The sequence below is a fragment of the Peromyscus eremicus genome, chromosome 10 (assembly GCF_949786415.1).
Source record: "Peromyscus eremicus chromosome 10, PerEre_H2_v1, whole genome shotgun sequence".
Classification (NCBI taxonomy): Eukaryota; Metazoa; Chordata; class Mammalia; order Rodentia; family Cricetidae; genus Peromyscus; species Peromyscus eremicus.
The window spans coordinates 92,319,277-92,391,365 of NC_081426.1; the positions used below are offsets into that span (position 1 = coordinate 92,319,277).

At 43.1% G+C, this 72,089-nt stretch overlaps 2 protein-coding genes and 1 non-coding gene across 4 annotated transcripts; all 3 read left to right on the forward strand.

Moving 5' to 3' along the window:
- Nucleotides 1-6,222: 6,222 nt before the first annotated feature.
- LOC131921318 (small nucleolar RNA SNORA76) lies at nucleotides 6,223-6,349 on the forward strand. Its single transcript, XR_009381946.1, has one exon. It is a non-coding gene; the product is annotated as a small nucleolar RNA SNORA76 (small nucleolar RNA).
- A 17,441-nt stretch (nucleotides 6,350-23,790) lies between these two features.
- Nucleotides 23,791-28,678, forward strand: Dspp (dentin sialophosphoprotein). Its single transcript, XM_059275905.1, has 5 exons — nucleotides 23,791-23,847; nucleotides 24,779-24,865; nucleotides 25,016-25,963; nucleotides 26,549-28,346; nucleotides 28,620-28,678. Exons 1-5 carry the CDS (start codon nucleotides 23,791-23,793, stop codon nucleotides 28,676-28,678), a joined length of 2,949 nt encoding a protein of 982 aa, XP_059131888.1.
- A 24,194-nt stretch (nucleotides 28,679-52,872) lies between these two features.
- Dmp1 (dentin matrix acidic phosphoprotein 1) lies at nucleotides 52,873-58,463 on the forward strand. Of its 2 annotated transcripts, XM_059275678.1 has the most exons (5): nucleotides 52,873-52,926; nucleotides 53,397-53,444; nucleotides 55,683-55,715; nucleotides 55,886-55,930; nucleotides 57,189-58,463. In XM_059275678.1, exons 1-5 carry the CDS (start codon nucleotides 52,873-52,875, stop codon nucleotides 58,461-58,463), a joined length of 1,455 nt encoding a protein of 484 aa, XP_059131661.1. The 2 variants fall into 2 exon arrangements, with proteins under 2 accessions (XP_059131661.1, XP_059131662.1); XM_059275679.1 differs by lacking the exon at nucleotides 55,886-55,930.
- The last annotated feature ends 13,626 nt before the right edge of the window (nucleotides 58,464-72,089 follow it).

The following is a 72,089-nucleotide window of genomic DNA, read 5'->3' on the forward strand; positions in this document are numbered from 1 at the left end:
GTCCTCTTTATATTGGCTTCTTGCTATAGTTTTTCTGATGCCAAATCAGTACAGAGAAAAATGATTCTTCCTCATTGTTTAGAATTTCAGACAACCTGTGTGCATGTTAGCTGCTGCCATGGAAAGACTTGTCCCTGCCTCTCAAAGCATTGCTCCCCTTCATATGATCTGAAAAGGACTTCAGAATTACCCTCTCAACAACAACAATTCCAATTTATCTCAGTCTCATACGTATGGCTTTCATTTATATTCAATTAGTTTTTATTTTAACTTCTTCTCAGATATCTAATAAAGATATTTGAATGACAAAGAAACCATGTTTGTTTAAGGCTAAGCCAGATATTTGTAATATTTTTAATGTTTTAAAAGTATTGCTGAACTTCTTGTGAAACCTTGCTGTTGAATTTTATTGCGCAATTTTCATAAAGAAAACCAAAAAGATGCCCGACATTCAAATAAAGTGTTGAGTATATGATTGACAGGAGAGAGCCTGAGTTTTGACAAGGCATGGAGGAGAACCCAATGCAGCTTGGCATTTTGGATATCTGATGTTGGAAGTATTTTTGCAGGCTGGGTCTGCCTCCACACCTTTGCACCTTGTTTTTATTAGTTACTGCGGAGTTGGCAGCTCAAGCACCACACAGAGTGCTCATGGCTTGAAATGACTGTCCTTGTGGCTTCACCGTGGCCAGTGTCTTGATGGAGATGGTAAAGACATTTTTAGAAGCTGATTCTCCACTGGGGCAGCAAACATAAAATGAGTGTAAACCATGTAAACTCATTCTGCTCAAACTGAATGTTTTTCCATTTCACTGTTCACACTCACTGTACCCCAAAAGTGCCCATGGCCACACCAGCATCGGAGGAGATGAAGTCTGACTGCAAACAGATAACAGTCTTAGCTGATTTGGGTTAATACATTTTGCAAATACATATGACCACTTCAGTATGTTGCTCGGGATCACCGGGGGTTTTGAAAGGGGTTGGGGAAAAGAGAGACTGCATGTGTTTCATATGCTTCATTATGTTTATGGAAACCTAACCCTGGTCAAATATTCACAGACTCCATCCTCACAGGACAAGGGACCATTTACAAAGTTTACCTAAATCATGTCCCTTTATGCATGTCTCCAAATCGGTTTCAGTTTATGATGAGAATTTCAATAATGTAAGATCAAGTGAAATGAAAAATATAAGGGCAGAATAATAATGTACACAGTTATCAACTGCTCTTTTCTAAGAGGGAACACCACTTTTAAATGGCATCTCTATTGACTAGGCGTTAACCTATCTTTCTTATTTGAAGTGCTGGTAACAACAGCAGATAAAAAGAGCGTTTGCTTGTTCTGGTCCCACCACCTGCAGATGCCGGAAGGCGTCTTCTTCTGTCGTGGCCCGACTTCAGCGTGTTTGTCTGTGTGGGCTGCTCCACAGAGGCACAGAGGTTGGGTGGCTCATAAATAGAAGTGTATTCCCTCAGTTGAGGAGGCTGGAAGCCCAAAACTGGGAATGCAGATTGATTATTTTGGACCCAAAAGAGGATGGGAGAGCCCTCTGGAGTCCTCGTTAAGAAGACACCAATCTTGCCGGGCGGTGGTGGCGCACGCCTTTAATCCCAGCACTCGAGAGGCAGAGCCAGGTGGATCTCTGTGAGTTCGAGGCCAGCCTGGACTACCAAGTGAGTTCCAGGAAAGGCGCAAAGCTACACAGAGAAACCCTGTCTCAAAAAACAAAAAAAAAAACAAAAAAAAAAAAAAAAAAAAAAAGAAGAAGAAGACACCAATCTCATTCTTGATCCACTGTCATGACTTAACAGTTTCCAAACCCCAACTTGTGAATTTTGAAATTTAAATGGACATAAACCTTTAGTCCATGGAGAGATAGAGAGATAGTGATTATATATATATATGTATATATATGTATATGTATATATATGTATATGTATATATGTATATGTATATATGTGTGTGTGAGAGAAACAGATGGGGGAATGGAAAGGAGGAGGAAGAAGAGAGTGAGAGAGAGAGAGAGAGAACATGGAAGATTATTTGAGAAAATTCCTGCCAAGAACTAGGAATGCATTCGTCTTCTTATCCATATACCTTTGACCAGAAGTCAGATCCATAGTTCTACCCCAAATGTGCAAACAGCTGGAAAGTGTGTGTCCTAGATGAGAAGGAACTGGTGAAGCAGAGCATTCCTTAATGAGGAAACGAAGATCCAGTGAGTCAGAGTTGGACACTTACACACTGCCTTAAACAAAGTGCAGTGAGCTGTGAGGCTTCAATGAAGCGAGGGCTTTGGGGTACAGGGACAGTTAGATGAGCAGGGGGTCCCTCCCCTTTGGTAATCAACATGGCAGAAAGGCATATTTCTGGGTAGTATAACTTTATTTCCTTCAAAACATATTAGCAATGACTAACAACTTGAATGAAAGGATGAATGAGTAAATTAATAAGTTAATATAATTTTGAAAAATTGTTATCCAGTTACTACTGTATTATTGCCAACAAATGAAATATAAAAAGACTGATCATCTAAAGAGCCCAGGGTGTGTAAACAAATGTTCTTGTTGGAGAGAACGGCCCCAGAGTGTGTATTTTAACGGTGGTTTCACTTGTTATGTCTGCATTTCAGAACGGTTTTGTGTGGAGATGTCTTATGTGTGTTCCACGCCACTGGTTTATATGTTTTCAGATGGTGTCTGTAAATGGCTTCCTATGAAAACAGTGGTCACATGGAAACAGTGTTCCCAAAGACAGTAATTAACATTTTTGCATTGTCTTTCAGAACCAGACACACTATTTTGACTCAAAGTTAGAGGTTTATGTTCATAGGTAAACACAGACAACAAACTCTAACCCTGGTTACTTCCTGCGGCTGGATGTCTGTGTCTATGCACTGTTGAGCACATCAGCAGCAAAGGACTTGTTCAGCTACTGCCGATGGCACTCCAGTCCCTGAGGAGTTTTTGTTTGTGTGTTCTCATCAAACTGTCTTCAGTCTCTCAATTAAGATTTTTCCACTTTGAGTTGACTTGTGTTGAGACGATTTCAGCAAACAGAATGTGTGTATGAAAACAGCTGAGCCCTCTGCATCCCCCTCATCCTCCATCCCATCCCATGCTTTCTCTCCTTGTCTCCTGCATTACTTATCTATTTCCAGGCCTCTCAAGAATCAGTTAAAGAAATGGCGTTCCAGCATACCTACAAATGCCCAGTGTGTAGCTAAATATAACGATACCCTCGGTTAAAAACAACCTACAACTGTCCAAATAAATGTGTCTGATGGTACAGCACAGCCACCCATTTTCCTACAGTGTCTTTCTCTCTTTTGAGTCAGTATTCTAACAGGAAAACATGCTGCACAGAGCTGTCTTATATCCTAAGACTCCTTCTATATGAAAAATCCCTACCCTTTATCTGCCTTTTGTGAGCTTGATCATTTTTTGAGAGTAGAAACCAAAACTCAAGAGACTGATCTCAAGCTCTGGACCTTCCAGGTATTCTCACAATCAGACACCAGGCCCATACAGTCAATGCAGATACCACCAGAATGACGTTCAGCTGTTTCCCACGCATCTTATGAGAAGGCAGGAGGGACTTATCAACTGTTAGGGGCTGAACATGGGGTATTGCCCCCAAAGACTCCCATGCCAAAAGCTTGGTGGTGTTGTGAAGAAGTGATTCAGTCATGAGCTCACCCACTCCATAAATGGATGAATTCATTGATGAGTTTTGTGCTGAATGGGCTTTGAGGAAGCAAGGCCTAGTTGGATGGGGAAGGCCACTGTTGGGTGTGACTTTGAAGGGTGTATCATGGGCCCCTTTCTCTCTGAGGCTTCTTGCTCCTGGATACCATGAGTGACTGGCTTTGCTCCCCAATGTGCTCCTTGCTGTGGTATTTAGCTTTGGGTCAGGCCCAGTGATGCTAGTCGACCTTGGATTGCAAATGCTGAAACCAGGGCCAAAGTGGAACAAATCCTCCTGTCTATAAGTCTGTCTCAGGCGTTTTGTCAAAGGGGTGGATGGAAAGCTAACCCACCCACCTCCTGCTTAACTTGTCAGACCCAATCCCTTGCTCTCTGCCAGGTTTCACCACAGCAAAGTCACCGTTTTCTCTTTGTACCTGTCAGTATTTGGGGTGCATGTAGCAAAGAAGTGTTGTGTGGATACTTTGTACCTCACCCAGTCTGTGCTCACTGGCTTGGGCATCTGTGGCTTCCTTCTGTCTTCATTGGTCTCCTTTGTAACGCCTTCCACAAAGGTGGTTTTCTTTTTCCTAGTGTTTTACATTAACTAGTTAATTATCAGTATGAAAACTTGTCCCTCTTCTCCATTTGTTTATTTCTTTCCTCATCTTTTTAGATTATTCTTTCATTATGTTTTGTGATTGGTTACTACCTTATTGTCAGTTTAGCCAATGGGTGACCTCCATGCTGATTCCTGTGGCTCCTTCACCTGTTCCCATAATTCTGCTTGCATTCTTTCTGACATAGAAAGTCATTGTAGGCTCACTTAGAGCTTCATTTTTTTATATACATGGGATCAGCTTACTCTAGAGACATCTGCTTCTTACCAGAACACTGGGATCCAGGTGTTTGGTGTACACATCCCTCAGGGGATGCCATCACATTTAGGCTTTCTTAGTTGCCAGAGCATACATTAATATGCACATATATGCACACTCAAATATTTCTATTTATGTATATAATATATATGCACATATTCTCATATTTGCCTCTAATTTCAGTCCAATATCTCAATAGTCTTCTCAGCTTTTTCTTATCCACATCTTGAATTTCTTTCTGGCAGCAAGATCCTATTTCACCCAATATATGATTCCTCATTTGTTCGATGTGAACAGGTTCCTTGATAGATACACTAATCACTTCCTTGTCCTAAAGGGTATCTACTCCATATTGAGCTGTGTCCTTGGCAAATGTATGGTTTGGATCTTCAAAAAAATTTTCATTTATTATTTTATTGTTATTGTTGTTGTGTGTGTTTGTGTGTGTGTATGGTGGGGGGTCGGAAGACAAGTCTGGCGGGTCTATTCTCTCCTCCCACTTTTTTGTGGGTTCTGGGGATTGAACTCAGATTGTAAGGTTTGCAGGACAAGCACCTTTACCCACTGAACCATCCAGTTGTTTTGATCTTAAATCCCCTCAAGAGAGACACCGAGGTTCGCAAAGGTCAAATGACTCACTGTCACGTGCTCAGCTGAGAAGGGTCCTTATCATACTAATCATCAGCACAGCTAATTTTTATCTGGAACTTAACTGTGTACTGAGATCCCTACCAAGTACTTTATATGAACAATCCCTTTAAGTCGTCAGGTTGCAAGGACGAAAGACAAAAACAGCTAAAGTTTTGTGTCATTTCCATGACAACAAACTTCCTTTCCTTCCCCATCCGTGACTCTCAGGCACTCGAGAGTCTATTTGATGTCAGCGGTTCTAATTGAAAAAATGACTCTCCCAAGAATGTGACTCTGCATTACTTATCTCACTGCTGCGGCAACCTGACAGAAGCAGCTGACAGGGAGGAAAGGTTTATCTGGGCTCACAGCATCATCGGAAGGTCTGGGTCCAGCTGGGAGTCAGCGATAGGAGAGGTCCTTCCAAGTGGGAGCAGGCAGCAGAGCGCCTCTCTCTTGTGACAGTGACTCCGAGGCAGAGAGAACCAGATGAACTGAAGGTGGGAACAGCTTTCTGGGCCCCTTCTGCTGATCTACGTCTGTCAGCTAGTTCCACAGCTCAATGATCTCACAGCCTCCTGAGACAGTGACACCAGCTAGGGACCAGGGACCAAACATCTCAGCTTATGGGGAAAGAGGACTTCTCCTATTCAAACCAAAACAAAATCCCGTAACCACTGCCTTAGAAGCCTTATTAGGCAGTCTTTGGCAGGGCGGAAGACATAGCTCAGCTGGGAAAGTGCTTGGCATACAAGCATGGATACCCAACTTTGGATGCTCAGCACTCCGATAAAGATCCCAGCTTGGCAGGGCAAGTTCCTCTCTCCAGTGCCAGGAAGTGTTTGAAGGAGAATCCTCGGGGCTTGTGAGCCAGTCAAGTTTAGTCAGAGCGCTTGTCTCAAAAACAAGGTGGAGAGTGATAGATGAATACTCCTGATATGGACTTCTAGACACCACAACACCTACACGCATGTGCACTTACAAAGACGCGTGCATACACAAAGGGTAAAATCTTCGGGGAATGCTCTGCCTTTGAGCTCCCATTGTGCCTGCTCTCTGGTGCCGAGGGTTAGCTCGACAGTGGCACATGTGCTCAAGCTTAACTAGGGCAGCCTGGCTAGTGGGTGGTCCTTTTAAAAGAGCCTGACTTTGTGGGGTGAGTGGCAGGCAGTTTTCAGCCCAGACAACAAAGCCTTGAAGTGGCCGAGGCCTGGGGAACCATGGACTCAGTTGTGCGGCGAGTGCCCCACGTGCATGGTTTGTTATTCTTGCTCAAGATGCCCACCATCCTTTGTTGTGTGGTCCCTGAGGTGCACAGGCTTAAAGGCGAAGTGGAATGGCAGGGAGGGAGGACTTGGGGTTAGGTCTGTAGCGGCTGGAGGTGCAAGAACATAACTTCAGGACTACAGGTGCAGTGGCGTCCTGTTTACTAAAACCTTGAGGGCAGCCAGCTTGCCATGTCTGGTGTGCTGGCTGGTTTTATTTCAACTTGACATAAGCTAGACTCACCGGAGAGGAAGGAACCTCAATTAAGAAAATGCCTCCAAAAGGTAGGTCTGTAGGCAACCTGTGGGGCATTTTTCCAGTTAGTGATAGATACGGGAGGGCTCTAGCCCATTGTGAGAGGGACCATCCCAGGCCGGTGAACTTGGGTTCTTCAAGAAAGCAGGCTGAGCAAGCCATGATGAGCAAGCCAGTAAGCAGCACCCCTCCATGGCCTCTGCATCACCTCCTGCCTCCAGGTTCCTCTCCTGGACGAACAGTGATATGGAAGCAAAATAAACCCTTTCCTCCCCAAGCTGCTTTGGTCATGATGTTTTACTTCCACAATAGTAACCCTAACCAAGAAATCTGGGGTTGGATCCCAGTACTGAAAAAAATAGGAAAAAAAAAAAAAAAAGAAAAGAAAAAAACTCAACCTATAAGGCTTTAATTACACCAGAAAAATTCATCAAGCAACATACTTAAGTTAATGCTAATAAAATGATGCCAAATTATATGTTTCAAAATACTACAGACAATTTTGAATGCCCCGGACCCTAGCAAAATTAAAGAAAAAAATCTTTTGGAGTGAAAAAAAAAACACTTCATTTATGTTTTTAGATTAATATTTTATTGTTTTTAGTTATTTGCATGTGAGCGTGTGTGAGTGTGGGTAAGTGTACATGAGCACAGGTGTCAACAGAGGTTGGACGCCCCCCCCCCCCCCCCCAGAACTGGAGTTCCAGGCTGATGAACTGCCAGACCTGGGTGCTGGGAACTGAACTCTGGTCCTCTGCAAGAGCAGTATACACCTAACTGCTCAGCAGTTCTTCAGCCCTTCATTTCCGTTTGTGATTCTGCTCAAATTCTTTCATTTGGCTTTCAGTTAAACTGAAGAGTTGGTAGAAAACAACAAAGGATTTTAAGGATTTGCTCATTAGTTTAAAATGATAATTTTGGGCACGTAGCATGAAAATAGTTGAATTTTTCTAAGACTCCCAAAATATGAACATCTGTCCTCCCTGGTGGGCATGGGGTGTCTGCCTCCTATGCTCATCCAGTTGCTCAGCACAGAGGTAACTTCGTGGCCTTTGGATATTGGTAGGTGAAAGCATTTATAATACTTATCTCTTGGTATGCACAGGGGATCAGGCCCGGAATTCCACAGGAACGTGGATTGCTGTGATGCTTGAGTTCCCTATATAAAAATGGCACAGTGTTCACATACAACCTACATATTTGAGATTACTTAAAGTAGGTAAATATTTGTACTGAATTGCTTAGAAAAATAATGACAAGCAGAAAAGTCTGTACATGTTCAGTACAAATAACAAATTTAAAAACCATTTGAAACCTGTGATTGGTGGAATCTCTTTGTGGGACATACAGATATGGAATGTGAGGGACTGGCTGTTGTATTAAGATAATTAGTGAACATGCAGCTAGGCAATGGCCTCTTAATTTAAACCTGAGATTATTAGTTTCCTTCCCTCGGAATGAGCTCACTACACCACCATGTCACCACCTCCTAATCACGGCCAGTGGCACACTGCTAATTAAAACAGTCACTTCCTCTAAAGCAGAACTCACCCGACGGCAAACTTACAGCCTAGTCAGCTACTGCTTGTGCTGGTGCCTACAAAGAAAGCCGAGTATAGCTGGGTAAGACCATGGCTGGCGACAGGGGCAGCGTAAACGTTATCATTGGGGGAAGCTGAGTAAAGGGTGCACAGGTCTTTCTGAATCGGTTCTTACAAGTGCTTACGACTCTGTAATTGTCTCAAAGCACAAAGGATCATTACAAAAGAAACCTGTCACTGGGAACTTGTGGGCAGTTGAGTTAGGATCTCCTTTATGTGCTCTTAGAGGGTCATTAATTAAACCACAGAATATTAGAGTAGGTAAAATATTGGGTTATATGGTCCAAATCTCTTATTTTAAGATGGGGATACAAGATCAAGGGGGAATCATATAAATGTATACATATAATATATTATATATAATATATATGTATGTATACATATATATGGCTATCACACACACACACACAGCTACATACAACATATATAATTCATCTTAAATAGAACAGAGAAGGAAACTTTCACATGTAGGTTGACTACTTTGTGACAGTCACTGCTGAAGGGGTTTGCGGCCATGTCTATTTCACTTCTTCAGAATTCTTTGAGTATTATTGTTAATTTACAATTGGAGAAATTCAAGCTCATGTAAATCACAAAATTAACTAGTGATGGGATCTGAATCAGAGTTCTCTGTGCTAGGCCAACTTTCAAGCTGTGTCCACTTCTATCCTTCATTCAGAATTAGTATTCTACTGCAGCCCCCAAACAAATCCAAATTTAAACAAACCTTTTAAAATATCCTTATTACATGTGATGGTCTGCTATGTCCTTTAGTCTTATTCGATTCTATTCTTTTATTTTTCTTCTTTTATTGCAAATAGATTTTTCATGCAATATTCTGATTGTAATTTCCCTTTCCGCGGCTCTTCCCAGTTCTTTCCCACCTCTCCTCCCTTCCTGATCTACACCCTTTCTGTCTCTCATTAGAAAACATAGAGGCCTATAAGGAAAAATAATAAAAGAAAATAATATAGAATAAGATACAACAAAAAACAAACTCAATAAGACTAAACAAACAGAAGAAAAAGAAAAGCACAAGAAACACTCAGATGCAGAGACACACGTGTTTGCACCTATAAGAATCCTGTAAAAACACAAAACCAGAGCCGTAACACATACTCAAAGGACCTGTAAGGTAAAAGAATAAGAAGTTCCCTGAGACAACGTTATGAGATAAGGAACCTCCCAAAGTGCCATTGTGTTTGTTTTGTGTTGGCCTTTTACTGCTGGGCATGGAACTTACCCTTGAGAGTAGCTTGTTTCCCCAGTGAGACTCCCTTGGAGAAAACTAACTTTTCACTGGCAGTGGTTACCAGTTGGAGATAGCTTCTGGGTTAGGGATGGAAGCATGTGTCCACTTCTCCTTTCAACTCCAGGGCCCCGTCTGGTGCAGACCTGTACAGGCTCTGTGCATGCTGCCTCAGTCTCTGAGAGTTCGTATGTGTGCCAGTTTTGTTGTGTTTAGAATGCCTTGATTCCTTGGTGTCCTCCATTCCCTCTGGTTCTTACACTCTTTCCATTTCCTCTTCCAAGTGTTCTCTGACTCCTGAGGGCAGACATTTGATGGAGACATCCCATTTAGGGTTGAGTGTTCTAAGGTCTCTCACTCTCTGTGATTGTTTGGTGTTGGGTCTCTGTATTTATTCCCATCTAGTTCAGGAGGAAGGTTCTCTGATGATAGCTGAGCAGTGCACAGATCTATGAGTAGAGCAGAATGTCATTAGGAGTCATTTTATTGGTATGTTCCTTTAGCAGAATAGAAGTATTTGGTTTTCCTCTAGGTCCATGGGCTATCTAGTCTCAGGTTCTTGGTCATTCAAACAGTGTTGCGTATGGGTTCCATTTTGTGGAGCGGGCCTTAAGTCAGATCAGATATTGGTTGGTTACTCCCACAGGCTTTGTGCCACTATGGCATTAGCATATCCTGCAGGCACGACGCTGTTGTAGATAGAAGCATTTGTGGCTGGTTCCTTTGTATTATGCAGAGTACCTTCAGTACCACAAACACTAGTTTGTAGGGGTGAAGGTTCTACTTAGGCATCACCCCAACTAACTTCTCCGTGTTTGATGAGTTGTGAAGGTGTTGTGCTCAGAAATAGGATCTTGCCATCAGTTTGAGAAGAGCAGCCAATAGCCTTGGCAATAGCTAGGGTTGTTTGGGGTTTCCCATGGGACCCCTTTGGCCAACAACTCGATTTGTTTTAATCCATTTCCAGTACTGGAAGCTTCATTGGGTGATGAGACATGTCCAGTTGGGGCTCTGCTTCCCCATTATTTGGCAATTTCATTTAGATCTACTTCATATATGTCTATATTTAGGAAGTTTCTACTTTATTAGATTTCCAAATGACCCCTCAAAATGGCCATTGGTTTTGGCTATCTCTCCCTGTATTCTCTCTCTTATCCCCTCCTCCTTCTCCCTCCCTGTTTGGTCGTCCTGTTCCAGTCCCTCCCCCTAATGGATCTATAACTATTTATTCTATTTCCCCTTCTTAGGGAGATCCATCCCTCCCTTCCATTCAATTCTTAAAAATCCACTAGAGTTGATTTTATAGTTTATCCCTGGCTTGTGACTCAGTTTGAAAAACTCAGGATGTTATTTCCCCATTCGCTTTGTTCCTTCTGGTAACATTTTGGAGGAGACATTCTTTTCAGTGCTGTCCAAAAGTCCTCCTTGTTGTTCTGCCAAGACCTTGCATGCGGAATTAAAGGAAATGTTGTCCTGGTTAGCTTTGCTTATTTAAATTTATAATGGCACAAACAGAAGACTGTAACCTGATTTCTCCCATGGCCTTAAGTCATTCAAGGTCCCCTACCTCCTCTTTTTTCCCTCTTTCTTCCTGACCACATTCCCAGGAGGGGGCAGATAGACCCTTCAAATTGAACCCTGTCATTTTCTGAGCTGATAGGTGGTTTGCTGTTTGAGGAGACTCCAAGGCCATGTCTATAAGAGGCAAATGTAGACAAGTGACCCACTGATTTGCATTTGGCTTAAAATCCCCTGAGTGGGTGTGCTGCGTGGGAGAAATGGTTGAGTTGGGCTCTGTATCATTTATCCTGGCACTGCTACACCAGACAAAGTGAGCTTGGGTGGCCTGCCATTCCTAACTCATTTCCTGGTGGATGCCATGACGCTCCCATAGGGACCATCTGGGTCACCCATCCGCAGTCTTCCTTGGGTAGTAGTATATAAGTACTTCAAGGACCACGGTGGCATTACTTCTGAAGCTCAGACATTCCCTGGGTCTGTTAGTGATAGCGTCTGGTCCTTGGCAGCACTGACTCAGCTTTTTAGGTTAACAGTGTCACATGGATTATCTTATTGAATCCTCACAGCAGCCCTGATGATGCCATTGATATTATATCATTTTACATTACACTAAAGCCTTGGCTGGTTGGCAGGTGGTCTTTGTTTGGTAGGTTCTTAGAAGGGTTGGAAATTAGAGAATATGAGAAGAAGGGAGGTGGTCGAGGTGAAATCCTCTCTCTCTCTCTCTCTCTCTCTCTCTCTCTCTCTCTCTCTCTCTCTCTCTCTCACACACACACACACACACACACACACACACACACACACAGAGTTTCAGTGTCAGAGCCAAGGCTGTCCTGCTTCCTTCTGTTTTAGAATTGGTCATCTTGATTCTCTCATCCTCTGTTGTAGCCCAAATTATGACAACTTTAAATTGTAGAATTTTGTCTTTGCTTTTCTCCTTCCAAAAGATGACTGAGTTTGTGTCTCAGATCTGAGCTTATTCTGTAATCACAGGATCACTCAGCTTCCCAGTGGAAAGTATTTCCTTTCTTGTTGAGTAGTTGTTCTTAAAGTTAGTGCACACACAAATCACTTAGGAATTGTTTCAAAATGAAATTTCCTGGGTGTCAAGATAAATTTATTTAATATGTCGAGAGGCTGATCTTGAACTTGTGACCTTCCTACTTCAGCCTTCTGAGTGCTGCTATTATAGGTGTTTGATACCATACCTTGCCCTGAAGTTATATATAAACACATTTAGATCTAGTGGTTTGAAGTAAGTCATATTATAAACTGAAGGTATTATAAGGTATATGGAAAAGTAGCCTGTATTTTGTCCCACAGATGTAATGTCAGTACCCAGGAAGCTGAAGCAAGAGAAGCATGAGATAACTGGGCCAGCCTGGGTTATGCACTGATTTCTAGACCAGCCTGGGGTACATAGTGGAAACTCTGTCTTGAGAAAGAAAGATAACATAATAACCTTAGGTGAAGAACCAATGAGAGAATGATGTTCTCTTGTACTGAGGGCTCCTTCATGTTTCTTAACACCCTGTGGAGTTGGGTTGACCCGTAACCAGGTTCAGATAAATGGAATGTGGCAAAAGTGCTTCTGGACTGATTGCTAAAATCCCTGTTACAGTCTTTAATGAGCTGTGTCTTCCTCTCTCCATCTTCTAGATAGATGAGGCCAGGTGGCCGAGAAGCTGGAAGATGGTGGAACAGGATGGAAACAGCTGTGTGTTTGAGTCACTGCCTAGAGGAGAGCTACTTGGCTCGCACCAAATTGTGACATGAGTAACAATAAGCCTGTTTGTGCTAAGCCACTGAAAATTGGGGGATTATTTATTTTGACTACGTAGTCTATCCTATGTCCATAATATAATGTTATGTTATTATTGTGATGGGAAGTATTCATTTACTATAGTAGGAGAGATGAATTGTTACTTAATTCCAGCTGTAGCCAACAACCTAACAGGATGAAATATGGGCAATCAGGCCATTGACTCTTTAAACCAATAGCCAATGGGAACACCTTAAATCTAATGTTTGCTGAAAAGCTTTAAAAAAATCTGTCTAATTTAACATGCAAGGAACAACTACCTTTCTTTTTTTAAATCTAAAAAAGTTTTCTGGCTTTATTGACTCAAACTTAACCACAGCTCAACATTTTTAATTTCTAGGTTATGAACTCTCTCAAATGTCAGGAGAGAAATGACATCCATGAATTAAATGATTCATGTATGCACAACCACTGTGCACTCAGTGGGAAAGCAGACTGCAACTGAAAGGGTGAAAGATAATGAAAGCCCAGGAATCTCTGGCTGCCATTCTTAAAATTTCTTAAGATGGAAACCATTGAACTGTCCTCTATTCTTCCTTCACAGGAGCATCTAGTTCTGACTCTGTCTGCCAGTGTGAGAAAGCCTGATTTTTGTTCTGTGTATTATGGAGTAGTGTTTCCCAACTGCCTGCCATGACCTATTCATGGGCCACAAGACCAGTATCAGGAGGTGAAACATCATGACCAGAACTGAACAGATGGAGTAGACATTGTCAACGTGAACACAGCAAGGCAATCTCATTCACAAATATAATTTCCGATGCACAAATACCCATAGTTTGTCCCTGTTACTGAAATAACCGTGTTCTGTGGAGGTCATTGGACACTGAATCATTGCACTCAGAGAAAATAGTTAGGTTCATGCTAGTCTCTGCTTGTGACATTTTTCATCAACCAATCAAAATATTCTCTCGTTTACGTGTATTTCTGTTTAATATGTATGACTGATCCATTAACACTCAACTCACACCAGCAACTCTGTAACTCTTTCATGTCTGAATGGATTTTTACCTAACACACACACACACACAAATCTTTGTAAGGCTTATCACAACCTTCTCATGTTTTAAGTCAGTGGACAATACTCCAGCTCTGTGTGTGGGCCCTTTTAGACAGTCAGCTCACCAAATAAGTCACACATCCACACCTACTTACCCACACACTTAAAAAGTGGTACTGAAAGGACACAGCAAAGGGACAGTGGTCCCCAACCACAAAGCTGAAGTGCTATTTAGTATTGTAATGAGTCCTATGGAGAAGTAGCTGTATTAGGTAAGCTAAGTATTTGTGCAGGAGATCTGAGATAAGGCTGAGGTTTTCCTCTTCAGCTTGTGTTGGCATCATCAATTTTGGGTAAGTAAATGTCTGGCTGCTCTGTTCATAAGCTTGTTCTTGATCAATGGTAAAATCATGACCTATACTCAGAGGTTTCACTAAAAATATAAGTGTCCAAGACATAGTACTAGTATTAGATTGTGGTATAAAACTCATTTTGTATTGTGGCTATGATTTCAGTGCATGCTGGGAAAGTACCATACTAATTGAGCTAATCCCCAGCCTGCCCCAGGCTTATGATTCTTTAAAAATTTGTTCGCTCGTATATTACACCCTGGCAGCAGTTTCCTCCCCTCCCATCCTCCAAGCCCCTCTCCTATCTCCTCTCCCCCAAATCCATTCCTCTTCTGTTTCCCTTCAGAAAAGAGCAGGTCCCCCAGGGATATCAAAGAAACATGGCATTATCAAGTTTCAATAATACTAGGTAGCTCCTCTCATAATTAAGGCTAGATGAGGGAACCCTGCAGAAGGAATAGGGTCCCAAAAGCAGACAAAAGAGTCAGACAGTCCCTTCTCCCACTGTTAGTAGTTCCATACGAAGGCCGAGTTCCACAACTGTCACATATATGCAGATGCACTAGGTCAGTCCTATGCAGGCTCCCTGGTTGTCGGCTCAGTCTGTGAGCCCCTATAAATCCAGGTTAGTTGATTCTGTGGGTTGTCTTGTTGTGTCCTTGACCCCACTGACTCCTACAGTCCTTCCTCCTCCTCTTCTTTAGTATTCCCCAAGCTCCACCTAATGTTTGCCTGTGGGTCTCTGCATCTGTTTCTATCAGTTGCTGGATGAAGCCTCTCTGATGACAGTTGGGCTAGGTACCAATCTATGAGTACAGCAGAATATCATTAGGAATCATTTCGTTGACTTTTTTTCTAGTTCTGTTTGGTTCTATCCTAGGTCTCTGGACTGTCTAGCCTCTGAGTCCCGGCCCTCCAGGCAGTGTCAGGGGTGGGCTCCCTCTTGTGGCATGGGTCTCAAGTTGTACCAGTCATTGGTTGGCCTCGCCCACAAGGTCTGCTCCACCTTTACCCCAGCACATCTTGCAGGAAGGACAAATTGTAGGTTGAAGGTTTTATGGCTGGGTTGATGTCCCAATCGCTCCACTGAAAGTCTTTCCTGGTTACAGGAGATGCTGGTTCAAGTTCTATATTCCCCTATTGCTAAGAGTCTTAGCTAGGGCCACCCTCATAGATTCCTGGAGTTTTCATTGCACTAGGTTTCTACCTTGCCCCTGAAATGCCTCCTAATTCCAGTCATCTCTGTCAGCACTCCCTCCCTCTCCCCCCCATCTCTCCTACCCCCATCTCCACCTGCCCCCAGTCCACCCTGGATATCTGTTTTATTTCCCCTTCCCAGAAGATTCATGCATCTCCTCTTGATTCCAACCCTGAATACCAGGTGAACTACATCTCAGCCTACCCTGGGCTTATGCTTTTTTAAAAAGGAAGTTGGAAAGACACTGCTGTAGTGTTTCTATATTTATCTTAGTTTTATAAGCCATTTTCTTTGTTTAAAATCCCTTATGTATTACTGTTTTTCTTTGTGTGTGTGAGGCTGATAATAAATATCTCTTTTCCTGGTTTTGGAAAAGGGATTAAAGTAAGTTTTCTAATTGTTGCATGGGACCTGATATCATGTTTGTGTTTAGATCACATGCCAGTTGAAAGTCAGTAAGACTATGAGGTTATTTTCTTTTAGAGTCTTTCCTATCAAACATGTTGGAAACCGAAATGTTGTCATTGTTAAAAGCAGAAAGATTTGTGGCTTTTAGCAAATATGTGCAGTGACACTTAATGAAAAAAATAATGTAAACTATGTAAAATCTGGCAAATAATAGGTAATTAGTATAAATGACAGGGAGGGGTTGGGGTGTGGCTCCATGGTAGAGTGCGCATATAGGTGTTCGGGTTCAGTTTCTAAAACTATAAAGATTCTATGTGTGTGATGAAGAAATGGCAGCTATGAGTCTCAAATGGACTTCCTTTAAGGGTAAAGACAGGTGGATTTAACCTTAACCTTTGTCCTTCATGGAGCCTAGCATAAATTTTGGCCATGTATTTGCTGACTAAATGATGGTTTGCCAAGTGTGGTATAACCAGTCTCAAGAGAGTTCCACTACAGTCTAGAATAGCTGCTCAGCTGAGACCAAGTGATGCTCATACCTGAGTGCAGGACCCCTGACCTTCTTTAGAGGTATCACTGTCGTTTCTGCAAAGAAAATCATTCAGTGACCACCTAAAAGCAGCCTTGTGTCTGGTGACAAAACCCAGTCCTCTGCCACCAAGTCTAGCAAATAAAAATACAGAATGCCCAGGTAAATGCAGGCAGCTTCTAATTGTCTATGCTTATGAACACTGAAGTAGAAGAAAAATATTTCCTGAGACCTGAGATGCATTTAAATGTAAACATTTGTTGCATGAAATAAACTACAAATACTGAGTTATGTAACTATCCCTTGATCATCCCCATTTCAGGTTGGAAACTCTTCTTTTCAGAAGCAGTGGTGTCCACCAGCAGCATTTGACTCATCCTGAGCATGATACAGAAGCAGGATGCGCTGAACTTTGCTAGCTGTGTAAAGAACACCACCTGTCCAGCACTACCCCTGAGGAACACACTTATTCCTTATTCCTAAGAGTAAAAAGGGTCCTGCCTTATAAATTTATCAGAGTATATTGGGATCATATGAGCACATTGTTACATTAAAATCACACCAAATAAAACCAGGCCCTAAAACTTACTTAACATACAGACTACAGAAGAAAGGGTGCAACACCCTAAAACTATGAACATACAGAAAGGGTGCAACACCCTTACCTGGACACTGTAAAGAGGGGGATGCTTAACCCTGCTCTGCTGAGGGCCCCACTGCTTCCTGATCTGCACGCCTGTTGTATACTTCAAGACACTGAAGGTAGGAACCTTGCAACTGCCCCAGGGGCTTTAGCTTGGCTCGGTTTCCACTGATAAAGTGGGCTATTTGAGTAGATGTGCGTCAGTTTGCCTGTCCACACATTCACCCCCACCTCTGCTTTTTTCCATCACAGTCTCCAGCATCTTGCCTCACTTCAGTGACTGTACTTGACCCTGAGGCTCTGTTCAATGATGGGCTTGTAGTTGGACTCAGTAGCAGAGCCTCCTGCAGACCTCCAGCTGAGTTCATTCAAGTCTATGGAACTTCTTGCCGAATTTCCTTGTGTCTGCATCTGCTTCCTGCTTCTGTCTTATAGTAAGTCCTGTTTGGGGGCCCCTGAGCTCTGCCGTGGGTCCTCAAGCCATTTAATAGCATTCTGTGACAGATAGCAAATAGATCGATTAGATCAATAGACAGGTAGACATATAGAGACAGAGACAGATGTTTGCTAGATGATAGATAGATGATTTACTGCATGGTCTGTAATGTATGCTCTGAGAATAAATATCAGTAGTTAATATTCAAATAAAAAAACTTGTGTTTGTCCTTGCCAGATATTATGGGAAAATTGAGACTGCTTGGCAAATTTCAAACCATGAAACCAGCATAGCTTGTTAATTCACCATTATTCAATAAATTCAGACACTAGGGAGACACAAATGTCTCTATGTTTCTGATATAGTGTGTTCATGACAAATGATCTCTCTGATGTGTATAGTGTGAGAAGGAAAGAGAACAGAGACCAGTGAGTCTGTTAAGAGGCTCTGCACTCACTAGGGGAATAGTAATGAGAGCCATTAACTTACGCTTTTACCAAAGGTTAGTAATTTACTCATACAATCAAATCAAATAAATCATCAGATTTAGTGGTTTTTTTAAATCAGTGATACTAATAAAATTTGTGACAAGCACAAGACTGGTGTGTGGACTATCTTAATCCATGTTCTTCAGAGAAACAAAACCACTAATAATAACGTGTGTGTGTGTGTGTGTGTGTGTGTGTGTGTGTGTGTGTGTATGTATGTATGGGCTTATTTAAGGAACTGCCGACCTTCATTGAGTTTGGAAGTTGTCCACAGAACTCTGTTGTGATGCCATCTCTCTCCTCCTGTTGTTGCTGATTGGAATCTTCTCTTCTTTCCCTGAGTCTGCATGAAGTCATCTCCATTTTCATCAGCTTTTCAAAAGGGCATCCTTTGGCATCAGGACTTGCTGCTTCTTGTTAAATTAATTCCAGTTCTGAGCACTATTATCTCTTTTCTTCTGCTTTTCCTTTTGTCCTTTCTTTAGGTGAACACAGGTGTCTTAGTCAGGGTTTGTATTGCTGTGAAAAGACACCATGACCACGGCACCTCTTATAAAGGAAAACATTTAATTGGGGCTGGCTTATAGTTCAGAGGTTCAGTCCATTATCATCATGGCAGGAAGCACGGCGGCATGCGGGCAGACATGGTGCTGGAGAGCTAGTTCCAGTTGAGAGGTCTACATCTGGATCATCAGGCAGCAGAAAGAAAGAGGCACTGGGTCTGGCTTGAGCATTTGGAACATCAAAGCCCATCCCCAGTGACACACTTCCTCCAACAAGTCCACACCTCGAATAATATTACTCCCTATGAACCTATGGGGGCCATTTTCATTCAAATCACCACAATAGGTAATTGTTTTGCATCTGTTTTTCCTTTTAAGCCCAGTCATTACTCTAAATGTCTTGCTAAGTTTTTACCACTTTAGTGACACCACACAAAATTTGCTATGTTATACTTTTATTTTCATTTAATTCAATATATTTTGAGAGTTTCTCTTAGTGTCATCTTTCCTATTGGTTGCTTACAAGTATGCTGTTTAGTTTCCAAATGTTTTCTTTTTTCTATTGATTTCTAATTGAGTTGGATTCTGTTCAACAGACTTTATACAACTTAAATTCTTTTAAATTTATGAAAATGTATTAAAGCCAGTACTGGGAAGGCAGAGACAGGTAGATTTCTGTGAGTTCGAAGTCAGCCTGATCTACATAACGAATTCCAGGTTGGACAGAGCTATGTGTAGAGACCCTGTCTCAACAAACAAACAAACAAACAAACAAACAAACAAACACCTTAAGGAGATTTAATTTTGAGCCTAAAATGTTTGCCTTAGTCCCTCATGCTCTTAAAGAATATCTCTTTGTGTCATTGGAGGGGTGCTCTGTGATAATGTAGCCATCAATTACCTCTGTTTAGACCCTGAAGCTCTACCTGACTCTCCATCAGTTGCTGAAAGACAGCTGCTGAACTCTGCAATTAAAACACACATTAATTCAAGTCAGGAAAAGGAAGTTCGGTTTACTACCTTCCACCGGAGTCTACGTGAGCAAAAGTGCTGGTCCAGTCGGTGAGTTGGCATTCTTAAATGTGGCTGGGCCCTTTAAGATGCTCAAGAAACAGTAGCACTTGCTATGGAAATATAGCTTCAAGGTAACTCCTTTGTTCTCTCTCATCCTGTTCAATAGACTGCTTTCTACACACACACACACACACACACACACACACATACACACACACACTCACACACTTCTCTTTGTATATAATTCTGGAGATACTGTTGTTAAATAGTGATACTGTCTTTCTGATCTTACGTGTTTTATAGCCCTCAATAGTAGAACTTAAAAACATGGGCACATCCCTAAGCTAGTACACAGGAAGATGCCAATTGCCAGATGTGGAACTCATAAACTAGAGAAACAGTTCAAGGATTATCATGTACATCTAGGGCTCAAGGAATGATGAGTTCAGGCACATACATTTCTTTTCTAGAAGCACAGCCTGTTTTTCTATTTTGTACTCCATAGTTTGCACAAATAATGGAGCGGAGACTGAGCCTGTGGTGTGTGTATGCATGTTTACACTTATGCAGAGACACCTTACAGCGTGTTTCACCTTTTGAACAGCTGTTTTTAAAATTTAGCTTGAATACTAAGTTAATAGATTATTTTTAAAACTTTATGTCACTGTTTAGATTAGATCAGAAAGGTTTCCTGGAGTGACTGTTTATAAGTTCTTTTAAAGATCTCTTAGGCAATGTCAAGACTGCTGCATGCGGACAGCCGCTTGAATTATAGCGCATCAACTTTAATACGTACCTCAGGAATGATAGGGGTCTTAAATAGCCAGTCGTATTTACCAGAGAAACCTAGAGTTTTCTTAGATTGCCAACCTTAGCAAGACGAGAAATGCAGGGTGACAGAGTCTAAGTGGCTCTTTTCAGATATATCACACTGATTATCTATATTTAAGATGCAAAACAGTCTTCCAGGAGCTATTTAATTAAGTGAAAGTAAGTCCTTTTGGAACCAAATGGTTCAGCGAACAAACACACACCAGCAAGCCAGGGAGTGGGGCGTTATTATGAGCTCCATGGGCACCGTGACACTTTAAACCCCCACATCAGGGATCCTAAACTGTGATTGGCTGAGAAAATTATCAAACTGAATTTAAATTTCGGCAAGCACAAAATTGTCATGCAAAGGCCCAGGACAGTGTACCACTGTCAGCCTGGAAAGAGAGATAAGGGGATCTGGATTTTCAAAGTCCCCTTGAAGGCTTTCAAGGTAAGATGGACTCCCCCTTCACAGGCGCCAATTGCCTTCTGTTGAAAGAGCTTTCAGCTTCAGAGATGAGATCTACTTGGGTTAAAGCTTTCTGCCTCTTAACTCTTCAAGTCTAGGGTATATGTTAAAAGAGTGGATTGTGTGGGGAGGGATGCTAAGCCCATCTGATAAGATACCGAATCACGGTAGAGTAGAACTGATTTTTGCCCCCAGACAGTGTTTGTTGAAAGACTACTGCTTATCAGAAAATCCCAAGATTAAACAGATATTGTAATTGCAATAATTTTAAAAATCAGCAGCCGGAACATTTTATGTATAATTCACTATAGCTGTATTTTTATTCAGAGCTTTAAATCGAGTCAAAGGCATTTTTCAGTCTCATCATTGGGATGTGAGGAGTGATGGGATTTAACAGAAAAGGACCACACACTGTCCTCCTCTTGAGAGAGGGATGATGGTGGCATCCAAACACCAACTCTTCCTGAGAGAAAAGCCGGGTTTGGGATTTGATTTAATCACGTTTCTTTGTCTCAAGCTCTGCCCATGTGCACAATTAAAGCTTTATGGTGAGAAGGGTTATTTTATTTTATTTTTTTCCAGGGCTCAGTATCTGGCCGACATTAGTCTTCAGATGTTTGCTGACTGGACTGAATAAATGAATCTCAGTTTAAATTTAATACCTTGACTCAAAGTCAACCCAGGGCCTGAGAAAGTAGTTTTCTGGCATTTGACATGGAGTTCTAAAAGCAGACTCGTGAACAATTCTACATAGAGTGCCCACAGATCTGATTTCTGTGAGACTGAGTTTCCTGAAGCTTCAAACTTCATGATATAGGTTCAGAAAAACAAGGATGTGTTGCCACAAGTTGGCAAAAATTGATGTGTGAATTTGATAATTCAGTGGTCACTTTGAATGGTTTTGATAAAAAATTAGATAATTTATGTTTTAAATATCTTTAAAAATATTTTATTAGTTCCTTGAGAATTTTGTGGTCTATGTTTTGATGATATTTACCCCTCCCCAACTCTTCCCAGATCCACCTTCCTTTTTTACTCACACAACTTTGTGCCCTTTTTGTAAACAAACAAACAAACAAACAAACAAACAAACAAAACCCATCAAGACCAGTGTTTGCTGCCCAAATATTCTCAGATGTGCACCTGCCGTTGGAACATGGGCCCTTGCCAGGGCTTACACTTTTAGAGAAAATTGCTTTTTTCTCTTCCAGCACCTATCAACTACCAATAGTTCTTCAGCTGGGGGTGGAACTTCATGCCCAACTTCCCTTTCCATGCGAGGATTTGGTGAGGCTTCGCCTTGCTCAGGTCCGGTGCATGCTGTCACACTGGTATGAAGATAGCTCAGGTGTTAAATCCTACCTCCAGCATTCCAAGAAGGCCCTGATAATTAGGCCTTGCTCCCCCCATCTTCTTTTTGACACATTCACATTAACTTGCCAATCACTACATCTCATTTACTGTGACTACAAATTCAATAACTTAACTCTAATGAGTTGGCCATTTCCACTGGGTCTTTGACATTGCTGACCTGCCTTGCCATCAGATGTGAGCATCACACACTGTAGTGCTGGAGTGGAAAGGCGAGAGACAGGGCAGGAAGCCTCAGATGGTCAGACCGGTTTAGAAATGAGATGGATATATTGATGAACTTTATGACAGGTACCTTTCCTGGACCAGGGATCCCCGTGTCATGGTGGAGACAGGGCTTCTGCTGAGGCATAACTGGGTTTGGACTTGTCAAGGGCAAATACAAGCTTCACTTGATAGACAGATGGCATTGACCACCCCTCCCCACCCTGCCCCCTGCCAGTTCTGTCTCAAGGCACCTTAGCCTCATTTCAGTCTATAGACTAATCGAGTGAACCCCAGCTCTTCTTAGTGCCTTTGTGCAGAGCCCTGGAGTTATGTTCTTCCTGTGAGGCAGTACCCCCAATAATTCTTAATATATATTCACTGAAACTTTTTTCTAGTCCACTACTAACCTTGAATTTAATCGAGGCCATTTTATGACCTGTGAGACTGTAATCATTAAATCTTGTTGTGGAAGGTCACGAAATAGGAGAAAACCATCCTTCTATGGTCACAGTATCATGACACAAAGAAGTTAACTCTTAGAAAATATGAACCTAAATTTTTCATTTACATAGATTTTTATATGTTTATAGCCTCTATTCTGACATATGCCAATGATGTATGTGACTCTTGGTGAATTTGCATTGTGACAGGGGTGAAAGGTTTTGCTCATGAAGTCCCCTCATTCAGTAGGAGACGATGAACATATACCAGCGAAGAGGAATGTAGGGGCAGCCAGGCAACTTTGATACAGTACAATGTGCTGCCAGTGAGCTTGCAGAAGCTGCTGGCTTTGTGAAAGGAGAGCTGAAGATGCCTTGAGAAAGCTCAGGGATGGTTCTTCTGCCAACCCTTGGGATATTCTGAGGCATGGTGTTATTATTCCAGACGGAAGAAACAAAAGCCCAGTAAAGCTATTTAAAGTGCTCAAGCTCAGATGGCAGAGAGCAGGGGAAGAATTTGAATTCAGGGAATCTAAAACCAAACCTGCGTTCTCTCTCCTTCAGCTCACGGATTCCTCCCTCTCACAGTGTTTACAGCCCGACTCTCGAGTCAGGTGGCAAGCGCTCCATCTTTTAAGTCACTCTTGGTAGAATGAGTTAACGTTGCTGAAAGCTGATCTTGAAGAAGAGAGCCGTTACCCTCATGGGTAGTAACACAGGGCCAAAGCCACAGCTATGCGCTTTGTACCTCTGTGGCTGTTGCCCCCACTGGCACAATGTGCCAGAAGCCATGACAGTATTGAGCATGCTGAGGACCCAACATGTCTCCACCACCACACCAGCTTTATTCTGCAGCCTAGGAAGCCCTCTCATGTTAGTTCTCTCTCCTTGTCCTAGGAAAGGGCAAATGTAAAGACCAAAATAGCGAATTACTATGCTTAGCATCTTTCACTTTATGAGTAATTTTGTGGCATTCTTTTTCTAAACAGACACTGACTATTATTCATAATGAAAATGAAGATAATTATATATGTTTGCATTTGGGCAGCCGCATGGGCCATTCCAGTAAGTACATCTTCCTAATCAAGCCTTCTTACTTTGCTGTATCTCTTAACCCAGTATTAAAATGCACATATTTCCTTAAGGTTTTACAGAGAAGTTTAAGTCCAAACAGATTTGCACCAAAACTATTATGTGATATCATTTGGGATCTCAACCAAGGCAAACACGTGAACCAATCCATGTTCCCTTTCTTCCTGTTGAAACACATCTTATCAGAGGATGACATACTTTTAAAAGTTCATTCAGTGTCCAGAAGTCACGGAGGCTTTTTTACCTCTGCTTCATTACATGTGAATTTCACTTCAATGTCAACACAGCTTAGACTAGTTGGGAAAAATTGAGGTGAGAATAGGTGGTCAAAGTCAGATTTTCCAACATATGATCAAATCAGTGTTTCATGTGTGTTATTTATATGTTCATTGTTAAAAATATGACTATGTACAAATACAGAAACATTAAGAAAGGCAACCCACTTGTAATGTTTAAGGCAGCCTCTGGTCCAGCACTTTCATATGATTTCACATAACCAGGTACTCTGTTGTTTCTGTAGCTGCGAATTTTCGTGAGCACTTCAAGCCGACTCTTGCAGAGCTTAAGTAGCAATGGCTTGATATTGCTTCTCCAGCAGCCCATCCTCACTACTGTTTCAGGGGTTTTGGTCTGACTTTGAACTTGGGGTGGGTCCTGTGCAGGTCACTGCTAGGAGTGGTCTAACAGAACAACAAGGATTCGTTTTGTCTTTATACATGTGAGACAAGTGGGCTTGTGATGCCCAGTAAAACTGATGACAACGTTATAAAAGTCCTCCTTTGTTCAGTTTGAAATTCTTCATAAGCACTGTAACGGGCTGCTTTTCTTCTCTGCCTGTCAGATTACATCTTTTCTTCTTCATAAAACAAGAATCCGTGTAATATCTATGTTTTTATCTTGGCAGCTTCCTCAAATCATACCATTGGAAAGACGCATTGTTGAAAAATCTGTGAATGTACCTTTTCTAGCACACTCAGGAACTCCAGCACAGGTAAAAGATATAAATGTTCCTTTCATTTTCTGCTTTCAAGACACTTTTACACTCTATGACTGTCTCTAACATTTCCACCCATTTTTTTTTCAGTTGGTTTTATTTGAAAATGATACCCACAATTGACTTGGAATTGTGTCTCTTTTTCAGAATGAGTTGTATGTCAATAACACCGTTAAGGACAGTAGTGACCCCCTGAAAGGGAGTGACATAGGAAGACAAGTGTATACCGAGGGCGGCTACGAAAGAGAAGGGAATGGCTCTGAGTCAACGGACGCAGGAGGGACAAATTCTACACGGCCCATTTTAGCAAATGAACAGGGGAACATTGCAGATGAAAATGAGGATGTGGAAACTCATGGTCGTGATGAGATACATGCGAAAGGAGAGAACAGCACAGCAAAGGACATCAGCAGCCAAGGAAGCATCACCGAAAACGCCAGAGAGGCAAAGGAGAGTAATGTCGATGGACACGCTGGTCAGGACACAAAAACTGGGGGTGCTGATGATGCGAGCCGGGATGGAGATGCCACCCTTGTCCAGGGAAGTGGACCTCAAGTAGCTGGAAGCGAGGATAGTACAAACCATGAGGTTGGCGTACATGGGGACGGGGTTGGTACCCATGAAACAACACCTCCGAGAGAAGAGGAGGGCAGTGGGAACAAGGGGGCTGAGATAACACCAAGCACTGAGGATGATCCTGGTTTGGATACTGATGGGAGTCCCAGCGGGGATGGGGAAAACGGGGATGAGGACATGGGCTCTGGTGGTGATGAGGGTACAGAAGCAGGAGATGACAAGGGCGGCCACGATGTCAGTCAGGGCCAGGAGGACCAGTCTCATCAGGGGAAACAGGACAACAGAGGTCAGAGTTCAGTTAGTAGTGAGGATGACAACTCTGAAGAGAAAGAAGACTCCCCAGGTGGGTGTGATGGAGACAACACCTCTAGCAGCGAGGAGAACGATGGTCTCGAAGAAGGCAATGGCAGCCAGGCTGTGCAAGGAAACCAGAAGCTCAGTCACAAAGGCAGCGGAGGTCCAGACGGCGGAGTCACCTGCCAGTCAGAAGCGTGTCCTCTTGGGAAGAGCCAAGACCAGGTTAGTTTTGAAACTGACTGCAGATTTCTATGGCAGTTCACATTCTCCCATCCACACTCCGATGGCTGTGCAAAATAACAACCACAAATCCAGATGAATACAAGATAAAACCCCAAACTAACATAAAAAAACGTCACAATAAGTGTCTGGGTACCGTTTTACCAACATTGTGTGTTTTAATGAGAAAGCCGGAGTCCTTATAGATTTTGAAGGAGAACAATCTTCAAAAATCCAGAAGTTTCTGAAAAATTAGAACTCTAGAAGTCAAGCTGAATAATGATTCAGTCATGTTTGTGTAGAGCATTTTCATTATACAAAACGATGAGTTTCACTATGACACTTTCATTATCGTGCACCTGTTTAACCCAAGGGCCTATGGGGTAGAAATCTGGATGGCTTATTGAAGGATTCAGACCCTGATACTGAGCACTTTCGAGTATTAGATAAGCACATTTGCACAAATATTGCCATTGCACTGGCGGCCAGAGTCCTCTTCCCAAGGTCATTTCCCCGACAGTCCTCAGACCGTGGGATTCTACAGCACATATTCACTAATTAGCTATTCTTCTCTGTGTTGTTCCACAGGGCATAGAGACTGGAGGAAACAGCGCAGGCACCACAAGGAATGTCACCAAAGAATCTGGGAAACACAGTGAAAATCAAGAGAGCAATGGGCGCCAGGGGAAGGAGGTGGACCAAAGGAACAGCCCGAGGCCAGGGGAGCCTGGCCGGCCTCAAGGGCCCGTGGGGGACTCAGAAGCCCCGAGCAAAACGGGGCGCAGCAAGGTAGTGAGCGGCAGCAACAGCGACGTGCGCGACAGCTACGACTTCGATGACAAGTCCATGCAAGGAGACGAGCCCAACAGCAGCGACGAGTCTACCGGAAGTGACGGTGCCAGCTCAGAAGGCGACAGTGAGAGTGGCGGCCGCGGGGACGCTTCCCCCAGCTCTGAGGAGTCAAGAGACGCCAGCCACGGCAGTGACTCCGACGGGGGCGATGAGGACAGCAGCGACGACGGCACATCTGATGCCGAGGACAGCGACAGTGAGGACAGTGACGGGGACAGTGAGAGCGATGACAAGGACGAGTCGGAAAGCAGTGACAGTGAGAGCAGTGATGGCAGTGACAGCGACAGTGACAGCAGTGACAGTGACAGCAGTGACAGTGACAGCAGCAGTGACAACAGTGACAGTGACAGTGACAGCAGCAGTGACAGCAGTGACAGTGACAGTGACAGCAGCGACAGTGACAGTGACAGCAGTGACAGTGACAGTGACAGCAGCAGTGACAGCAGTGACAGTGACAGCAGCAGTGACAGCAGTGACAGTGGCAGCAGTGACAGCAGTGACAGTGACAGTGACAGCAGTGACAGTGACAGTGACAGCAGCAGTGACAGTGACAGCAGTGACAGTGATAGTGACAGTGACAGCAGCAGTGACAGCAGTGACAGCAGTGACAATGACAGCAGCAGTGACAGTGACAGTGACAGCAGCAGTGACAGTGACAGTGACAGCAGCAGTGACAGCAGTGACAGCAGTGACAGTGACAGTGACGGCAGTGACAGCAGCAGTGACAGTGACAGTGACAGTGACAGCAGTGACAGCAGTAACAGTGACAGTGATGGCAGTGACAGCAGCAGTGACAGTGACAGTGACAGCAGCAGTGACAGTGACAGCAGCAGTGACAGTGACAGCAGTGACAGCAGTGACAGCAGCAGTGACAGTGACAGCAGTGACAGTGACAGCAGCAGTGACAGTGACAGCAGTGACAGCAGTGACAGTGACAGTGACAGCAGTGACAGCAGTGACAGCAGTGACAGCGACAGTGACAGCAGCAGTGACAGCAGTGACAGCAGTGACAGTGACAGCAGCAGTGACAGCAGTGACAGCAGTGACAGCAGTGACAGCAGTGACAGTGACAGCAGTGACAGTGACAGCAGTGACAGCAGTGACAATGACAGCAGTGACAGTGACAGCAGTGACAGCAGTGACAGTGAAAGCAGTGACAGCAGTGACAGTGACAGTGACAGTGACAGCAGTGACAGCAGTGACAGCAGTGACAGCAGTGACAGCAGTGACAGTGACAGTGACAGCAGTGACAGCAGTGACAGCAGTGACAGCAGTGACAGCAGTGACAGTGACAGTGACAGCAGTGACAGTGACAGCAGTGACAGTGACAGTGACAGCAGTGACAGTGACAGCAGTGACAGTGACAGCAGTGACAGCAGTGACAGCAGTGACAGTGACAGCAGTGACAGTGACAGCAGTGACAGCAGTGACAGCAGTGACAGCAGTGACAGTGACAGCAGTGACAGTGACAGTGACAGCAGTGACAGTGACAGTGACAGCAGTGACAGTGACAGCAGCAGTGACAGTGACAGCAGTGACAGCAGTGACAGTGACAGCAGTGACAGCAGTGACAGTGACAGTGACAGTGACAGCAGTGACAGTGACAGCAGTGACAGCAGTGACAGCAGTGACAGTGACAGCAGTGACAGTGACAGCAGTGACAGCAGTGACAGTGACAGTGACAGCAGTGACAGTGACAGTGACAGCAGTGACAGCAGTGACAGCAGTGACAGCAGTGACAGCAGTGACAGTGACAGTGACAGTGATGAGAGTGATAGCAAGTCTGTTAACGGCCACAACACAAGCGACAGTGACAGCGACAGTGACAGTGACAGTGACAGCGACCACTCAACCAGTGACGACTAGAGCACAGAAGCCCAGACCCTGTGCGTGGGCCTTCGGGGAGAAGTGGAGGCAGCGGGGACTCCTGACCCACGGGGGACAGGCAAGGAGCAGGTCATGGGACCCACAGCTCGCAGGGAACCGAGTCAAACCTGGATTTGGAGCCAAGCTCAACTCTTTCAGACAAGATCTGGGTGACCAACCTGGGAACCTGTCTGTTAAAATATACTCATGTTCAGAAAATATTTTTGGAAGTGTAAGTCTAGACGTAAAATAATTAAAGAGAAAGTGAGGTAATCACTTACTGTGACATGTAGCTTTGATTTGAATCGCGGGTGCTTTAGAGAGCAGAGCAAGCCAAGTTACAGAAGGCCCGCAGCGCCGTCTTCATCCTCCGGTGGTCTGAGTACCAGAGAGCTGGTCTTCACGTGTGGAGCGAGCGACGCTGTTCTGTGACATTCAGCCCAACTACCATTTCCTTTACCTGCTCTAGGAAATGCGCATTTGTGACAAGAGGAAATCATTGCAGCAACCATTGGTCCCATCCAAGGCACGGGGACGGTCTTTGTGATGATAAAATAGAGTAGTTAAGAATTATGGGAATTCTGAAGAATGAATCAGCAAAGAGATCTGAGGATGGCTCAAACAAGATCTGACACATGCGATCACATTTCTGCAAAGTCCCTCGTCCCCTGCAGTGCTTTGGACAGTGTCTCTCCTCCAGCAGCGGCTCTCAGATCTTAAGTAAATGGTTCTCCGTGTACCACTGTGTTATTTTGTCTTCCATCGGTCTCACAGGACACACTGGGTCCACAGCTTAATCAAGAATTGTAAAGGTGTATGAAAACAGAGGGACCTTTTGCGGGCGCTAGGGTACTTCTGAAAGTTAGAGAGATGGCGAGAATGAACCACCAAGACAGGAGGTGTGAATTGGGATTCTCCCAAGGGAACCTTAAGCCCTAAGCCTGAAGCATATCTTTCAAGATTTGGTGGTGTGCTTCGCCATTTCTCTATTTTTCCAGTTATGTCAGATTTGGGTTGAATCAAAGCTACTAGGTATGTTAAGACATTAGTCAACTCTATTATTTTAGACAGATTTTTGCCCAGCATTTCAGGTATTTCCTGTACTCACTTCCTTTTGCAAGAGATCTTAGCTAAGGAACGTTGCGAAGGCTTTGAGATGCTTCGATTTATAAACTCATCTATGACTCCTAAACTGTAAGACACCAGGCTTCTGCTTTGCCACAGCCATGACACGACTCCAGACCTCTTACCAGAAAATAACGGTTTAGACTTTGACTCCTACTAGACTGTCAACTTGCCTTTGTTTGCTTAGGTTAACTTATGAATCACTGCCTCCAGTACCTGTCATACCTGGTCACAAACGTTGTGGTGATCAGTAAACAATGGATAGGAAGCTCATTGTAAACTGTATAAGAAATGTAAATGAAGAGGTACTGCATTTCATGTTACAATAAACATCTGTTTACACAATTGCTCACAGGGGAAATTCTTAGTCCTACTTAGTTTGCAAACAGTTGCCCTCCCTACATTTCGTACACACGTTAGCCATTTTTATTGAAAACCAGTATTTGTGAACACAAACTACAAACTTTCAATACTACAAAAAAGCATACACAACACTCAATCTTCACCATCCACCCTTCTATGTCTTTTACCTAGAGGCAATTCCTCTTACTAATGTTTTACAAACATTTCAGAAACGTTGTAGGCACATATAAATGACTATGTCCACCTTTAAAAATTCTGAGGTAGTCTACTGCATACAATGCACTAAGATCATCTTACATTTAAGCAATATGCCTTGAATATTGGCTCATAGCATGTCGATCAACTTCTTTCTCATAGCTCTGCTCACTTCATTAACCTATGTAAGGTTTATCCTGTTCTCATTGTGTTATCGTCTGGATAATAGCCTAAGTCAGCGTCTTAGTCAGTGTTCTGTTGCTGTGAAGAGACCATGACCACAAAAACTCTTATAAAGTTGGGGCTTGCTTATAGGTTCAGAGGTTTAGTCTATAATCATCATGGTGGGGATTATGACGGGTCACAGGCAGACACGGAGCTGCAGAAGTAGCTGAGAGTTCTACGTCTGGATCCACAGGCAGCAGGAAGAGAGACACTGGACGTGGAATGGGCTTTTGAAACCTCAAAGCCCACCCCCAGTGACATACTGCCTCCAACAAGGCCACACCCCCTAATCCTTCTCAAGTACTGCCACTTCCTGAGGAGTAAGCATGTGGAAGCCATTCTTATTAACCTAGCACAGTCAGATACACTTGTAGTCAGATCTCAGAAGGCTTTCTCCCTAAAGAGTGTTTTTATGAAGTTGGATGTTTAGGACCCAGACTTATATCAGAACTCATGAAGGAAGATTATGGTCTTGATTTTCTTATATAAACACATTTGCATTTGGAATTTCAAGGCAAGAATGTAGAAGACACAATTAAAAATATCTCAAGATATGATTTTCTGAATACCAGAAGTGTAGTATTAGAGAAAACCTTATTTTACTTTCTGGAGTAAAGATTAATAAGCAATTGTCTCATATTACTCATGAGGACAACATTTTTTAGGTTTTATTTATTTTTTTATTTATAATCATGTGTATTTGTACGTGTGTGTGAGCACGTGTGTGCAGGTATTCATGGAGACCAGAAGAGGGCATAAGATCTCCTGGGGCTGGAGTGACTGGCAGTTGTAAGCTGTGGATGTGGGTGCTTGAATCACACTTGGGACCTTTCTAAGAGTAATACATACTCTTAATTTCTGAGTCACCTCTCCAGCCTTCCAGAGCAGCATTTCTTAAACCCCATGTTGCTCATCATAGTAACTCATTATATCAATTTAATGAGTTACAAAAATACTTGATAGATGAAAGAGTAAGGAAAAATCATCATGCAAAATGGGCAGTGTGCTGCGAAACTTTCTATACACATATCTACAAATATGTCTAAGTGTCCATAGACTAGGAGATGTGTGCAATGTCTTTCTTACTGTTGGTTGCAGCTACAAAAAGCAGAAAGCCATTGGTTTAGGATGGCATTGCTGCACTAATAATTTGATAGTGACTTTCAACGTTCCAAACCTCTAACTTTCATGCCCCATTTTGAAGAGAGCGGTTTAAAAGAAAGCAAAAGAGGCCTGGAGGAGGGTGTGTCTAGAAGCCCCTGTTCCATCCTCAGCACCACAAACAACTAAACTGGACATAGTGTCCCATTCTTGTGATTGCAGCGCTCTGGAGGCAGGGGAACCATAAGCTCAAAGCCATCCTCAGCTACATAGTGAGTTCCAGGGTAGAACTCAGTGTGGGTAGCATAGCATTCTCAAGATCTTGGATGGGGGAGGGGGAGAAAGAGGCAGACAGAAACAGAGAGAGAGACAGAGAGAGAGAGAGAGAGAGAGAGAGAGAGAGAGAGAGAGAGAGAGAGAGAGAGAGAGAGAGACAGAGACAGAGAGAGAGACAGAGAGACAGAGACAGAGACAGAGAGACATACATTCCCTGGGTTTACTTAGGTCATGGAGGAAAGGCCAAAGTTAACATTGACATTCATGGTCTCCTAGCTGTGCTGGGGGATCGTTGAGAATTTAAGCTGTCTTCTTGGCTGTACACACAGGCTTCTCCCTGTGTGACTAAAGACAAAATCATAAAGCAGGGTCTCTCAGCTTGTTCCTCCTGCCTGACCTGGTAATTCCCTACACACCTGATCCAAACACCAGTTAGGAAACAGCGACAGTCTTCTGTTGGGGTAGTTCATGCTTTTACTTCAAAACCTAGTTCTCGAACAGCATGCCCGCATTTAGGGAGCCATACGTCACCATATAAATATATTTAAAACTATTAACTGCAGTAGAGTTTCCCAGAAGCCAGCCCTGCTTTACGGTTTAGTCATGGAAGTTTTGAAAAGCCATCGACCAAAATAACCAGGAACAATTTTCCTTCCCCTAAAAGGAGCAGGAACAGAGTAGAGCTGAACAGTCATGGATGAAAATACCATTGTGTTCTCACAGGGATCTGTTCACTGCTGTTTGGGAGCAAATCCTCTAGAGAGCGAAACAAATCAGCTACACAATGTTCCCAACCTCACCCTCCAACAGGGTTCTAAGCTTCTAATGCCGAGTGTGGGGAGGGAGAGGAGGAGAAAGAGTTAATGTCAGCACAGTTGCATACCCCAGACCGCTGGTTCAAGGTCTAAAAGATTTTTCTCCGAATGTTTTGCATGAGTTCACACAGTCCCAGCTCTGGCCGGAAGGTCTGGGTTGACAGACAGGCCTCTCATGGGACGCTTCCCTCATTTCCAAGTGCGTTATTTTGGGCTTTGCCACTGGCTTTACCCTCCTTTCTTTACTCTGTTTCCTTCTTACCACCCTTTAAAGCCTTTTGCCCTTCAAAGAGCTGAGAGCACTGGGGAGGGCGTCCTTGACCTTCACAGAACTGAGTTCCCCTGTGGGAGTCCCGGACTGCTCCGCTTCTGTCCGGTTCCTAAGTTCTTGGGTTCTGGTCTCAACCAGATGGCTCTAGCTCCATATTCTCTGTACTTTCCTCAGCTAAAGCCACTGAATCATTGTTGGTGTCCACTAAATCTATCTCCATGTGATGAGATCTGTCTGACCTACAGGTCACAGATGGACCCACAGGTGGACTTCACATACAAGCTGCAATTCTCTCCTGGGTCTCTATTCTGTTAGCTCACCTGGAGCAACTGAGTGAGCCAAGTGCTTGAAACAGATCTCCCTCTTCCTGTCTAGCCACACTCTTATACCCTGGTCACCTTTCTGCCACTTGACAGAAGATGATTCCTGTAACACTTGTCACTCTGAAAAGTGACAGTTGAAAGAGTCATCTCTGGAGATCGCCAGTAAATAAATATTGCATGTTTTTAGATGCAAAGTTCCCAAATAAATTTGATAAAGTAATTTCCCATCCCTGCTACAGATTCCATGCTAACCACCAAGGGAGTTCAGATGAGTTTTCAGAATTGATATTTAGCAATGTCGCTTTCTTTTGCTCTAAAATTTACCGCCATCCCTCTGCTCTCAGTTCTCTTTCTGAGCTGGCCCACCTGCGTCTTACGTCTCGCCACCTGCCTCATGGGAACGCTTCCCTCTGCAGCTTTTGCAAGGCTGTTTTGTAGGCAGTAGAAATGCGGAAAGAAACCTCAGATGACTCAAGTCCTAGCCAGCATCTGAGAGGCATCCTCCCCTGAGGACCACCCGCCTGACTCCACTCACAGAAGTATGAGATAGAAATAGATGCTCTAATCCATTAAGTTTGGGAAGCTGATGTGCTTCTTCAAAATTCATTGACTGTGATTCATTTGATGTGATCGGAGTAGGGGTGGGAGTTTTTGGAGATGCAGGTTATGAGGGTGAGGGCTTTGTGAATAGGAGTCCAGAGAGCTACATTGCTCTGTCTCTCCATTATGTGGAAACACAGTAAACCATAGCCTGCAGGAAGGTCCTCTCCAGACATCAGCAACGGAGACACAGTAAACCATAGCCTGCAGAAGGTCCTCTCCAGACATCAGCAATGGAGACACAGTAAACCATAGCCTGCAGAAGGTCCTCTCCAGACATCAGCAATGGAGCACCCAATGGCTTCTAGCTTCCAGAGCTGTGAGAAATTAATCTCTGTTGTTTATAAGTCACCCAGTCTATGATACTTCACTATATCAGTGGAGACCAGGACAGATGGTTTGTCAAAAAGCAATAAATACATGGAATGGTTGAATCAGGTCTCCTGCCTCATTGTCCAAAGGACCCCAAGGCTGTGTGCCGCTGTCATCGCCGTATTTTGTTATGGTGAGCAGTTTAGGTCCCTGCTTAACTTACCGAAGAACAGACGCTACGATCTATTCTTTTTTGTGTTCCCACTACAGTGCCGGAAATCAATTTGATCAATAAACATGCGCTACACACTGAATGAAGGATAAATGGCAGGCAGTTTTTAAGAGTGGTGACCATGGATTTGAAGAGGAGGCTTTAAAAGATACGTAGGTGGCTGACAGGGACAAGTAGGGCATTTCCAATATGGCAGACTCCTGTTTAGAAGCAGAGTATATTGATGGGTAGAGTGGCCAGATCAGCATAACCACAGTGCAAATTCACAGAGACATTAAGAAAAAGGAGATAGGGAGACAGGACAGAAGTAACATACTGTAGTTGCTACATCTCAAGGGTTATATTTTTAACTTAAAAAACAGATTCAAAGCAATAATAAATCTGCGACAAATCTATTTGTTCCTTTAAAATTTTGCAAGAAATGTATGACCTTTCTACAGAGAACCTGTATGGAGTGGGTCTGACTTGGTGATTAACACGTGCATACAGAAAGAAGAGAAGGCTGGAGAGGAGGATAAAATACAGAGATTAAAGCATTCAGGGAAAAGGAAATTAGACTCAGCTATTAGGAACAGAATTAGGAACTATATAAAATGGGCACATAATTAGATTAAAATTCAAATTTATGTATATAATTTTAAGTTCTAAGGAAATGAACCTACTAGATACACAGATATTATATCCTATTGGCAAGAAAGAAAGAATTACTTTTTGGCTTTGAGGATAATGTATGAAAGCTTTGAAAAGGTTAACAATATACACACACACACACACACACATATATACATACATGTATACATATGTATATGTTTATACATATGTATATATCTGTATTTAATGAAGACAGGTCTAATTTAATTCACACAGACTCTCAAGCACACAGATCACAACAAGAACTGAGGACACGGTAATATTCATGAGAATTCATGTGCAGCTGAGTGAAATGTGTGCCTGTCTGTGTAATAGTCACTGCTGTCAGAGGTGCCATTGATGATTACGCTTTTGCCCATTGATGAACGCGAGAGCCACCCCACTGCGGCACACTACCCACTTGACTTAACTGCCAGGTGAGTTAGAAGCCCATTTCATCTTCAGATTTCTTATATTCCTCTGGCATGTTGATGGTGAGGTTGGTGAATATTTTTTCACCGATATCAATTAGACTTATGGCAGTGTAAATACATGCATAACTTGGTTTTTCAAAATGACAGGCTTTTATTGACCGATCAATATCATATTATATATATATATATAATATGATATATCATATTATATATATATATATATATATATATATATATATATATAAATATTTACAAAACTTGCAAGTACAGGTGGGAGAAATACACTCCACCAGATTTGTCTGCAGACCATGACTTGGCATCCAATGGGCTCTGAGGGGCTTCTGTCAACTTGTCCGTCCATCTGCACTGCTCTGTTACCTCAGGCAGAGCCAGCCCTTCTTCACATGGCTGATCTGACTCTTGAAGCCCATTCATCAGCTCTGGGAGGGGTTGGAGCCTCAAGCAGGAACTTGGAGAGATTCTCTTGTCATCTAGTCTAAGCATCATTTAAGGCCGGCAGAGGAAACCCATGGATGGACAGCAAACAACATCATCTACTAGCAATTTCCTCAAGATCAGAACATTCTGAGGTCACCAGATGGGAAAGGAATCAAATTTTGTGTAGATTGAAACTCAACTTTTTCAAATCACCAATCTGTGGTATTGTAAATTCGAGACTAGACTCTAGGTAGCTGCAATTTTCAAATGCTTAAAAAGAAAATTGGCCAAGTTATTTTTATATACTCTCAAGCCTAAAAACCACCACCACTACAACAGCAAAAACCAATTTAAGTACACTACAGAGAAGAGGAAGTGTTCGAAGCACCAAGTGCCTCTGTTGCACTATTGTGTACACGTCTTGCCAGGCGGCTTAGCATGCAAGGTCTACAGTGGGGTGTGATTAGTGGTGGCTTTTCTCCCCAATGGCCTGCTTGCCACCTCCTGGCAGTGTGGACACCAGCCAGTGCAGAGGACCTTTCCAGCTCAGTTCCAGTTTGATTTCTCTGCAATACAATACTTTCACAAAGATAGACCGTCCTTGCCTCTACTTTGGTTCAGTTCATACAGGGTTGGAGGAATGCTGCATCCTTTCCACTTAAATGCAAGCCTTTGGGTTAATTAGCTGGTTACCTCTCATCACCCTAAGGTGTCCAGTTCATTCTCTGTTTTATTTTTGGAAGGGCATTGTAGAATCAAAGAAAAATTATTGAATTATTTACTGGCTTTCAGTGTGCTGTAATTTATTGTTTCCTCTTTAGCTGATGAAGCCTATTCAAGTTCCTCCTGCACCCCTTTGACAGACTCCTAGCCTCTCACAGCTTCCTGCAGTTTAAGCTGCAAGTGTTCTAGATTCACCTTGAAAACGTACAAGACCTGCCACAGACCAATAATCAGTCAGCTCCCCAGGAGGCCTTACATTCTGGCAACACCAGCTACTTCTTTATTTGTCATTACTTTTAGGCTTGTACAAGGAAAGAGCAAATATATTTATATAGTCTATGTATGTGAGAGATTTGTGAGTGATTCATTTATTTAAAACTCACCAGATTATGGGATTTCTTCTTCATCAAATCTATATGCCTTGTCCTTCAATCTTAAGACTTTGAGTCTCAAGGACACATTAGTGAAAAGAAAGGGAATAATTCAAAACAACTACATTTCTTTATACCACATTATATATACAACAGTCTTGGGGTAACAATGATATTATGGTCACTGGTACAATTCCTAAGAATAGCCTAAACTACTTTTGTGTATGCATTTTTTTTTCCGAGACAGGGTTTCTCTGTGTTGTTTTGGTTGCTGTCCTGAATCTCACTCTGTGGCCTTGAACTCACAGAGATCTGCCTGGCTCTGCCTCCTGAGTGCTGGGATTAAAGGCGTGCGCCACCACTGCCCGGCTCTGTGTATGTATTTTTTATTTCTACCTCCTTCTAAAAAGTTGTGCTTCATCTATGCTAAGTATGAATCTATTATATACCGTGATCTTCCCCTTTAGTCTCATCTTTTTTCATTTGTACAGATAACGTGTGTTACTGCTTACCACCTCTTCCTTCCATGACAGTTTTGTGTCATTGTGGTTGTGTTACACTTGTGTTCTTACACTGTCAGGAAAAGTTAGAGTTGACACCCACTTGTCTCTACGGTGCCGATACCAGTTTGTCTCAGTCCTGTACACTTGGAAGTTTGAGAATATGAAGTCCTTGATTTACATATTCTCACACTGAATGTCTTAAATATGTGATGGTTATATTTTCTCTGCCAGAGAACACTGCTCTCCACAGGACACAGCGGTCTGAATCGCTCTCCCTTGTGAGTCACTCCTTTTGCAGAGGAGCTCTGCATGTTGTCTTCTTTGGGTGTGTATCTATCAATAATAACATTTTATTATCCATCTGCCACTCCCAGATCTAAAACCCCAAACAGGTCCCTATTTGAAAAGCATTAGTAGATAGAAAAAGAAATCAAATAAAGCAAAGCAAAACAAAACAAAAACCAAAGGCACAAAACAACTGATAACCTGCCAGGCACACGGGCCAGAGAAACAGGCAGGCTAACTGCAGAGCTTCTCCTCTCCCTCCCCTCTCCAAATCCAAGATCTCAATCTCACCCCCAGATCTGTAGCAGAGCTCTCTTTCTCCATCTCTTGTGGATTACACACATCTTTCCCTCCAACCTTCCTTTCTTCCACTTACTGCTCCATCCCAACCCCCAACTCCAGCAGGCATTCCCTGGGAACCTGCAGGCCACTCCTCATATTCACATTTATGTGGATGTTAGCTGTTAAGTCAATGATAACCAAGCAGCAGTCTGTAGAAATACAGAAGTCAGGTATAGAGTAAGGGACTGGTGGCGGGTGGGTGCAGATTCACCTCCCTAGGAAAGGGAAATAGAATAGATAGTTATGAATGAATGGGGAGTGGGGAGTGGAACATGAGGATCAAGTAGGGAAGGGGAGGAAAGAGGGGGACAAGGGAGAGAATATGGAGAGAGATAGTTAAAATTAAGGGTATTTGAGGTGTAATATGGAAACTGAATATAGTAGAACACACACACACACACACACACACATACACAAATATACATAAAATGAAGTTGATCTAAATGAAATTGCCAAATAATATGGGAGACAGAGCCCCAACGGGACATCTCTTGTCACTAAATGGAGCTCCCAGTACTGGGAATGGTTTACTTCTAATTAAATTGTTAGCCAAAAAGGTCCCATGGGAACCCCCAAACAACCTAGGCTGTTGCTAAGACTCTATCTAGGTTGCTCTCCACAAACTGACAGCAAGACCCTATTGCTGAAGACAACGTCTACACAACTCATTGAACATAGAGAAGTCGAGCTGGTGTCTACATAGAGCCTTCACACCTACGTGCTACCAGTTTTGATACAAGAAGGTACGCTGCATGCTACCAAAGGAGAAACGTAAACACCAACCCAGCGACAAACCCTTTATCTACAATGGTGTCCTGCCTGCAGGATATGCTAGTATGATGGTGGCACAAAGCTTGTGGGAGTGCTCAACCAAACTTTGATTTGACTTAAGACCCACTCAACGAGATGGAACCCATACCCAACACTGCTTGGATAACCAAGAACCTGAGACTAGATAGCCCAGGGCCCCCGGGTAAAAACCAAATAATAGTGGTCTATGAAAAGAACATAACAATACAATGACTCCTAATGACATTCTGCTATACTCATAGATCAGTGCCTTGCTCAGCCGTCATTAGAGAAGCTTCCTCCTGTAGCAGACGGGAACAAATAGAGACCCTAGCCAGACAATATATGCAGAGTGAGAGGCCTTGGAACACTCAGTCCTAAATGGGATGTCTCTGTCAAATCCTTCCCCTCCTGTGGAAGAGGAGTGTGAGAGCCAGAGGGGATGGAGGACACCAAGAAAACAAGACCCCTAAATCAACATGATCAAAGCTCATATGAAATCACAGAGACTGAGGCAGCATGCACAGGGCCTGCACAGGTCTGCACCAAATGGGGACTTAGGGCTGAAAGGAAAAGTGGACACACACCTCCATCCCTAACCCAGAAGCTATCTGCAAGTGATAACCACTGCCAATGAAAAGTTAGTTTTCTCCAAGGGAGTCTCACTGGAGAAACAAACCACTCTTAAGGGTAGGCCCCATGCTCAGCAGTAGAAGGCTCAGCAGCAGACAGCCAACAGGAAATGAGCTCAAGGGTGTCTTGGGAGGTTCCTTGTCTCATAATGTTGTATCAGGGCTTTTGGTTGTTTGTTTTATCATGTATATATATATATATGATAAAAAGATAGATATACATCTTTTTCTTACCCTACAGGTCCTTTGGGTATGTATATATTATGGCTTCCAGTTTAGTGTTTTTATGGAATTCCTGAATATGCAAATGAGTGGATCTCTCCATATCTATATCTATCTATTTCTTATGCCTTTTCTTGGGTTCCTTTCCTTCTATTTGCTTGTGTTTTGTCCTATTCCAATGTGTTAGTTCCCCTTTTTTTTTTTTGATATTTCACGACAGGGTTCTCTGTGTAGCACTAGATGTCCTGGAATTCACTCTGTAGACCAGACTATCCTCAAAGTCAGAGATCCACCTGCCTCTGCCTCCTGAGTGCTGAGATTAAAGGTGTGCACTGCCACTGCCCAGGCCAATATGTTAATTTTTGTTAGAAACATGCTTGTTTTCTAATGAGAGACAGAAAGGGGGTGGATCTGGATGAGAGAGGAGATGGGGGAAGACTGGGAGTAGTGGGAGGGATGGTAATCAAAATATATTATGTGAAAAAAAGTCTATTTTCAATAAAAGAAAAAAAGAAAAAGAAATGTCACAAAGCTAATGGTGCAAATCCAGTGACCTCAGTACCAGGAAGGCTGAGGCAGAATAGATTCTCCAAGTTCCAAGCTGGCCTGTGCTCAGCATGAGACCATGCATCAGAAAACAAAACCAACAAGAAAAAACAGGAATGTTGTGGAACAGGCCTGTAACCAGCCTTTTGGAAGTAGAGGCAGGAGTTAGTTCAAGGTCATTCTCTGCTATTGAATTGATGTCTAGCCTGGGGTACAGTTGACCTCTCATGGGGCAGGTACAAGAACCTGGTCAGCAAGGCCTGGAAGGCGCTGGGCAGACATGGCTTGGCACACAACAAATCAGGCTCCGAGGGTTTCTGAATCTGTAGCCGGGGCCTCCTGGAGAACCAGTAGGGTTACACGTACCCCTCAGGGCCAGGTTCAGTGATTTCTGCCTGTCTGCAAAGGTCCCTCAGTCAGCTGGAGGAAGTGGTTCCTGAGTCTTTTCTTTACCGTTGAAACAGTAGCTTTATTAGCACATGTCTCGGTGGGCTGGGGAGATAATTCTGTAAAATACTTATTGCAAAAGCATCCCCGTAACCCCTGTACAAAAGAGCCAGATGTGGAGGCTCATGCTCTTCACTCTGTGCTAGGGAAGTGGAAACAGGCAGGCCAGTCGGCCTCCTGGCTAGTGAAAGTAGACGTCTCCCTGGCTAGTGAAGATGTGTTTGTGCTGCTTAATTTTGATTATCTCTGGGGGTGTCCGTGAGGGATTTCCTAGTCCTGGGGAAAAGGCCCACTCTAAATGTGGGTGGCACTGTTCCATAGGTTGGGGGTCCAGACTGAGTGGAAAGGGAGAAAGGGGTTAGCTGTTGTAAACCTTTGGGGAGGCCTAGGGGCAGATCTGTCTTAACTCTTCTTTACAGGTGTTCCTTCCGTTGGCCACAGGAAAGCTTGAAGAATACTTTGGATTACACGGATTTCAAGCAGGCTCAGGGTATCTGATTACCAGGAACCAGTGAAGCTAGGGGAGATGTGTGGGGAGAGAGGTTAGTGTGCTGTTAACCTGTTAACCTCTTCCAAAGGCCTTACTGCAGGGAGACCTGCTTTCTCTAACCTAACCACTGTAGTTATGGCATAAGCCATAAGTCACCAGCAGGTTCTAGTTCCTGGTTCTAATCCTGTGATGTAGGCTGGGCCTGAATGCACCCAAGGAGTCTCCTTCCCCACTGAACATCATTGACCCAAAATATGTTATGTGGGAATGTTCCTTCTTGCCTTTTTTTTGTTCTTGAACTATTACCTGAATGGAGCATGCCTCAAAGTGTGTACCTTAAATTGAGCATGTGCAGGAAAATGCCCACCTATATGCCTTCCCATGTGAATATGTGCAAGGCCCTCCAATAAGCGGCCCCTCCCTTTCTTTGTTCAGTGAGAACACGCCATTTTGAGGGATGTTGGGCTGTCTTGCCTGCAGGCAACGAGAACTGTGCTTAGCTCTCGAGTGGCCTGGCTGTGATCTGGGCTTTGCACTCAAGTTACGTTTGGTTACCCATGGAGCTGAGTGAGGCTGACCTCACTGTTATATAAATGGACATTCCCGAATAATCACTCAGAGGCTTAATATTACTTATAAATGTTTGGCCAGTAGCTCAGGCTTGTTACTAGCTAATGCTTAAATTAGCCCATTTCTATTAATCTATATATTGCCATGTGGCTCGTGGCTTGTTACCTCATTTCTACATGTCCTGTTTTTTCCATGGCTGACTGGCTGGCTGGTGTCTCCCTCACTCTGTCTTCCCATCATTCTCAGTTTGGCTTTCCCGCCTAACTTCCTGCTCAGCTACCTGCCTGTCAGCTTTTTTTTAAAAAACAACGAGAGCAATACGTACTCGTAATGGAAAAAAGGATTGTTCCACAGCACTGTTACTGTTTTCTGACTGAGGACACAAGTGATCTCCTTTCCGCTGCTGACAGATGGGTCCTCCAAGAACAAAATAACTCCTTCAACCTTCCTTCCTTAAGTTGCTCTTTACATTTCATATTTGTTATTATCATACGTGTACATGGTGTGTGCATGTGTGTGTTTGTGTTTATGTGCATGTGTGTATGTGCTTGAGGTCAGAGTATAACTTTGTGAGGTCTCTTCTCTCTCTCTCCACCTTTATGTGGGTTCCAGGGCTGGACTCAGGTTAGCAGGCTTGTGTGTAGCAGGCTTTATCTTTTGGGCCACCAACCAGCTCCCAAATCAAGACACGGAGACTTCTTACTAGTTATATGCATAAGTAATCAGCCTTATTATGAGCTCTTATTTTAATCTGCTTCTCTTTATCTATGCTTTGCCTTGGGGCTTCTTGTCTTTCTTTCTGTATGTGTTACTCTCCTGCTGTCTCCATGTCTGTCTGTCTGGCAGCTGCCTGGATTCCGGTCCAGGTGTGTCCCCCTCTTTCTCACCGTTCTCTTCTCCTTCTCATTTTGTCTTGTCTTGAGCCTAAATTTCTCCTCCTATTTGTTCTCACTGCCTGCCAGCCCTGCCTATCCCTCTCCTTCCTCGCTATTGGCTGCTCGGTTTTTACTAGACCAATCAGGTGCTTTAAGCAGGCAAGGTGAAACAGCAATGCATCTTTTCACAATTAAACAAATGTAGCATAAACAAATACAACACATCTTTTCCCAGTTGAAATAATAATGCACAGCACTTGTGTGACAAGTGCCCCTGCCCACTGCGCCATCTCTCAACCTCCTTAGGATGTTTGGGGGCAGATATCTTGTCAGAACAGCAATGAGACAAGCTATTAATATAGTGTTGAGGTTCATCTCTGCCTTCCACACACGTGTACTCACATTCCCCCTTACATACTCACCAGTACACACTCAACAGGCCTATGCACACACACACACACACACACACACACACACACACACACACACACAAAGTGTCTTGGTGGTGGACATTCTGGACCAACATTCATGCTCTTTAAATATTGGTTTTAAATCTTTTTTCAACTCAGGAATGCTTTGATTAATTTCTTTAATTATGAAGCTTTTGTTCTTGGCAATATATCTATGGTCACTTACAGAAACCTTCAGGGTTCCTGTTGTCTAATCTGCAGCTTCTGTGACCATTATCAATAAAAGTCTCTCTCTCTCTCTCTCTCTCTGTACATGTATGTGCCAAGTGTAGTGACTTGGGGTGCCTTCCTCTATTAATCTCCATTTTATTAATCGATCGATTGATTTGTGTCTGTGTGTATACACGTGTGTATGGGGGTACAAGAAGTTGACATTGGGCATCTTCCTCCATTGCTCTCCACTTTATTTATTTATATGCGATAGGGTCTCCAGGAGCTTGCCCTCTTGGCTGTACTGGCTAGCCAGCAAGCCCCTAGAACCTGCCTTTTTCTGCTCCCTCCCTCCCTCAGCGCTTCAATTACAAATGAGTGCCACCATGCTCAACCTTTATTTGGATTCTGGGAAGGAAAACTCAGGTCCGAGGCCTGCCCAGCAAACACTTTACCCCTAAGCTGTCTCTCCAGTGTCTCCACCTTAAGTTTTCAGAGTTTCTTCAATGAACCAAGCTCATTGTTTGAGCTAACATGACCGATCAATGAAACCCAGATCCTCCTGTCCCTGCCTTCCAATGCTGAGGTCACAGGTGTGCAGCATCCTGCCCTTACATGGTGCTGAGGTCACAGGTGTGCAGCATCCTGCCCTTACATGGGTGCTGAGGTCACAGGTGTGCACTCCTGCCCTTACATGGGTGCTGAGGTTACAGGTGTGCAGCATCCTGCCCTTACATGGTGCTGCAGTCACAGGTGTGCACTCCTCCTGCCCTTACATGGTGCTGAGGTCACAGGTGTGCACCCCTCCTGCCCTTACATGGGTGCTGAGGACCCAAACTGAGACACCGAGGCTCGCACATCAAGCACGTCATGCACTTAGCCATTTACTCGGCCCCATCACATTGTCTCTTAAACACTTTCTCACTCTTCAATTCTTTTACGTGCAAAGCAATTTTCTTATTTTTTTCTATTTCTTTTAAGGGATTGTTCTAATTTTTCTTCTTGTTTTCATTTTTGACAAGTCTTTACTTTCAAAATGATTTTTCTTCTTTTATTTTTGATCTTGATTCTTGACACTCTATTTCTAGGTAATTCAAATTTTATTTTGTTTTCATAATCAGTTGTGCTATTTTATTTGTTACTTTTAAAATAGAAAATTGTAGTATTCCTCCCCCCTTAACTAGGTCATTTTAGCATACTTTTGTAGCTTGAGTTTTCCTGCCTGGCCCATGGTCAGGGCAAATCTCTCTCACCTGCCAGTCCCACAGCCTCAGACCCGACCAAGTAAACACAGAGACTTATATTGGTTACAAACTGTATGGCCATGGCAGGCTTCTTGCTAACTGTTCTTACAGTTTAAATTAATCCATTTCCTTTAATCTATACTTTGCCACATGGCTCGTGGCTTACCAGCATCTTCACATGCTGTTTCTCATCGTGGCGGCTGGCAGTGTCTCTCTGACTCAGCCTTCCACTTCCCAGCTTTATTCTCCTCCTTGCCCCGCCTATACTTCCTGCCTAGCCAACGGCCAATCAGTGTTTTATTGATTAATCAGCAACACATTTGCCATACATCCCACAGCACTTCCCCCCCTTTTTTTTTTCAAAAAGGAAGGTTTTAACCTTAATAAAGTAAAATTACATATAATTTGGGAATTTGGGCGTAGCTTCTCTTACTACTTCCTGCTGGAAGGGGGCGCTGTATCTTATGGGGAAACAAAAAAAATTTTAGAATTATGGAATAGTCCATGAGGCTGTATCGTCTGAGCCAGACGCCTTCAAACCATTCTGGATGTTGGATCATCTGGGCCATGGTGTCATTGGAGACCTTCAGGGGGTCTTGCCTGGTCAAACCTGATGTATCTTAATCTGGAACAATTCCATAGCCTTTGGCTTTCTGTGGGAACAAAAGCAGAGTCTCCTTTCCAAAGTAACATATCCTTATATCCAAATTTTGAAGTCAAGGTATCTCTAAAATATACATTTTGCCATAACTCAACAGCTTTTACAATCAAATGTTTTTCTGCAGTTAAAAATCCCAAAGACAACACAATCCAGATTCTCTGTGTAATATCCATTTTTACGTGGCTTATTTTTTATACTACTTTTACTGTCTCTTTAAAGACTTTATTTTTAAAAACTATTTATTTCTTTATATAACTGTATATATTCCTTTTTCTTTCTCTTTCAAGCCTACGTACATTTTTACACACATTGTAAACTATTACACCCGAATCTGTCTTATTGTGAATCTATTGCTTTAAACTGCAGCAGCTGTGGCTGCTGGCTCCGCCCACCTCAGCTTCCCAACATGGCTACGTTTACCATCAGCTATCATGGGTCTATGCTTTTATCCAAGCAGCATGTAGTCCAGAAACCTCTTTTTTTGTTTTGTACTGTCAAAGTCTAAATCCACCATGCAGCTTAATGTGCCACTTACAGAGGCCTCATTCTTGCCATACTGCAGGTCGAATGCGCACACTAGGAACCCACCAGTAGCTCAAACCAGCAGCTGCCGCTCATTTGAGAGAGATAATTAGGAACTGTTTTTAGCTCTGTTTTAGAATCTTTTTTCTCAGTTTTTAGGTGGAAACTCTTGCCACCACGTTGGACGCCATTTGTTGCTTGAGTTTTCCTGCCTGGCCCACGGTCAGGGCAAATCTCTCTCACCTGCCAGTCCCACAGCCTCAGACCCGACCAAGTAAACACAGAGACTTATATTGGTTACAAACTGTATGGCCATGGCAGGCTTCTTGCTAACTGTTCTTACAGTTTAAATTAATCCATTTCCTTTAATCTATACTTTGCCACATGGCTCGTGGCTTACCAGCATCTTCACATGCTGTTTCTCATCGTGGCGGCTGGCAGTGTCTCTCTGACTCAGCCTTCCACTTCCCAGCTTTATTCTCCTCCTTGCCCCGCCTATACTTCCTGCCTAGCCAACGGCCAATCAGTGTTTTATTGATTAATCAGCAACACATTTGCCATACATCCCACAGCATACTTTCATTGTCTATCAGGTTATATATTGCGTCTATGGGGTTTAGCTTTCAGAAAATTTTTCTATTTTCTCCATGCTTTGACAGTTTCATGTAAGTCTATGATGAACTTTGGACATTTTCTTCTCGTTATTTGTGGCTCTCCTGCCCTCACATTGACAGCTAGCCCATCGCTGTGCACTGCTCACTGGCACAGACAATGCAAGCCTCAGGCAGTTTTGTCCTCACTCAATTTGTATTTTGTGGGACTGGCCTGTCGTACAGTAGACTTATCTTAAAGCCCGTCTGGGCATTTCCTGTTCTCTGCACGTCTACCCTGACCTTCAGATTGTGACGTAGAGTCTATGTTCTCTTCTGAATCTGATTTGTGACCAATAGAATGTGGAGAAAATGACATTCTGGGTAGCTGTTAGGGCCCTGCCACCATATTGTGAGAACACCAACCTATACGAACAGTTCACAGCCAGAACACAGTGATGGTTCTTGCTGAATTTCCAGGCAACGACCCCTTGAAGGGGCTATCTTGGAAGTCAATCCAGTCAAACTCCCAGAAGACTTCAGACTCCTCTGTAAGAGGCAATAAACTACCAGCTGTTTTCAAATACAAAGTATTAGGATAGTTTTTTTTAAAGCAGCAGTAGATAATAAAACATCCAATTTTGTTTTAACTATTGTCTCGTTTTTAGTTATCTAGCTAGTTCTCTGTTTGGGTGTGGAGATTTGGAGAGTCTAAATGTCCTCTTCCCAAGTCTTCACAGAACTACTCTTGACCTAAGATTATACAGTTTGTCTAGGATAGACTTCAGGCAGGATCGTGGAGCCACCAGGAAGTGTAATTCAGAACAGAACAGAACATGTGTCATTTAGAGCTTCTCTCTGTGAACACTATCCTTCTAACCAACTCTGTGTAAAAATAGACCCCTCCCCCACACATCCTACTCCTGCCCCCTGCCCAAGGCCCTCCAGATCCTGCCCCCTGCCCAAGGCCCTCCAGATCCTGCCCCCTGCCCCCCCCACTTTAAGTTCATACTGAGTAAGTCTAATAATCTACATATTTGAAAATGGTTTCCAGGTTGTTGTTTCTAAAAAAAGTAAATGAGTTGTGCAGGCACTTCAGTCAAGGTAATTGTATACCTCAATCCATCCATTCATTCAAAAGAAAATATTTACTGAGTACTTATGATGACCCAAGAGCTGTCCCATGTGTTAGGGGCATTGTGGCATTGCGTATCCTTCAGTTAACAAAGCAAGCATCCTTACTCTTGGGGAAATTAAAGCTTGGAGGCGTATATTATATCATTTAAGTGTTTATTTAGTGGTATGCTATTGTTATTTGAGTATGCTCCTGAGCAGGTGCCAAACCCACTTCCAGAACCCTCAACCAACTTCAGCACACTCCTCAGGAAGAACTCTAGTAAGCAGTGTTTATTCATTTCATTTCATTTTTGGTGATGAAGTCGACTCTCCTGGCAAAACTTCTTTGGATGCAATCCACCTCGCTAGCATTCCTCTAACCCAGCTCTGATTTCAAAAATTACTAAAATGTGCTAAGTAGTTTCAGGGGATAGTGGAGGATTAAATTCTTTTTTGTTGGTAAAAATAAAAATTACTTGAGGGAGGTACTTTAACATTTCCTATTCACATGAAACTGTGCGTATATGGCTTCCTTAGATCTGTAAGAATTTGGAGTCTCTGTATACAGATGGATAAGGGGTGGGTAGAGACTGTTAAAAGAAGAGAGGAAATAAAAGCCCATATTCTCAACACTAACAACTTAAGAAAATCTAAACCTTGAGTAGCTTCCCTCATGTACTACCTGGAAATACGCATCAACAGGAAATTTTCTGCCCCTCTCAGGCTCTTCTTTTCTCATCCCTGGGTCTGCTGGGGTCAGTTAGTGGGCGGGAGACATTGTCATTGTTTGTGATGTCCACAAGCTTGCATGGATGTGAATGACATATATTTAGAAAGCAAAATGAAGCTTTAGGAAGATCTTCAATTTAATGGGAACTAGTCTAGTCATTTGAGAACCACAAGAGCTTTTTAGGGAACGGCCACTATGCCAGCTGGAGGAAGCGTGGGTGGATGGGGTCCCGGTGACACCTCTGATGTCAGTCCCCGCCAGCCTGGGGCTGATTGGTTTCCGAGGACCTGCAGCAGAGTTTAAATTCTGCACTGTCAGGCTGGTTGGTGCTCAGAGCAGCAGCTGGAGAGCCGCTTCTTCGAGATTCCGCTGTGAGAACTTCAACTTGGTTTTTGACCTTTTGGGAAAAGACCTTGTGAACTAGAGAGGGTAAGACATTTTCATCACTCCATTTTTTAAAGTAACTTTTGCTTTGGTGTTTGAAAAATATGAAATATGTACATGTTACAAAGTATTGGTTCTCAGAGGAAGGTGTGGAGAGCTAAGCTTTGAGGAAAACAGGTTCTTATTTTTGTTTTTGTAGTCAATGTCACAGGAGAAAATGATATTAAAATGACACGTTAAGTCAAAGAAGCCAGGTGTTTTCCTGGCAATGCTTTAATTAGATCTCTGTATAATTACTTCTGAAAGAGAAAGTTTACTAAACAGGGGCTGATGGGAAAGTCTCCTTGGAGTTTAGCTTTAATTAATCAAACTCTTATATGTAGATGTCTTAGATATGAAAATGCGAAAGGATCTAAACTTGTGTGGCAGGAGTTTTAAAACACAGCCATGTAAATTAAACAGCATGTAGCCTTTCAGAGAACAATGGTAGTCATTATGAGTTGTGTATGCAATTGAAAGGTGATGCCAAGATCATTGGGATGAACCGAGCACATGATAATTACGGTGTGTATTTGGGTAGCTGGATATTCACGTTAGTATAATGCTTTGTATGCAGCTTCAATAAAGGTTGAGTGGGATTCTAAATGTAATTTAGAACATTTTCTAGGATAGTTCACTCAGGTACACACACACACACACACACACACACACACACACACACACACACATTCCCATCAGACATGATTTTACTCTCTACATTTACGTCACCTCATCAATAGCTGGAGTATCTGTCCTCCACAACAGAGAGTGGTCAGGCCATGTGCTTCTTATGACATCTAGAAGATGCTGCATGGAGGAAGCAAGTTGTCCTCTTCAAGAGCAATGACTCCTGGTTACCTCAACTTTCTGATTAACTGACACTATTGTGGCCTATCCTACCTTAATCTTGTTGATTAAAAACATGTGAACAAACAATTTTCTAAAGGTTATTTAGTCGGTTTACTGTTCACCAAATGGTGATGTGGATCAAGGTGTCTCAGATGTCTAGAGGTTTCTTGTTTTTAAACTACCTATATTTGGGGGCACTTCATGGTTATCCCACTGTGGATGAAGGTGTATAATATTGAGTAGCAATTGTCCTAGAGGCAATCACAGTCACAGGAAAGATAGGGAAATTTTATTTACTCATTTAGTGCTTTGAATTCTAATAGAATATACATTCTGATCAAATTCCACTTTATTTTCAAAGAGTAATGGTGAAGAAATTAAAGTAGGCACTGATTAGTTGATTGTAGTAATAACATTTTTTACTTTTATGATATAATAAGTATTGTTTTTCAGCACCTAGAACAGTGCCTGGTACATTGGCTGTTCTTAACAACTATATCTCAATGGCTAGTAAGTAAATATATTGTTAGTTAGTATTCTCAAGGTTAACAACAAGAAGAAAATACACCTAAGTTATTTCCCAAGGGTTTAAAAAGAGCCTGTGACTCTCCACTCTTTGGTTTCTTTCCTTTGGTCCATCCCTTCATTTCAGTTTACACAAAGATCTATACCTTACAGGTGAAACTCAGCTTTGAGGAAATTCTAAAACAAGTTGCTTTACTTAACATAGAGTTTTGGACATACTTGAAAACTAGACGATAGTCCCTTTCCAGACCATGACTACTAGATCTTTTCAACTCTGGGCTAACCATTCAGAGGGCAGAAAGACACTAGTACAGTGACTTCCGGATAGATGAGTCAAGTCATGGCCATTGAGTTCCCTCACTTGAGTGCTCTTATGAAATGACCACATATTGAATGCAGAGATCCTATAACCAGGTATTGAAGGAGAGAGCTTGTGGCTCTGGACTCAGGATATACACATGGTCCTGTAGCTACCCTGTTAACCTGTTAACACAGAATCTTCTACTCTTTCTTGGAGAGTAGCTAAAAAGTTCACAGAAGTTTGGTGTTTTCATTTGGAAATATACTTCACAAAAACATCATTAGCACAGCAAAAATACTTATTGAAGACCCAACATAGGTTTTAACATTTGATTTTCTTCAATGGGGCTATGTTCTCTAGGAGCTAACATCAGCTCTCCTACGACACTAGGTTGTCTTGTTTTGGATTCCAATCTTCTACTGGGGGAAATTACTGTTTTAGATTGGGATGTAAATGGTATTTCTAGAGGCCTGAGCAAGTAAGTGCGTCTTCTTATGCTTCACACCACTCCACTCCTGAGAAACTTCAACAACGATGCCACACCCTTCCTGGTGGAAACCCACCCGCAACCTTTAGTGGTTCAGAGAAACTACATATTGCATCTCCACATTTTGTTATTAGGTAATAGAGAAATGAAAGGAAATGCAAGAGAACTCAGTAGTCACTGGTGTTTTCTGGGATATTTGATAGAGTTATGAAGTTATAACTCTACTCAAATTGTAAAGGAGATTTGCATAACTTTCCTTCGCCTGGGAAGCCAAAGCTATTGACATGCAGTTATTTTGAGAAAATTGCATTTGGGAATTTTTTAAAAACTTTTTCAAAAGAGTGGATCTAAGAACTTTTAAAAAATGCTTTGATTGTAAGAAACCACATCTGTTGAATTAGACTTATTTTAGGTACAGTTGAAGATTTTTTAATATGTTCTTCCCAGGTGATATTAGGTAAAAAACTTAAGAATAAATTAATATGTAGTATGTAAAATTATAATAAAGAAAATATTTTTTAAAATTCCCATCTTATACTAATAGATAGGCAAAGTTGAGAATCTATGGCTTAAATGTCTTTTCACTTTATAACATGTATTTATATATAAAGAAAGAAACTAATGAATAGGGAGTCTGAAATGAACTTGCAGCATTTTTAAAAGCACATGAAAGTAAATCAAGTGTGTCTGTCAGGGCAGCTGTGAAGGTTTACTACCACCGGAAAATCATTTTCCTTCCAAGTGTCTTGATAGCTTTTTACATCAGCGCTGGGTAGGTCTGTGTTGAAATGAAGGACAAATTATTTTTGAAACCAGTGGTTCACAAAGTTTGAAATGAAGTGCAGCTTGATTTGGGCTGTTTCTCTCAATGTGACTCACCAATGTACCCCAAACCTCCAGTCTTCTCCAGACCCTTCCTTGCTATGAAGGACACCTAAGAGAATTTAGCATAATCATGTATAATGTATGACTGAATGCATCACAGCAGGCATTAAGAGCTTTCTGCGGCTGTAATATGAAACCTGCCACAGAGCGTGGCTTGAAGACCAAAACAAAACGTGCAAAACCAAGTTATTTTTGTCTAGACTTTATTATATAGCTATAAAAATGGCTGAGCACACACACACACACACACACACACACACACACACACACACGCACACATCCACATACATACACATGGGGGGAGAGAGGGAGGGAGGTAGAGAGACAGAGAGAGAAAGAGGTGTTAATTTTAGGGGAATAAGCTGGCTAGGTTGCTCTGTAGTACTACACCGCAGAATTATTATAAATTCTTATTAATATTAAATTATTACTTATATTCATCTGGAAACTTCTCTATTCTCTCTTTTTAAACCATTTTCTCACTTATATCTTATGAATTAGTAAAAAAATGTTTGTAAGTGTCCTCTTTGAGGTATTTTTTTGTCTCTGAAGAGTGAGGTTTTCTTTGACATTTTAAACAGTTTTATGGAGGTGTAATTTATATTGCACTTCCTCTGTTTGAAGCATACGGTACTTTACAGACGTGAATGTTTACCATAATCCCTTTAAGGATATTTTCATCACCTACAAAAGACATCTGCACCTCACAGTCATCACTTCTTGACACCCCATCTTTCTAAGCCCTGAAAACCATGAATCTGCTTTCTTTGCCTAGAGAGTTGCACATTTTAGACGCTTTATATAAATGAGTCATACAACTGTGTTTTTTTTTTTTTCTATCTGTCTCCCTCTCAATCTGTATAATGCTGTCAAGGCTCCTCTACTTCGCAGCACATATCAGTGCTTTGTTCTATTTTGTGGTCAAATGCTGTTCCATCATATAGATGCAGCACGCATCCTCTGTCCACTTACTCATCAGAAGATGAAGATATTTAAGAGGGCTTTGTGATAGGAAAAGCAAAGTACAAATGAAAGCATCCTGGTTTCTGTATCATGAAGTGAAACATCCATGACTTTCATTACAGGTGGAGGGATCGCATGCAAATATGAAGACCGGTGTCCTACTTATGTTCCTGTGGGGGTCAGCCTGTGCCCTCCCAGTAAGTATAATGTAGAGATACCACCCTCTTATACTGAAAACAACATCGTTTCAGTGACTATGAACCAGGTGGTTGTGCATCCTTCAGTAAGATAAGAACAACAGTCATTTGTTCAGGAAGCTGTTTTCTTTAAACATCAGCCAAGTCCCTTCTTATTCTGTTCACCTCCGTTCATACAGCTGTGAGTCTCATCTTTTTCCTCATAGCAATGGTCTTCAAAGCATCACCCCTGAGTTGTAGAATCAGCATTAATTAGGCATCTGTTAGAAATTCACATTCTTGAATTTCACCTCAGACCCACTACCCAGATTCTCTGAGAATGGATATAGAAAGTCGAGTTTTAGCAAGACCCCCAGTGGTCCTAAGATGGGCTAAAAGTCATCTATCACTGCTCCCCAGTATATGAAGGGTTAATAATTGCTGCCTTGGGAATTCCCCCGTGGGTTTATTGTGTCTGTTCTTCTTTCTAGGTTGCCAGGTATCAGAATCCTGAATCCGAGAGCTCAGAAGAGTGGATGGTAGGTAGAAAATAAAACACTCTGAAATATTTGAATTTTAATATGTGATTAGTATAACCTAGTTGATTCAATGGCAAATGATAAAACTGGTGATAACTCAAAAGCATGTAAATACCAAGTAGTAAGAACTATGACTTTTAGTTCATTTAAGGAAATAATGCTTCAGTTCTCACGTAGTGTAATTTGGTGAGAAAACCTTTTTAAGTTTTGTTTTTATGCTTTTTTTTTTTTTGTTTTGTTTTGTTTTTCGAGACAGGGTTTCTCTGTGTAGCTTTGCGCCTTTCCTGGGACTCACTTGGTAGCCCAGGCTGGTCTCGAACTCACAGAGATCCGCCTGGCTCTGCCTCCCAAGTGCTGGGATTAAAGGCGTGCGCCACCACCGCCCGGCTTAAGTTTTGTTTTTATAATGATGGGGACCACAGGACATGGGGATGACTAACAATGACCCGGCTGTTCTTGAGAGACCGGAACTTGAAGTCTGCAGACAAGAGCTGTCTAGAAGGCAAGGAGTAGAGAACCTGGGAATGAGGGAAGAAAGATGACAAGACACTAGAGTCCTTGTCACGATGGTGATGTTGACTGAGTGCTGAACTCTCAGTCACTTCATGGTTGCTGATAACCAGTCACGCAAGAACCGCTGCCGGGCAGAGTTCTGACTGTTTGGTATGACTCCTATTTCTCATTTTCCCACCAACACAATGAACTAGGTTTATTTTATTTCCACTGTAATCAGCAGAAATGGAGGCACAGGGATTGATGTAGTCTGTCCAGGGTATATTCTTAACAAACTTTAGAGGAAGACCTACATTAGCGACACTGTGGCTGAAGGGTCTACATTTTTACTTCCTATGATAGATCACAGCCACCTCTCATCCCCCTGAGAAGGGAGCCAGGTCTGCACTTCTTGAGACTGGTGCTGCAGGTCAAGGTTAAAGACTAACTCAGAGTGCTTTGCATATTGCTTGGCTTCCTGTTGGCTTTTTTATAGGATGCAGCTTGGGCCCAACACTCTCACTATTTACCAAACAAAGTCAGAAGCCTGGAGTTGGGTCCTGGCCCTGCCTAGGGCGAGAATGGAGATTGCAGGATATACTACGAACTTTTGTCCATTGGCTGACTGATTTAAAAGCATCCATTTTAAATCTTCTCTCTCATTTAAACAGAGACTTACAACATGCCTTGCTCTCAAATCACGGGAAAAACACCAATGTTTCGCTCTCTTCTGGAAATTCCAAGCGATAGTTGACTGCAGTAGTTTGCAGTTGGGCCTGCTTGCTGCATCATGGAGCAAAGGCAACGTTCGCAGCACCTTTCTCTGACATTCCCCAGACTAGCACTGTTGAGAGGCAGGTGGAAGATAAGCCAGTAGCAACTGTCCCCTTTCTGTTTAGTTCCTTGGGTGTGTCACATGGGACTTCTCTGTGTTTAGGAGAAGGAGAAGAGCAGAGATGGTGGGATAGAGGACCGGGCAGATGTGCCCAGCAGTTCTTAGGCTTCTCATGAGACCTGGGGAAGTGAAAGAAATCACAACTGTGACCGTTGCAGTTACATTTAACATTGATGTCGTTGTCCTCTGCAGACTCCACAAAGGGCTGAATGGCTTTCTCAATTCAATCCTGTCTATTCCTGAATTTTATAAGGTGGAAATACTCAAAATGGATTATTTCTTTGGCCTATATCACACTGAACAGTATCAAAGATGTTCCCATGCCATTGGCTGAATCCACTCTCAGCCATCTCGTAGTATCACACAGTGCGTGGTAATTTTCTTAGCGTATGAATAAGAAACTGTTAGTCAGTTCAAGAGTTGCCCACTCTTCCATATATAAGCAGCATTCCAGATTACCTGAGCCTTAAGAGGTTCCTGGACACGTGACTGGCAATGCCAACACCAAGATGGCTGTTTTTAAGGTCAAAGCCAGGAGGCAGCGAGTTAACTGAGACTGACTCTGGATTCTGAGTCCCAACATTGTCCTATATTACATTTCCTTTGGTTGTAGGAGCAGCCAACTTCAGAGTAGACGTAGTTGGAAAGGTGTCAGAAATACAGGAATCTTCCATATTTATTTCAACATATCTCAGGTTTTTACATGTTTTGCCTCAGATTTTAGACATTCTATTATAATATAAGAGTATGACACATACCCCTCAAATTTAAAAATCACCGGAAATGATTGTAAATATTTGCAGCGACATAACTACTTCTGGAGAATAATTGGCTTTCCTTTCCTCACACAGGGCGGTTTGGCTCAGTCACCACCACCCCCCACGGTAACTCTCTCTCTTATTACTGTCATGAATGTCTCGTGAAGTAACTTTAGTGCTCTGTCCCCTTTCACCGTTCTGAAAGCAGTGAATACAAATGTCGGGCAAGTGATGCGTACCATATTTTTCCTTGGAAATTACAGAAGGGAAATAAACATTTTTCTTTTCCCTTTCAGAACAGTGAGTCATCAGACGAGACCAAAGTTAGCTCAGAGGAACAGGTAATTAAACAGGCTTCCTCAGCTTCTCTGGCTCCTTAGGACTCAAGGGAAAACGATGGGAGATTAAATTACCTGGCAACGGTTCTAAATATAATATTTTCTAACCATTGGTTATGCAGGATAAACAATCCCATAAAATAAAAAAGGAAAAGTGAGAGAAGAAAATTCAAATGTGAACATATTGTTCCTTCATTTTTTATCACATGAGATGTTGTGTCCCTAAATGTCCTTCTTAGTTAAAAAAAAAAAAAGACAAAACAAGGGGAAAAACAAAACAACTGAAACACACACAGAATACACAAACACACACACATACACATACACACATACATAAACACATATGTACACACACACACTGCACACACTGACCATGTTAGATAAGTAATGACTTTAATAAAAACAACTGCTCTAGGGGTGCCTGTCTCTTTAAGACAGTTCCAATGTGATCCTGGGGGGATAAGAAAGGCAGAAATCTTTCATTTAAAGGTATCCTCTGTGTGTGTGTGTGTGTGTGTGTGTGTGTGTGTGTGTGTGTGTGCTGTCACACTTGGAAAGCGAGGGCTTTACCACCGAGTGAGTGATCTCCCTAGCTCTGTTCTGTTGTTACGCTCAGTCCTGTGAGTACCTCAGCAAATGCAGGAGTGTGGCTCTTTCTGAAGTGCAGACTTCTTTTGTATCCTATACAGGGCCAGGTCATTAGCCTCCTTATCCTTACTTACTAGACTTTCATCAAAGACCTTACAGTAATTCAAAACCATAGCACTTGGGAAAATACCCCTTTAGGGGAGAGTTTGTGATTATTGACTTAGGATTCTCTCATTTCTCAAGGGTGGGTAGAAACTGCTGCTTAAGAAAGGTGTGATGTATCATACACGAGGCAGTGTAGGGCTGCAGCAGTGAGGGATGCACCATATACAAGAGAAAGTACCTAGGTATGGTGGCTCATGTCTGCAATTCCAGCATGCAAGCAGTTGAGGCAGGAGGACCACCGTTAGTTTAAGCCCAGCCTGGGCTACACAGTAAGTTCAAGGTCAGTGTAGCGTGCGTTACAGGATAAAACACTGGAGAGAGAGAGAGAGAGAGAAAGAGAGAGCAGAAAGAAAGAATTCACTTGAGTTTCAACCTATTCCTCCTTCTCATTTAAGTTCTGATAGTGATGTGGGAACACATGGAGGAAAAGCGGAAAGAGCCCATCTTTAGATAGCTCCCTCTCCCTCAGCTCCTGGACACTGACTGCAGCTGTTTACCTTGACTTCAGGCGAACGATGACCCCAGCGTCAGCACTGAGTCTGAAGAGGATGTGGACTCTGATGGTGACCAGCATGCTTACAGACCCGCGGGTGGTCTCTCTAAGAGTGTGGGGACAGAAGCTGAGAAGGAAGATGATGAAGACGACAGTGGAGACGACACCTTTGGTGACGAGGACAACGGCCCAGGACCTGAATGGGGAGGACGCTCCAGACCGGACAGTGATGAGGACTCGGCAGACACCACACAATCCAGTGAAGACTCTCGAGAAGACCACGCCCAAGATGCCCCCAGTGACAGCAGGGACCGTGAGGATGAGGCAGCCAGCCGGCCTGAGGCCGGTGACTCCACTCAGGACAGTGAGAGCGAGGAACATTGGGTCGGAGGGGGCAGTGAGGGGGAGAGCAGCCATGGGGACGGCTCTGAGTTTGATGATGAAGAAGGGATGCTGAGTGATGACCCCGAGGGTACCAGGAGCGACCGAGGCCACACCAGGATGAGCAGCGCTGGCATCAGGTCAAAAGAATCCAAAGGGGACCAGGAGCTCACGAGCGCTCGGGATCCAGACGACAGCCAGTCTGTGGAACTGTCAAGCAGCAGCAAGTCCTTCAGAAGGTCCCAGGTCTCCGAGGAAGGTGACAGAGGTGAGCGCCCAGACAGCAGGAGCAGGGAAACCCAGAGTGACTCCACAGAGGACACCGTCTCCAAGGAGGACACAGCCGAGAGCCGGTCCCAGGAAGACAGTCCAGAGGGACAAGACACCAGCAGTGAGTCCAGCGAGGAGGCCGATGGGCCGTCCCAGGAAAGCAGCAGTGAGTCTCAGGAGGGGGTGGCCAGCGAGCCCAGGGGTGACAACCCCGATTACACCAGTCAGGCGGGCGACCGAGAAGACAGCAGCCAGTCCAGTGAGGAGGACAGCCTGAACACACTCTCCAGCTCAGAGAGCCGGTCCACAGAGGAGCAAGCCGACAGCGAGTCCAGCGAGGAGAGTCGGGAGTCGGCCCAGGACGGGGACAGCTCCAGCCAGGAAGGCCTGCGGTCCCAGAGCGCGTCAGGGGAGAGCAGGAGCCAGGAGAGCCAGTCTGAGCAGGAGGACAGTGACAGTGACTCCCGGGACAGCAGCAGGTCCAAAGAGGACAGCACCTCTACAGAGAGCACGTCCAGCAGTGAGGAAGACCGCCACCCCAGAAACCTGGAGGCGGACGGCAGGAAACTCACAGTCGATGCGTACCACAACAAACCCATCGGGGACCAGGATGACAACGACTGCCAAGACGGCTACTAGCCTGACTCAGGAAGGGCTCTCACAGGAGGGGGGCTTGGGGGCCCAAGAGGAGGGAGTTCGCTGCAACTGTAACTTATGATTTGATCAGACGTAAAGCCAGGACCTTTTCCTTCTGTGAGGAGTTGCTCACGTTACTCTGTTTCCTAGGGAGTTGAAGTAATGCCGCACGACGTCGGAACACACACAGGGAGAGTGAACCAAGGAAGGTGTGCGCAGTGGCCTCACAGATGAAGTTGCCCTGACTCACTAACCCGACAGTTATTGGGGTTCTGTGAAGCACCAGGCACAGCACTAAGGGCTGGGGACGGGTGGGTGTCTCAGGCTACTTTGCTCCCGAGGAGCCTATAGAGAGACAGGCAAAACGGAAACATTAAAGAGCACCAGTGAAGGGGGCCCATGCCATGGCAGAGGTCTGCAGAGAATGTGTGGGCCACAGCAAGGGAGACCAGCTTCGCCCTGGAGAACTAGAGGGTTTCACGGCCGCAAAGCCTGAGTTGGAGGGTTCCATAGAATCTCTCAGCTGAAGACAATATAAATTCTATTTATTCTTGAGGGAAACAGTATTAAATCTTATACAATCAATGTTTAGCTTGTAAAGGAGTTCTCAAGCCATGGTACAGTGGGTTATCTTGGATAAACATTTTATTTTCCCCAATTCATTTACCCCATTCAGTGCTTTTGTGGACCTTCTGTAAACACTGCCTTATTGATGATGATATGGATAATTTGGTGGGGAGATAGGAGAAAAAAAATAATTTTAACAAGGTTGTATAGCTTTATTTTTTCCCCCAAACTATCCAGAGTCTTTTACATGTGTTGCAAATAGCAACATTCTGTACGTAGGACTCGACTGTTTTTTGTTTTTTTGTATTTTTTTGTCAAGTGCTATTGAAGTTTTACCTCATGAAAAAGTATTTGTTTTGTAATAAAGATAATAATACCCAGAGGAATTGTGTGCTTATTTATTATGGTGCCTTTGATTATTAGGATATAAATCATGGTAGACAATTCTTTCTCTGCAACATTTCTGATTATTTTATTTTATTAAGATAAACATATTTTTCTTTAATTACTTCATGAAAAATTTCTTTGCAATTGAGGTAGCAGTATGATAAAAATGATATGTTGAAGAGGGCCAGAGAGACAGTTAATTGGGTAAGAGCTCATCCAGCTTATGTAGAGGACCTGAAGTTGGGTCCCAGCACCCACGTTTGGTGGCTCACAACTGTCCGTAACTCCATCTCCAGGGTGCTCTTATGCCTCTAGCCTCCAAGCACACCTGTACTCATGTGCACATACCTCCCCCCCCCACATACTTACACATAACTGAAAACAAAGATGTATGTGTTTGTGATAATGCACTAAATACACTTGCTTCAGGTAAGGAGGGGAGATTGGATTCTTAGCTTTGGTATGAGGCCACATCAAAAGCTTAGGATGTTTGAGATCAGTATTAGTTCTTACTGTTCTTCCAGAGGCTCATCTGCGTATTCTAGAAGGTCCAGGAAAACAAAATCCTGAAGCATTTGTGTCTGGGAGGGAAACATTTCACCTCGGCACTTCTGGCTGACTGGTGTGTTTACCCTTGGATGCACACTGCAGAACATGTGGATTTCCCCACCACTGAGCCAAAAGAATCCAGACTTAGGTGTGATGCCTTTATCTTTCCCTGCAAAGATCAAAGCTGTGTTCCTTTGAGGATATATACATGCATGCATATACACATCTAAATATGCATGTGCATTCTCTGGTCCTTCCCTTTGAGATTTTAATTTAGGGCATCTGGAGCATGACCTGGAATTATTCTGCTATACCCCACTCACACATGTATGTTTGGGTTCTAGGCTCCTTGTAGTGATTGTCAGAGTTCCTGTGAACTCACAGCTCCTTCAAAGACAATTGTCCCATTCTGGGGCCTCTTAGGTGCTTGAGGCATAGGTGATAGTATTTTGAAAACTCATTAAGACAGGTTAATATTCATCCTCACTAATATATATATATATATATATATATATTATGAATATAACATATCTATATAGTAAGAGAACACACGAATGTATTTGTAATTACATAATATTCTGTTTCTTAACTCAAATGTTGAATGTCTTTTACTAGCTGAAGAGAAAAGTATTTACTGGGCTTTAGAATGATTGTACCTTACTGGCTTTTATTTTTATTCATTTATTATTTAATATTATTCAGATGAAATTGATTTTAGACTGAATTATCAATGTGACATTAAAAAATACACAAAATTCAGTTAAAATCAGTAAAATGTTGGCCTTGGGAAATGTGGGCAATGGCTGGGTGGTGTTGGTACAAGCCTTTAATCCCAGCACTTGGGAGGCAGAGCCAAGCGGATCTCTGTGAGTTCGAGGCCAGCCTGGTCTACAGAGTGAGATCCAGGACAGGCACTAAAACTACACAGAGAAACCCTGTCTCGAAATACCAAAAAAAAAAAAAAAAAAAAAAAAAAAAAAGAAAAAAAGAAAATGTGGGCAAAGAAGAGATTCCTCAGTGTGTAATCCACCCTGCAGGAAGTTAAACTGTTTCATGGCCTGATACCACTTGGTAAATTACAACATCAAGAACTGCAATTATTCATCAGAACTTTAACTCATGCACAGCCTTGATCTTGCTGTTATGAGTGGTCATGGGAACATGAGATGAGGATGTAAACAACCCGCTTCTGTGCCACTGTGCGTATCCAAAGATGGTGGCTCCCAGGCCTGCCTGCAGCCCACCTGAGGGGCTTTAAAAAGCCTCTGCTCTGGCTCCATTCATAAAGTTCTGGGGTTAGTTTGGGGTTTGATGGTGTTTTAAGGTGCCAGGTCGTTGTAAAATGTAGCCAGTGTAGAGAGCTTGTACTATCCTATAATAGTCCATTCTGGAACCTTCTCACTATTCTTAAGCCTGAGTACAGGTGAAGAAAAAAAACCCTAAACAAATTATAACCCTATTTCATTTGATGGATTGGACCCCCGCTCCCCACTAGCCCTAACCCTCCCCCCCACCCCCCATTCCCCAGTTTTACAGGCAGGCTTGATTTGATTCCCCTGGCAAGAAGTTAGCCAGAGTCTTTTGGTATCTCTACATGCACCTCATTAGCTCCCAGATGATAACAATTACGACACAGCCCGTTATCAGAAAACAAACAAGGATGTTTTGCCTTTTGAGAAACTGCCTATGGCAGGTTTAGTTAAGGGGGGGTGGCTCCCCTGAGTTTTCCTCTCCCTGCTTTTCCCTCAGCGCTGGCTTCGTGGTCAAGATAAATCAGGATTTACATGTATACAAGGTTTCCCTCTGCCTTTGTACCAGGACACACCGGACAGAAATCACAGCCAGAGAAGTGTCTTCAGGTTAGAGGGCCCATGGTCAGAAAGCCCTTCTGCCTTCGCACAGATCCTGACTACGGTTTGAGACAACTGAATATACATGAAGGGGCTGCTCAGAGGCCTCACTGTGTGGCTGACATGAAAGGCCTGCTGCCGCCCTCTTGTGTAACACAGTCCGGCCTTGATAACCGGTAGGCTGGATCTGCTGGAAGTTCCCTGTGGGGAAGAAGGCCCTGTGAGCCTAGGGGAAGGGGAACCACCGCGGGTCACTATCGCTTTATTGTTTCACCCCATCTCCTCCCTGCGGTGGGCTTTGCTCTACCCGCACCCTGGCCGGCCAGACTGTGTAGGTTTATATTCCTCTGTGCTTTGGAAAGGCCGGAGTGCAAGTAAGGGCGACACAATTCGTCTTCAGCTGCGTCAATCTGGAGTCCTGGAGGGACTGTTTTCTCAGCCCTGTCCTGTAAGGCCAAAGGGAGGTGAACTGCTGTCTTCAGCATTCCCTGCTCCAGCCTTACCAAGGGGAGAGATGGTGGAAACAGGGGACCTGGAAGGATGAGGAAGTTCTAGAACAGAGAGCAGAAAGAGGCAGAAACAGGAAGACACAGAAGAGAAGCCCACATGAGACCCCCCTGTTCCCCTGAGGACGGGCTTCCATTTGGGTTGATAATCGTCTTTTGGGGGAAAAATGAAGTGTTTCCACCATTTTCTGAAAACTGGGAGTGCAGTTAAGGGGCCCTGTTGGGAGTTTGTCCCTGGAGTATCGTTGGCTTGCTTTGCTTTTCAAACATGAGGAGAGTAACCAGGGCGCCACGGAGGACACCGCTCACTCACCCCAGCGCAGGAGGTCAGACAGTTCGGCCTCTTGGCCAGGCTCTGTAAGCATCGTCTATAGGTGCAATCAGAGTCATTTTCATTTGCTCATCGTAAACGGTGTCTTTCAGTGTTTTATAGTTTTCACATCATCACAGACAACCTAAATCATCTGTGGACTTTATTTCTTATTAATAATATTAGCGATAAAGCAGCAAACAGCTTTGTATTAGTATCATTTTGCGACTTACCATCCTAAGATGACCTGTTCTGGATTAGTTAAGTAAAAAAGCGCATCCTCTGCTAAAAGTCTGCCACGATGCCCGGCCGTTTACTCCACCAGCCAGTCTGAATGGTGGAGCAACCATGCAGGGTCTGAAGTCTATTCTACTGCATAGCACATTTCACTAAGCTAGATTTCTTGACTTAATGTTAGTAGTTTGGTGGTATCATCTGAGAGTAAAAATGCAACTTACTCAAAGAGAACAGCAATTCCTAAATTGCAGACCTTTCCAGAGTTCAATGTAGACAGTTACAATTTAACAATACCATTATGATTTAAAAGATGAACATTATCATTATGTGTAACTGGAACCCCTCCCCACTTCTCCCCTCCCGCCTTCCCTCCTTCCCTCCCTCCCCTTCCTCTCCAGGGCTGGCTTCAAGTCCACTGTGTAGCTCAGGCTGACCTCCAGTTCTTTATCCTTCTAAGACTTCTGAGTACTGGGGATTAGCTATGTATGCCACTATATCCAAATCTATATTTCTTTTTCTTTCTTTTAAATAAGGATTCTTTATTAAACCTTCCAAATCCTAAAACTAAGTAACGTTTGATTATGATCAGTGTTGTAATTTCTACAAACTCCAGAAGATGGCAGCATTGCCTGCCGTTGTAGCCCCGAAGCTCCTGGCGGTGATCCAGAGCACAGGCGGATGGTCGGTGGTGGACAGACAGAATGCAGTTCCGGCAGTTCTTACACGGAAAGGCCCCATTCCTTTATCTGCCAGCGGAACAAGATCCAGCCATTTAAACTGGATGTAACCTAGCGTTCAGACAGAAGCAGGCCGTTTCCAGAAGATGTGAGATGGCAACACACAGATGCAAGAATGTATCGAATACACACCGGGACAGAGACAAAAAGTCATAGCATGTGATGCTTTTGTGACGTGGTGTCATGGTGCCAGGTGCCACTTAAAAACAACCACCCCTGCACAGGTCTTGAGCATGATGTCACGCTTGCTTTTGTGTTCATATGAGCATCAGTGCCCTGGTGTCAGGAAGACACGATTTCCTTGGGATCATTCCTCACCTCCGGCTCTCACTATCGTTCTGCCTCCTCTTCTACATATACTGTATGAAACAAAATCAATAAAAAAAACAAGTTAAACAAACAAAACAACAACTTCCCCACACTACCTCTCCTTTAAATTGTTCTTTTGACTTGAGAAATCTTCTACTACTTAAACTAAAAATCAAGTATTTTCATCCTCTGACTCCAATTTGCCTGCACGTCAACGGATAAGGAGTTAAAAATATACTATCCCTAAATAGGTCATTCACTGTAACACATTAACTGTTTGGAGATCATGGTCACTCCTCTCTCACCTGTTTCTTGAGAGCAAAAAAACAAAATTCACATGTGAAGATGCCCTCCCCACACCAAAAGGAAAGGATAGCTCTTATCATCCCTGAGGGGAGTAGAAGCTGAGAAACAGGAGCAAACACCATGTGACATTAACCTCATACATACTGACATTTCTCCACCCAGCTAACCACACCGTCCTCAAGCCCCCTTTCCATGTTCTGTCTCCACAGCGCTCCTCTCTGTGTCCATCTCTGGGTCTTCACTTCCCTGATAAGGCTCTCAGGTCATTCTGAAGAACCCACGCATAGAGATGAACTTTTGTTTCCCCCACAGAGGCACACAATGCCGAAACAGGAAGGGAGAAGCACAATTAGGAGATTCCCAGGGTGCATTAGTTAGGACTATTTAAATGATTGGAGGAATTAAAAATGGAAATTGTTATAAGGAAACAAAAGATTGAAATGCAGGAGGCCCAAGGAAGGAGACGATGACCCAGACTTCTGCCTCCCATGCCTGTCTCATCTCTGCCCTTTGCATGTTCTCTTCCTCCTCCTCCTCCTCTTCTTCTTCCTTCTTCTTCTTCTTCTTCTTCTTCTTCTTCTTCTTCTTCTTCTTCTTCTTCTTCTTCTTCTTCTTCTTCTTCTTCTTCTTCTTCTATGACAGGTGTTCTCTTTTGTTGACACGTGAGGAGAAGCATGACTACCAACAATCCAGACCCAACATTTCCAGCACTGCAGATGATTTCTTTTTTGTCAGATCTAGGGAAAGACTCCACCTTGCCTAATTTGGACCAATCCAATGTCATCAACGGAACAAGATCCAGTCATTTAAACTGGATGTAACCTAGCGTTCAGACAGAAGCAGGCCGTTTCCAGAAGATGTGAGATGGCGACACACAGATGCAAGAATGTGTCTAATACACACCGGGACAGAGACAAAAAGTCACAGCATGTGATGCCTTTGTGATATGGTGTCAAGGTGCCAGGTGCCATAATGTAGGATGTAATGCTGATACAGTGTCATGGTGGTGTCGTGGTGTGACAGTGATAAGCTGACTGGAGATATAGTGCCATAGTGTAGGCTGTCATGGTGATATGGCTTGATGGAGATATGTGTGCCAATGAGATATGGTGCCATGGTATATGGTGTCATGGTAACATGGTTCCATGGTGAAATGTTTCCCTGGAGATATGGTGGAGTGGTGTCATGATGATGTGATGCCATGATGATGTGATGCAATGATGATGTGGTACCACAGTGATATGATGCCATGGGTGATGTGGAGGGAACAAATAAAAAGGATATGTAGATAAGATACATTTGAAAGAAATAATCTGTAGGAATGGAGGTGATGAGATATGTCACAGCTTGCAGATATCACAAACTAAAACAAGAAAGGGTTATAGTTGGGCATGTGGGAGGAAATTTTGTGCATAATTTTGTGACTTGGTGACGTTGATAATTTTAAACTGGCCCAAAAAGTCCACTTGCATTTTTTTTGTGGAAGATTGTAACATATTTTGAGAGGATTCAAATTTAGTTTTTACAACCTCCAGTTGAAAATTCAGTAAATTGCCTTACATAATCATATCTTGTAACGGAGCAGAACAAAGGCGCTAAACCGATTTTTTTCTTTGCTTGTATGTACACTGTTTGAGGGCTGGCCACTTGGGGCTGGATAAGCATGTAGGGTGTTCATCTCCGGGGAAGACTAATTCCCCCTTCCTTGGCAGTTTTTAAAGGCTTGTAGCTCTTCATCTAGGGGTTAAAAAAAATCTTTTCCATGTTCTATTCAGTTAGAAAGGTACTGAAATACTCAGACCCAATTCTGCTGATAATTTGCTGTTCTGTAATTTACAAAATTATATGTGTGCAGAGAGGAGTCTTGGCTGGTTCAGGGTGATGGGAACTCATTGTTGGATCCTTAAATCAGCACCGAACCCCATGACTCTGAGGAAGCCTTGTTTCCTCCACATCTTCACTCCTTTTCTTCAAAGCTCTTCCTAGTCGTTTTAGCTGGGACCTCAGGGTTAGGATACTTCTCCGGCCTCCCTTAACACATTAGTTGACACTCTAGTCACCTCACAGTTGAGGTGGGATGGGCTGAGTCCCTGCAGGCTGTTGACTGGAGGCCACCTTCAGCTTCTTGAGGGATGGACCACTGCATGAGCTGCCAAGAGAAGACAAGCAGGAGGGATGTCCCACCTCTTCTGCTGTCTACATGTGTACCACATGGCTGCTTAGTGCCCACATGGGTGAGGAGAGGGGGTTAGATCCCCCAAACTGGAGTTAAGGATAGTTTCACACTGATACATGGATGCTGGGAGCCAAATCCTGGTCCTGTGCAAGAGCAAGAAGTGCTCCTAACCATGGGGCTGTCTCTCCAGCCCCAAAGATATTATTTTTACTAAGTGTGTTCGGGGATGTGACAGTCAATAGATATATGACACGGTTAGTCATTACTATGTCTACTATAGACAATGTTGTGGTGCTCATAAGCTCTTGCAGTCTCTCTTCTGTTGACCTATAGAGAAATTGTTCTCATGACTGGGAAGGGTGTGTCTCATAAGCAACTGTTTATTCTAAACTCACACGTCGTATGAGTTATACATCATGCTTCTCTCTTTTCTCACCTAACACAGGGTTTGTAAGGCACGCCTGTGTCCAGCTTTGGTGTGTGAATAGTAACTCGGGTGTGCTGTGCCTTAGATGTGCTGATGTCCTGACTGTCCCGTGGCTTTCTCTTGTTTTCTTACCCTTATTTCCGCTCCACTCAGATTTGCTCATCTGTTTAGTCTCTCCTAGTTTGTGTGTTTTTTCAAGCTGCCTTGAATCCTTTTGTAGTGAAGAGGCGTGTTTTCACTAGCTCTCACAAGACGCGCAGTACCGTTAGATGGCTGCCACACTGCCAACATCTTGCTGGTGAGTCCCATTGCACTGTGAGGACGCTGAGGGTTACAACATTAGCCAGCCCTTTACATCCAATGGAAATTCACCATTACCGTGTGAGACCCTTCATAGCAACCCATTCTTAAGCTTTGGACTGCTGTGATTTAAAAAAAAAAAAAAAAAACATAACAAAGATTCAATACTCTGGATGCATTCCTAACAGACCACTAGCTTCTACCAACCCCAAAGCTAAGAATGTCAACAGAGACCATCTGAAGCCTCCAACAACATTCCCTGCTTTGCTAAACAATGCCCACCCATGGTCCTGACCAGTATATTTGGTAAATGCCTTGACTTATAACTCTTTCCTTGTGTAACTATAAAAAGTTCAGGAAATCATTTCCACATTAGGGCATGCTATTCAGGGCAACCTAAATCCGTGTCCACAGGCCAGGATCACTTAAATTTTGCTCAGAAAAATAAATCTCTTATTTCTTTTGAGGTAAAAGCTGTGTTTTGTATCAGTAGTTCTGGATCTCACCACTGCATCCCCAAGCACAACCCATGTTTACCACAGAAGTCACTGGAGTGGGCACCAGGTTTCAATGGACCTTTGTGAGCATCTTGGTGACTTCTTCCCGGGGCCCGGTTTGCTCTTTACTTTGGGAAGGGTCTGCTGGTTTACTCTGAGCTGGATGTGGGATAGTCTTTTGTTTGTCATTGTGGCTAACATGCAGTCTTTCCATCATTCCTCCACTATCTAACCCTGTGTCTTTTTTGTGGTATCTCTCACTTCCTGTGAACTTGTCGCTCTTCATTTGGGGATTCCATGAGTGTTTGGTAATAAAGACACTGAAGGTAAGAGGCACATGTTCCTTCCAGTCCATCAGGGTGGTGAGTTAAATAATAGAAATTCTTTTCCGGTTTGCTAGATGGCTCTGAGACAGACTTCGAGTTACCTATCCTTTAGTAATGTCTGACATCCACATTGGAGAAGCTGAGGTAGAAGGTCCGCAGAATGAAGAAAACCCTTGTTTCAGAGAAGGTGGGTCTCTGAGCACACAGTTTAGAGAAGACCTTGGGCAGAATGCAGAGCTATTGCTTTATGAAATCAAACTGAGAGAATCCCTTAAAATGAAAAGTTAATATAAGTTATTGTAAACACTCCAAGAATTTATAAAATATTTCATAGGATAAAAATAACTGTGGACAGAAGATAAAACAAACACAAACAAACAAAACAACAACAATGAAACCAGGCCTTCTGGTTAAGGAGAGTGAGCCAGAGTGAGCACTCTTGGTTGGTGAGCGTGGCAGTTTTCCGAATCTGCCACCTTGGTTTTTTTAGGTCATACTGTGTTCTTGATTATCTTAACTTTAGATGTAATACTCCTATTGTACGTTACATGTGAGGTGTTGTGTCAAGTACAGGGGAAGAGAGCGAATCAGAACTAGACCCTAATAGCTACTAATACTGATAAGATTTGGAGATTTTCTTCCTGGCTGCACGATTTCACTCTCTCTACAGACTGCTGTCCTGCCTGCCTTTGCCAATTTTCTCTGCAAGTTCTTTGCCTCCCAACTTTATTGTGTTGTTCATTTTATTGAGTTGGAAGAACACACACACACACACACACACACACACACACACACATTGCATTTAATGTATAGTGCATATATGTCTTCTTAACACTTTCTCGTTTTGTGTATTTTCACAATACCTTTGATGAGAGTCAGTCTTGAAATTAACTAATGAACGACCACAGATTCTGTCCTCCTATGACAAGTCTGGACTGTTTGTCCTTCCACGTGAAGTTTAGAATCAGCAATGAATTTCATCAGGATGGCATTGTCTATAGATTTGGGAAGGTTTGACTCAGGAACCTCACATCTACATGACATCTGCATCTTTTAACCTGTGAACTTATGTTTTTTAATTCCTTCTTTAATATCACTAGTGGTGTTTCATAGTTTTTAGACAAAACATCTTCATATTTTTGTTCAAGTTTATTTCTAAGTATTATATTTTTAATGTTGGCACTCTAGACTCATGTTTATAATTTGTAGATTTTTTTCTGTCTCAGTCTATCTAGTAGGATGCTTGTCAAGCTGATTAACACAAAGGTTAACTGTGGCTTTCACCGATTTTCTGGGTCCCCCTTTCTTTTGTTTCCTAAAGCTGATCATAGTTCTTTACTATTTTCATCTTCATTTCATTTTAATTTGCTTCTGTTTTCGTTTTTAATGCAGAGTACAAGCCATCTATTTAATTTTATTCCACAGTCTCTTATGCCCCTTGACCAGTTGTGCATTGTAGCTAGAGTTTTCCTGCCTGGCCCACAGTCAGGACAAATCTCTGACACCCGCCAGTCCCACAGCCACTCAGACCCGACCAAGTAAACACAGAGACTTATATTGGTTACAAACTGTATGGCCGTGGCAGGCTTCTTGCTAACTGTTCTTATATCTTAAATTAATCCATTTCTATTAATCTATATCTTGCCAAGTAGCTCGTGGCTTACCAGCATCTTCACATGCTGTTTCTCATCGTGGCGGCTGGCAGTGTCTCTCTGACTCAGCCTTCCACTTCCCAGCTTTATTCTCCTCCTTGTCCCGCCTATACTTCCTACCTAGCCAACGGCCAATCAGTGTTTTATTGACCAATCAGCAACACATTTGCCATACAGAACATCCCACAGCAGTGCATCTCTGTTAATGGTCATCCACTGCAAGAAGAAGCTTTTCTGGTGAGGGTCAAGAGATGCAGTACTAGATGGGTAAAAGAACAAGTCAGTAGTTGTCAGTTGAATTTTGAGTCAATCTAACAAAATAATAGCAGTCGGTTCTCCCTTAGGACCCATGACCTGCCTAGTCACAGGTTCTTAGCCCCACTAATGGTGCCGGGTAAGGGAACTTGTGGAGTGGGTCTTAAATCCAACCAGGAGGTGGTTGGTACTTCTAAGACACCTCTGTCACTGCTATTAACAGTGGGCATGTCTTGGCAGGCTGGTCACTGATGGAGAGGCTGGCCATCCCTGATCTTCCCCTAGCACTATGAAAAGTAGCCAGTATGTATGACATTTCGGGTGAGAATGCTTGACTGCTCTGTGTCCCATGACTCAAGTGTGTTATGTCTTCAGCAGAAATAATCAAGTTCTGGAGCACAAACAAGAACAAGGCAAGGTGCTGGTTTTTGTCTTCTCACACAAGCAGTCAAAGCTGTGTGTTTCCCCATAATTGCTACACTGGCTACTCCTTAAAACATTTTCTAAACTTTCTGCTCAGCTTCTTCTCTGACTTAGGATAATTTATAAATGGTTGATAGTCCACAGATATGGAGATTTCTTTTTGATATATTTTTATTTATTTTTAATTTAATTCCCTGTTTCCTTGGCAACATAGTTCACAGTATTTCAATCCTTAAATTCAATTGAAACTTTTTCCCCTTTTTTTCTTTTTTCTTTTCTTTCTTTCTTTCCTTTTTTTTTGAGACAGGGTTTCATTGTGTTGTGTAGCCCTGGCTGTCCTGGATCTCACTCTGTAGACCAGGTTGGCTTCAAACTCACAGAGATCCACCTGTTTCTACCTCCTGAGAGTGGGGAACTCCATACGTGGTGGTTTGGTATTCCATAAACTCTGACTGGATTAAGCTGGATGGTAGTGCGCCTGGTTCTACACCCGACTTTTGTTTTTCCTGCATAGTTTTAACAACACAGAGGGAGGACAGACAGGCTGCCCAACTGCAGTGAAAGGTTTGTCTGTTTCCCAGGGTTTGCCAGTTACTGATGCATCTGTTTTGAAGTTCTGTTACAGTGTGCACACTTCTAAACATGACTTACTCTCTCAAAGTACAGCTCTTTACCTCTGGTAACTCTTCTTTCGCCGAAGTGAATACTCCAGCACTGATGCCGCCATCTTCTGACAGCTCCTGTACGGTTACTGGATTTACAGATCTTTCACTCATCTCTTCGCTTATAGCCTGCCTGTGCCTTTAGATTTGGAGACAGCTTCTTGGAAATACTCTCTCTTCATTTTGTTTGGCTTCAGAGCTTTTATGTTTTACGCCCTCATTTGTATGGCTAGGTGCAGTTTGTTTCTGGACTGGCCCATCTAGTCTTTTCCATTTTTCTTATTTTCCCTCGTTTTAATTTAAGTATTCTCCTCTTCTTTTGACTTATATCATTGTTTTATTTATTTAACAATTTCTGTAGATGATACAATATATATTCTTCAACCACCATCACATCCTACTTTATGCACGATGTGGAATATTTCTCTATTTCCTCTCGTTTGTGTGTTACACGCCTACTTCCATACATTACAAATTCCACAGCATATTTTATTATTTATGGTCAAATAGTCAATTCATTTTTTTCTTTAAAACATATATTACCCTTTGACAGTTTCGACATTCATAGAACGACGCTGGCCATTTTGAACCCCCATTACCTGCTTTTATCCCCCCACTCCCGTGGAAGCCCTTCCGCCCCACAGCCCCTTCCTACTTTCATATTTTTTGAGTGTGTGCTGCTCACTGAGTTAAACTAGAGTTACCAGTGTGATCGTGCATGGGAGGTTATTACTGGAGGCTGCCTGTCAATGGGCACACCATTGAAGAAAGTAGTCAACTGAACTGTAAGGAATTATGAAAGTAGAAGAAGGAAGCACGCTCTTTATTTCATGCACATTTGAACTTCCACTTGCTATAATTTATTTTTAACTTGAATGAATTTATTTAATACTTCTTGGTGTGCTGGTCATCCCATTAGCCATGTAGAAATATCTTTACCATTACTTATGAAGAAAAATTTCATTTGTTATAATTTGGATTTAGTGGTGCAGCTAGGCCTAGTGGCATAGGCTTATAATTGCAGCTACTTGGGAGGTTGAGACATTAGGAATACAAGTCCAAGGTAAGACAATGCGACCCTATCTGAACTAAGAATTACAAAGGGTCAAGGGATGTGGTTTCATTTGGAAGCTTGCTGGCATGTACAAAACCC

Bases quoted from the DNA above. Each gene is read 5' to 3' on its own strand.
- Dspp (XM_059275905.1), top strand. From the start codon at position 23,791: ATGAAAATGAAGATAATTATATATGTTTGCATTTGGGCAGCCGCATGG. The intron at 25,964-26,548 runs GTTAGTTTTGAA...GTTGTTCCACAG, and splicing joins TTGGGAAGAGCCAAGACCAG to GGCATAGAGACTGGAGGAAA. The intron at 28,347-28,619 runs GTGACAGCAGTG...ACAACACAAGCG, and splicing joins CAGCAGTGACAGTGACAGCA to ACAGTGACAGCGACAGTGAC.
- Dmp1 (XM_059275678.1), top strand. From the start codon at position 52,873: ATGAAGACCGGTGTCCTACTTATGTTCCTGTGGGGGTCAGCCTGTGCC. The intron at 52,927-53,396 runs GTAAGTATAATG...TCTTCTTTCTAG, and splicing joins GGTCAGCCTGTGCCCTCCCA to GTTGCCAGGTATCAGAATCC. The intron at 55,931-57,188 runs GTAATTAAACAG...CCTTGACTTCAG, and splicing joins AAGTTAGCTCAGAGGAACAG to GCGAACGATGACCCCAGCGT.